Source organism: Ammodytes marinus (genome assembly GCF_949987685.1).
Source record: "Ammodytes marinus genome assembly, chromosome: 17".
NCBI classification, from domain to species: domain Eukaryota; kingdom Metazoa; phylum Chordata; class Actinopteri; order Uranoscopiformes; family Ammodytidae; genus Ammodytes; species Ammodytes marinus.
In genome coordinates, this window is record NC_137221.1 from 4,914,853 (window position 1) to 4,986,121 (window position 71,269).

At 38.9% G+C, this 71,269-nt stretch overlaps 5 protein-coding genes across 10 annotated transcripts in view; all 5 read left to right on the top strand.

Moving 5' to 3' along the window:
- Positions 1-2,580: 2,580 nt before the first annotated feature.
- Positions 2,581-14,066, top strand: LOC307264146 (BOLA class I histocompatibility antigen, alpha chain BL3-6-like). The gene is made up of 13 exons (XM_080045417.1): positions 2,581-2,707; positions 3,410-3,688; positions 4,683-4,979; positions 5,639-5,740; positions 5,917-5,934; positions 6,107-6,125; positions 8,014-8,032; positions 8,550-8,850; positions 11,604-11,882; positions 12,041-12,337; positions 12,999-13,100; positions 13,277-13,294; positions 13,467-14,066. The coding sequence occupies exons 1-13, from the start codon at positions 2,620-2,622 to the stop codon at positions 13,514-13,516; spliced, it is 1,869 nt and encodes a 622-aa protein (XP_079901543.1). The 5' UTR covers positions 2,581-2,619; the 3' UTR covers positions 13,517-14,066.
- A 3,524-nt stretch (positions 14,067-17,590) lies between these two features.
- Positions 17,591-20,717, top strand: LOC307264147 (major histocompatibility complex class I-related gene protein-like; the record flags this gene model as incomplete). Its single annotated transcript, XM_080045418.1, has 6 exons — positions 17,591-17,639; positions 17,741-17,809; positions 18,314-18,592; positions 18,832-19,128; positions 20,077-20,181; positions 20,668-20,717. 6 exons carry the CDS (start codon positions 17,591-17,593, stop codon positions 20,715-20,717), a joined length of 849 nt encoding a protein of 282 aa, XP_079901544.1.
- Positions 20,718-22,806: 2,089 nt separating this feature from the next.
- On the top strand, positions 22,807-25,905 carry LOC307264592 (major histocompatibility complex class I-related gene protein-like). The gene is made up of 7 exons (XM_080046030.1): positions 22,807-22,904; positions 23,224-23,490; positions 23,819-24,094; positions 24,208-24,504; positions 24,735-24,835; positions 25,094-25,111; positions 25,585-25,905. Exons 1-7 carry the CDS (start codon positions 22,859-22,861, stop codon positions 25,618-25,620), a joined length of 1,041 nt encoding a protein of 346 aa, XP_079902156.1. The 5' UTR covers positions 22,807-22,858; the 3' UTR covers positions 25,621-25,905.
- Positions 25,906-29,585: 3,680 nt separating this feature from the next.
- LOC307264552 (class I histocompatibility antigen, F10 alpha chain-like) lies at positions 29,586-38,912 on the top strand. The gene is made up of 6 exons (XM_080045973.1): positions 29,586-29,743; positions 31,529-31,789; positions 32,658-32,936; positions 36,016-36,312; positions 36,586-36,693; positions 36,830-38,912. The coding sequence occupies exons 1-6, from the start codon at positions 29,668-29,670 to the stop codon at positions 37,003-37,005; spliced, it is 1,197 nt and encodes a 398-aa protein (XP_079902099.1). The 5' UTR covers positions 29,586-29,667; the 3' UTR covers positions 37,006-38,912.
- Positions 38,913-53,904: 14,992 nt separating this feature from the next.
- The window catches only part of rxrba (retinoid x receptor, beta a), a 19,216-nt gene continuing 1,851 nt past the window's right edge, over positions 53,905-71,269 (top strand). Inside the window, exons 1-13 of one of the 6 annotated variants that reach the window (XM_080045552.1) lie at positions 53,905-53,969; positions 54,765-54,918; positions 56,118-56,341; positions 57,356-57,515; positions 57,723-57,902; positions 59,556-59,576; positions 61,207-61,370; positions 61,924-62,053; positions 62,648-62,780; positions 65,193-65,228; positions 66,911-67,002; positions 67,233-67,338; positions 67,594-71,269. The exon at positions 67,594-71,269 is cut by the window's right edge and continues 1,851 nt beyond it. In XM_080045552.1, the coding sequence (XP_079901678.1) occupies positions 54,903-54,918; positions 56,118-56,341; positions 57,356-57,515; positions 57,723-57,902; positions 59,556-59,576; positions 61,207-61,370; positions 61,924-62,053; positions 62,648-62,780; positions 65,193-65,228; positions 66,911-67,002; positions 67,233-67,338; positions 67,594-67,741 (1,410 nt within the window). In that variant the 5' untranslated portion in view covers positions 53,905-53,969; positions 54,765-54,902 and the 3' untranslated portion in view covers positions 67,742-71,269. Of the gene's footprint in view, positions 53,970-54,037; positions 54,120-54,384; positions 54,501-54,764; positions 54,919-56,117; positions 56,342-57,355; positions 57,516-57,722; positions 57,903-59,555; positions 59,577-61,206; positions 61,371-61,923; positions 62,054-62,647; positions 62,781-65,192; positions 65,229-66,910; positions 67,003-67,232; positions 67,339-67,593 lie in introns of those variants that run through there. The other 5 variants (XM_080045550.1, XM_080045551.1, XM_080045554.1 and 2 more) reach the window with 5 other exon arrangements.

The following is a 71,269-nucleotide window of genomic DNA, read 5'->3' on the forward strand; positions in this document are numbered from 1 at the left end:
GTTTTTCCTAAAGCCCAACAGAGGGAACCATATAGTCACAAATGGCTGCCTTAAGACCATAAGACGTTACTATAAAAACGGCCATTCAACTGTTGCAAACTTCTTATTGGAGTTAGATAAGTAAAGAATTTACAACTCTATATCATGTTTGTGTTAATTGTAACAAAGGAAGATGTACATTTATACAGTACATTATACACATGTTCTTAATGATGTCTGTGTGGTCTTTATCTTACTATGCATATGTTGTGGTCACAGCAGCCCGCTGTGTTTTTCCTCGTCTGTATCTGCCACTCCCCCTGTCTGTCTCACTTCGCACCTGGTCCTCATCTGCAATCACGCTCACCTGGTCTTCACCTCCAATCAACTCCCCTTCATAACCCGTGGATTCCTTGCTGTTGGCGCCAGATCGTCCTATGCGCTACCGTGTATCCGGATCACTCTCTCCAGCTTCCCGGCTTTGGTCTCCCCCTGGCTCCCTCACCCACTACCTGCTTCCCCACACCATATATAAATAAACCTTTTTTTTTTTTTTATATATATAAAAAAAGTAAATCTACTCATTATTCATGGTTTGTTTTACTTGATTTCTAAGCTTTGAAATCTACTCCATATTTTTGAGTGTAATAATGTTACATCAATTAAATTAAGTAATATGCAGTATCTGTTTTTAGAGTGTAGTGCATGGCTATTTTCTTTACTTTTTACACTTTAAATATATATTTACATATATACCTTGTAACCTTGTTCTTCTTTTTGGTATGAGGAGACACATAACTTACAGAGTATCTGTTCTTTGCTTGATGAATGAAGGATTTAAAGGCAGGTCAAAGATACGTTAGGCCTCCTGTCAGAATGCTCAGTCTATTCATAACAGCACTGCATCATTTAACAGTAATAATGTCTAGTGTATGTGTGTATTGATAATAATGAATAATTGTTAAACTCAAATGTATTGCTCTCTCTTTTGTGCTGATGTTTCACTCAAAAAAGTGAAACTGTTTACCTTCTAACAACTTACATATCTAAAATACATGATTATAATGTGTGTGTGTGTGTGTGTGTGTGTGTGTGTGTGTGTGTGTGTGTGTGTGTGTGTGTGTGTGTGTGTGTGTGTGTGAGCCTCAGCTATCAAACATGATTGATGCAGTTATTTCAAACAACATACACATAATTTCCTTTAATTTACATTATAGTTGCATTGCATAGAGAAAGAGAGAGCCACTGTTGTCTGAACTGTTGAATTGAATAAATGATCCATCCAGTTTTATCTTGACTCCAGTGAACACCAGGGGTCACTGTGTGGTGAAGAAGACAGACCCATACGTACCACCAAACTGGACATTCCCCAAATTATCTGCAGCTTAAAGTATCCTCTTCACGACGAGTATCACAAACAAGAGAATATAAAAATGCATCATGGGACATTTTCAGTGTGCAGTGAGTCCTCACAATCAACATGCATGCCTTTGAGCCAAGAATGTAAACAGATTGTGATCTGACAAGTAACAAACGTCTTACACAGCAACTCATGCAGCAACTTAAGAGTTGTTTGTGTTTCTTAAACTGTGTAAGATTAAATATTGTATGATATATGAGAGAAGAAAGTATAAGTGTCCTTGAAATAATGTATCTTAGCTTTGAAAGTCAGCAGAGCTTCCTGTCAGGGTTCTTGAACAATGTGATTATAGTTAATAGTAGGGACAGTGTCCTACACATGTTTTCCATTTGGTCAAAGGGGACCATCTCTCCTACCTGCCCATCGCACTGCTCAGGAAACTTTCCCAGACAGATGTCATAGACATGTGGAAACATGAAATGTCCAAAACGTTACACATTTTAGAGAGAATTTCGTCAATTTGTGACAATTAGAGAAAACCAGTTGGTGAAAGATAAAACATTTGAGAGAGACTGTGATTAAATTTTTTTTAAAATCTGGTCAGGTTTCTTTTTTTTTACCAGGACATACTGATCAGGAAATGATCTGAAAGATTAACCAAAAACAGAAGCCACAATTCACATGTTAAAACATGAACTAAATTGAAGATCCCTCTCAGGTCAGAGTTCTCATTGGTTAAGAGAAAATGCAATGAGCCAATCACAAGACATGACACTCCCACAATGAATTTACCTTTGCCTGTGCATACAGTAAACACATAAAAAGACAAAACACCTGAAGCTGCTCGGTCGGTTACCTAAACGTCTTTATCAAGATGAAAAGTGTATTTTTGTTGCTTCTCTTCTGTCACGTTTCATCACCAGGTAAGATCACATTTCAATCTTTAAATCTTCGCCTCACTTTTCACTGAGATTGTCATTACTGTCTAAAGAGCAATTTAGTTTCACTTTTACTTGAACACAGCCATATTAAATACATCATGTTTATGATAATATGTGTATATTAATACTGAATGTTGAAACCTTATTTGTTCTACAGCGTCTCACTCTCTGAAGTTAATCTTCACTGTGTCTTCTGGAGTCCCAAACTTCCCAGAGTTTGGGGCTGCTATATTGATGGATGAAAATATGTTGGGTTTCTGTGACAGCAACACAAAGACAGTACAAACAAGACAGGATTGGGTGAAAGAAATCCTACAAAATGATCCTCAACATTTGGAAATGCTAACTAAACATTGTGTTGAGGTTCAGTTTTCTTTCTTGAAAACCGTTTTGGAAAGTTTCAAACAGCGCTTCAACCAAAGTGGAGGTATGCCTTTGCTATACATTTTCTTGTATTTTCTTTTAAATTCTCTTTTTGGTTGTGAAGGTTAAGGTTTCAGGGCCTCTAAATAATAATCTAAACTACAAAATTACTGCAGAAATTTTGAGTGTGTCTACACTGGTGCATTTGGTACATGTTTTTGGCATTTCTTGTGACCTCTATTTGAAGGGCTCAAAATGCTTTGGTATAAACTATTCCCACACATGTATGGGGTACTGTCCGTACTTTGTTTGAGCAGGAAGAAAAATCTGGTGTTAATAAACTGCCCAGGCTCTGTAAACTGGTATGTAAACAAAGGGGCCTACAGTAGCTGGCAACATCCATGTTTACAATGCCAAGGCTGTGTATTTACTCATGGATTTATTTCAGCACACACACAGTTGCATAATTGTGACACCACCTTTAATTTGGAAAACAGGGTAGAAAGGTCAGAGATTGTTGCATTTATGCTCAGGTCAGGTTAGCGTTTCAGTTTTCAGACTGACTGAAAAGACAGAGGGTTTTGTTCAAATCGGGGGTGGGAAAACTGTGCTGTGTTCAGTAAGTAAGAACTTGGCTTGGGGGATCAATGTAAATTTTTCTGAATTTTCTGATAAGTGTCAGAACTTGTGTACATTGCCTGGGAATTAATGTGTATTTTCAAATTCTCTCTCTCTCTCTCTCTCTCTCTCTCTCTCTCTCTCTCAGGTCTCCACATTGTACAGACTATGAATGGATGTGAATGGGATGATGAGACTGGAGAGGTTAATGGTTATACTCAGTATGGTTATGATGGAGAAGATGTCATAGCATTGGACTTTAAGACCTCAACATGGATCACTCCAAACCCGCAGGCTGTCTCCACCAAACATATATGGGATGCTGACAAGGCTAGAACAACATTCCTTGAGAATTTCTACACCCAGATCTTTCCTGAGTGGCTGAGGATGTATTTGGCCTATGGAAAGAGCTATCAGCAAAAAACAGGTAGAATCACATGACCTGAAGTTTTTGAAGGATTCAACAATGTTAATATGCCTTCTTTGTTACAGTAACACATATCACTAACACAGAGGCCCGCTATCTCTACTCTTTATACACATTTGTGTGTAAAGAGTAGAGATTGACTGTGGCTCAGGTGGTAGAGCGGGTTGGCCAATGATCCAAGGGTTGGCGGTACGATTCCCGCCCGGCCACTTGCATCATGGTTGTTGTGTCCTTGGGCAAGACACTTCACCCACCTTGCCTTGTGTGTATGTGTATGACTGCTGTATGTTTGAGGTGGTGGTCGGAGGGGCCGTTGGCGCGGAATGGCAGCCACACTTCCGTCACTGTCTCTGCCCCAGGGCAGCTGTGGCTACTATCGTAGCTTACCACCACCGCTATGACTGTGTGCAAATTAATGGAACCTGGAACCCTGTAAAGTGTCTTTGAGTCCTTAGGGAATAAAGCGCTATATAAATCCTATCCATTATTATTTGTCTATTCTTAAATATCTTGACAACAAGCACACAGATTACTTCTCATACAGTATACGTACAAACCTCTAATGACTTTGGGGATCGTTTCACTTTTTCCTCATCCAGCAGGTCAACATTTTGTCATCTTAACATTTTTTTTATGGGTTGGCACCAGGTGTTATTAATTATTCATTGTTTACAGACAATAATATTTGGTCATCCTCTGATTTTTCCCTTAAGATTGGCAGACACATTCATGCTGTTTTGCACATCAATATGACATATTCAAATTCATGATGAGATTTTCATTTCGCTCAAAGCATTATTAGATTAGCCTTTAAGTTTTGTGTATTTACACTCTGTTTCTTATCTTGATTTTTTTCCTTAATGAATTTCTTAATTTTATTTTCCTTTGTTTTATTTACTTTCCTGTTCATTCTTTCTTATCCTTTTTCCTACCGAATTTCCCTGTCTCTTTCCCTCTCTTTCTATCTCTCCCTCTCCATTGTTTCTCTCTCCAGCCCTTCCCACAGTGTCCCTCCTCCAGAAGACTCCCTCCTCTCCAGTCAGCTGCCACGCTACAGGTTTCTACCCCAACAGAGCCGTGATGTTCTGGAGGAAAGATGGAGAGGATCTTCATGAGGGCATGGACCACGGAGAGATCCTCCCCAACCACGATGGATCCTTCCAGATGAGTGTTGACCTGAAAGTTTCACCTGAAGAAGACTGGAAGAAGTACCAATGTGTGTTCCAGCTCTCTGGGGTGAAGGAAGAAATTGCCACCAGACTGGACAAAGCCGCAATCAGGACCAACTGGGGTAAGAATGAGATTGCATGTCTGTGGTTTGTTGGATGCGTTTAACTGATATCTGTGTGTATGCACCGAACAGCAGCTCAGAGTTTTCTGCCTTCTGAGCGGAATCCTGCATGGGGCTCCCGCAGAGGACTCCATAGATCTGCTGGGAGACTTTAACATGCATGTGTGGGCAATCATGGAGACACCTGGATAGACGTGATTGGTGAGGCGGACTGTGTTAGATGACACGTCTCAACCTTGTATATACTATCTATGGTCTCAACATTACGTGGAAGTCTGGGAAAGTGCAGAATAAGTAGCGAGCTTGGGTGCAGAAAACGGGGGACCAGAGAGGATGCAGGGGATATCAAACTTCTCATCCTAGGGTCTGCTCTAAGATGTTGGAAAGGTCGATGCAGATTCCGTCCTGGCCCTCACAAGGATCCTAGAGGGGGCCTCAGAGTATGCCCCTTTTCAGATTTCCTTAAGGCCATAGAAGTTTAAGAGCATTGTGTAAATCATAATATTTTTACCTACCACAAATGAATGGCTGCCTATCCACTCCTTGCTTATGTTGACAGTACATATCATTTAAATGTATTTCTTTTTGTGTTTGCTTAAATTAATAATTGTATTATAACTTAACAAAATCAACTGGTACTTGTTTGTTTTGTTGAACAGAGAAGCCCACTGACATGACCGTTCCCATCACTGCTGCAGTGGTGGTTGTTGCTCTCGTCCTCATCGCTGCTGCTGGATTCAAGGTCTACAAAAACAAGAAAGGTGACAGAGACTATTTGCTTAATTTACTTTTTCTATTCTTGAATCTAGTCTTTGGGTTGAATTTTTTTTTTCAAGTTGCGAGATTAGAACAAGTGTCAGTTTCCTGCCGTTTGATCCAGACAACAGTAAGCGTTGATTCTTTCACTGAAATGATTTGTCTTTTGTTTTGATTTCAGCCCAATGTCCTCCATCTGGTGAGTAAAACTTACTGTTATTATATTTCAACTGATCTGACTCAATTGATAATATATATTGTAAAGGGTTTCACATTGTTGGGCAGATTAAATTGTTTAAAACTGTTTTGTGCATTTATTGTTTTTAAAAGTTCAGTGCAGGATGACAAACAGTTTGTTTCTGACCTCACAGATCCTGACAAGAGCCCGGAGCTTTCTGACCCACTGAATCAAGAGACCTGAATGACAAAGCACACTGAATGATTTACATCACATGAAGTGTCATGTTATATCACTTTATTTGTTGCTAAAACTAAATGACACTTAAATGTAGTTTCCTGCATCAAACTTTACAATGTACAGTATGTGCTTAATATGTAAATGTTAAATGTATTATTGTATTTCATGTTACACATTTATATTTGATATACTAGAATATCTGACTATTTTACGTAGATGCAATACTCTGTTTAATTTGTCTTTGACACATGAAATATTCTATTTTTTTGGTTCTAGAATGACATGTCGAGACTAAATACAGTGATGAAAATCGTGTAAAGGATTATTGAAACAATGTTCTTTTATTTGGTAAGAGAAGACACTGAACATATTTCATGAAAAGTTGTGGGGGGGAAAAGCAGTCTTACAGAGTATCTGTTCTTTGCTTAATGAATGAAGGATTTAAAGGCAGGTCAAAGATACGTTAGGCCTCCTGTCAGAATGCTCAGTCGATTCATGACAGCACTGCATCATTTAACAGTAATAATGTGTAAGTATATGTGTGTATTGATAACAATGAATAAATGTAAACATCAAATGTATTGCTTTGTCCTGATTTTTCACTCAAAAAAGTAAAAAGTGTTACCTTCTAACAACTTAAAAGCTAAATAAAAGTAACATTAATGCAAAGCCAATCCTGTCAAAAGCCTTCAGCATTTCACATCATATCTCCATCTGTGACGCTTTGAATCTGAAATGCTAAATGATGGATTGGTTGAATTGATTTAAATTTTTATTTCGAACATGTAGAAGAAAAACAGGAAATGTCAAGTAAATAATGATGTTACACAAAATAGAAAGCATAATATATGAATGACAAACACTTGCTGATTGGAATAACATGTTCGAAAAGGAGTGGGAAGAATTTCACACTTATTAAATCCCCCCCCCCCCCCCCTTCTCCTTGAAATGAAAAGTAAAGTAAACATAGAAGCAGGTTGAGCAGGTTTTAACTACAGGAAAAGTTGAGAGAGAGCTAAAGAAGAAAGATTTTTCTATTCTTTGCCATCCTTTACCTGCTGCCTCAAATATAATCCGTCAGAGTGTGTGTGACATGACCCAATGGGTTTTAGACTTTAGCAGCTGATAAACAACTAGCTTTAGTGGAAGCAGGAACAGGTAGCCTAACAGTAGGTTATGTGAGTGTTTGTGGGTGAGATCAAATGTCCGAAAATACCATATTGAGGTATGTCATGCATTTGACATTATGAAGCAGCACCTAAACTAAATAGATTCAGTTGGAAACAACATGTTTTTTATTCAAACAAACGTTGATGCTTGATATTAGGGCTTATCTTGAACAGTCACACTCAACATGAGCACAAGCACACACACACACACATAGCACACACACACATAGCACACGCACAAACACACATACACGCACACACAAGCACGTATATACTGTATTCATTCAATTTGGGAAACAATTCTGGAGTTTTTCACAGCAACCATTGGAAGGATGTAATTAAAATTCCACTGGAACTGAGTGTGGTCTATTATTCAAAATAATCAATATAGTGAGGTTAGATTCTAACCTCACTATATTAAATCTGTAACTGCACTGTAATAATGTTAGAGAGTATGTATATGTAGTATTTCATGTTCTCTCTTCTAGAACATGAAATACATTACTCTCTAACATTACAGTGCAGTTTTTCCTAAAGCCCAACAGAGGGAACCATATAGTCACAAATGGCTGCCTTAAGACCATAAGACGTTACTATAAAAACGGCCATTCAACTGTTGCAAACTTCTTATTGGAGTTAGATAAGTAAAGAATTACAACTCCATATCATGTTTGTGTTAATTGTAACAAAGGAAGATGTACATTTATACAGTACATTATACACATGTTCTTAATGATGTCTGTGTGGTCTTTATCTTACTATGCATAGTGCATGGCTAGAGTTTTTACTTTTTAAACTGTAAATGTATTTTACTTTTATAAGCTCCTTACTATTTTTGATCATGCACAAAACCAGGAAATCAAAAAGACCAGGGAGCCAGACTTCACACAAACTACACTGAACAACCCTCTCAGGTCAGAGTTCTAATTGGTTAAGAGAAAGTGAATTGAGTCAACCATTAACACTCCCACAATAGACAAAAGACAAAACAACTGAAGCTGCTCGGTCGGTTACCTAAACGTCTTCATTAAAACAAGATGAAAAGTGTATTTTTGTTGCTTCTCTTCTGTCATGTTTCATCACCAGGTAAGATCACATTTAAATCTTTAAATCTTTGCTTCACTTTACACTGTGTTTTGCATTTTGGTCTACGGAGCCATTTAGTTTCACTTTTACTTGAACAACACACCGATATTGATTACACCATTTGTATGACAATGTTTCCAGATTTATACTGATGGCAAGAACGTTGTTTGTTCTACAGTGAAACACTCCCTGAAGATTTTCTTGACTTCATCTTCTGGAGTCCCAAGGTTCCCAGAGTTTGTGGCTCGTATATTGGTTAATGAAAATCTGGTGGGTCACTGTGACAACAAGAGGATTGAACTAAAACATGATTGGGTGAAAGAATTATTTGAAAATGATCCTCAATACTTACAACTGATCACCCAATATTGTTTTGCAATTGAGCCTGATTACTTCAAAGCCACAATGTACAGTGTGAAGCAGAGTCTCAACCAAAGTAGAGGTAAAGTATGTGTTTTTTGTATTTCACTTTTATTGCTAAAATCTTCTCCATTTTACATATAAAGGTTAAGTCACCCTCCGTACTACAGGGGCCTAAAGTAAAATCCTGCTTTTACAAGAAATAGATATTTATGGAATCTGTCTGTTGACATTTTTGGGGGGCCTCCAAGCAGTTAAGGTGTCTCGCTGTCTTACTCAGGAGGTGAACTGGCACCTCTCCAGCTACCAGTCCACACTCAAAGATTAGTCCATGCACGACATGGATCATCGACCCTCCGGTCTCTAAACCAAGTCCCTATGGTTGAGCTGCCGCCGCATTATTGTGTCAGGAAGAAGGTTCTGCTTAACATTGCTTTACAGACTTATCCAAAGCCTATGACAGGGTCCAGAGAGGAACACTGTTCATATTATTAAATGGGGTGTGGAGTCACTTTGACTATATCTAAGTCAATATGTGAAAAGGTATCCTGGGCTCTACCACAATACCATCTTCTGCAGGGGTCAGTTAATGATCACCCATTTCCTGCTTCCTGTTGAGGTTTGTTGACATGCTCAAGATTAATGGATGATGGATTACACTGTTAACATACAGAAAGACTGATTTAGAAGCTTAAATACTCTGATAAATAATGTGAGGAATATGGCATGATTGTTAATGAAAGTAAACAAAGTTTATGGCTATTTTAGATGAAGACAGGCCACCCAGCTTGGTTCGTTTTTTTGTGAGGGATTGTGACAGTATACATACATTAGAGCAATCTTGACTGCTGATGGAATTGCCCAAACCTCACTTGACTTACTTGTTAAGCAGCTATTGTGTATACAGTCCCCTCCAATAGTATTGGAACAGTGAGGCCAATTCCTTTATTTTTGCTGTAGACTGGACACATTTGGGTTTGACACCAAAAGATGAATATGAGACAATAGATCAACATTTCAGCTTTAATTTCCAGGTATTAACATCTGGATCCGATACACAACTTAGAAGATAGCATTTTTTGTAAAGGAACACCACATTTTTAGGCGAGGAGAAGTATTGGAACAGATAGACTTTAAATAAATTAAAGTGAATAAAACGTAATATTTTGTCGCAAATCCTTTGCTTGCAATGACCGCATCAAGCCTGTGACCCATTGACATCACCAAACTTTTGCATTCTTCTTTTGTGATGCTTTTCCAGGCTTTCAACGCAGCCTCATTCAGTTGCTGTTTGTGTTAGGGGGTTACTCTCTTAAGTCTGCTCTTTGGCAGGTAAAATGCATGCACTATAGGGTTTAAGTCTGGAGATTGACTTGGCCAGTCTAAAACCTTCCACTTCTTGCCCCTGATGAACTCGTTTGTTGTGTTTTGGGTCATTATCTTGCTGCATGATGGAGGATCTTCCAATCAGTTTGGTTGCATCTTTCCTTAAATTGGCAGACAAAATGTTTCTGTAGACTTAGAGTTAATTTTGCTGTTGCCATCATGTGTTACATCATCAATGAAGATTAATGAGCCCGTCCCAGAAGAAGCCATGCAAGCCCAAGCCATGACATTGCCTCCACAGTGTTTCACAGATGAGCTTGTATGTTTGGGATCATGAGCAGATTCTTTCTTTCTCTAAACTTTAGCCTTTCCATCACTTTGGTAAAGGTTCATCTTGACAACAACACAGTAACACATGATGGCAACAGCAAAATTAACTCAGAAGTATACAGGAACATTTTGTCTGCCAATTTAAAGAAAGATGCAACCAAACTGATTGGAAGATCCTTCATCATGCAGCAAGATAATGATCCAAAAAAACTGCAAAAACAACAAAGGAGTTCATCAGGGGCAAGAAGTGGAAGGTTTTAGACTGGCCAAGTCAATCTCCAGACTTAAACCCTATAGAGCATGCATGTTACCTGCTAAAGAGGAGACCGAAGGGAGTAACCCCCCAAAACAAACAGCAACTGAATGAGGCTGCGGTGAAAGCCTGGAAAAGCATCACAAAAGAAGAATGCAAAAGTTTGGTGATGTCAATGGGTCACAGGCTTGATGTGGTTATTGCAAGCAAAGTATTTGCGACAAAGTATTACGGTTTATTCACTTTAATTTATTTAAAGTCTATCTGTTCCAATACTTTTGCTTGCCTAAAAATTTGATGTTCCTTTTCAAAAAATGCTATCTTCTAAGTTGTGTATCGGATTCAGATGTTAATACCTGGAAATGAAAGCTGAAATGTTCAGCTATTGTCTCATATTCATCGTTTGGTGTCAAACCCAAATGTTTCCAGTCTACAGCAAAAATAAAGGAATTGGCCTCACCGTTCCAATACTATTGGAGGGGACTGTAAGTGCTTGGCTTTAATAAAATTGCCCTTAAAGTCTGTTAAATATCTAACCCTACTTGAGAGGAGGTGCACTACCCCTATAACCTAATCTGCATGTTGAAGGCATGGACTGCCTTCTGTGCAAGCCTTAGAAGGAGAATAGCAAACCAGGTTTTTGGCCAAGCCATGAATTCACATTTATCTGAGATAATGGGGAAACAAGATCATATTGAGAGTGAGATAATTAAGATAACAGAAGAGCCAGCTTTTAAACTTTGTTTTAGGGATGGCCATCTTCGTAAGCAGGAAAAGGAAAATCTCCATTTGGAGTCTGTCCGAGTCAGTATCAACCTGATAAAAAAAAAAACTGTGTCCTCTCACCGCAGGATGATATTAAGAATTTAAATTAAAAAAAAATGTCTCTCTCTCTCTCTCTCTCTCTCTCTCTCTCTCTCTCTCAGCTGTCCAAATTTTACAGAGGCTGAATGGCTGTGAATGGGATGATGAGACTGGAGAAGTTAATGGTTTTAATCAGTATGCTTATAATGGAGAAGAGTTCATAGCACTTGACCTGAAGACATTGACATGGATTACTCCTGCACCACAAGCTGTCAGCACCAAACGGAAATGGGATGCTGACAAAGCTAAATTAGAGTACAACAGAAACTACTACTTCCATCAATGCCCTGACTGGCTGAATAAATATCTGCACTATGGGAGAAGCTTTCTGCTAAGAACAGGTAGAATCACATGGTCAGATATATAGTAGTACATCAGCTCAATCCTCATGTGCCTTTTCTGTTTCTAAAGCACAGTAACATTCAAAGTATATAGAGTAACATACTTAACCCCTGTATCTCAGTCAATTAAAGATCTGTGTCTGTTGGCTTTTCTCCAGCCCTTCCCACAGTGTCCCTTCTCCAGAAGACTCCCTCCTCTCCAGTCAGCTGCCACGCTACAGGTTTCTACCCCAACAGAGCCGTGATGTTCTGGAGGAAAGATGGAGAGGATCTTCAGGAGGGCATGGACCACGGAGAGATCCTCCCCAACCACGATGGATCCTTCCAGATGAGTGTTGACCTGAAAGTTTCACCTGAAGAAGACTGGAAGAAGTACCAATGTGTGTTCCAGCTCTCTGGGGTGAAGGAAGAAATTGCCACCAGACTGGACAAAGCCGCAATCAGGACCAACTGGGGTAAGAATGAGATTGCATGTCTGTGGTTTGTTGGATGCGTTTAACTGATATCTGTGTGTATGCACCGAACAGCAGCTCAGAGTTTTCTGCCTTCTGAGCGGAATCCTGCATGGGGCTCCGGCAGAGGACTCCATAGTTCTGCTGGGAGACTTTAACGTGCATGTGGGCAATCATGGAGACACCTGGATAGACGTGATTGGTGAGGCGGACTGTGTTAGATGACACGTCTCAACCTTGTATATACTATCTATGGTCTCAACATTACGTGGAAGTCTGGGAAAGTGCAGAATAAGTAGCGAGCTTGGGTGCAGAAAACGGGGGACCAGAGAGGATGCAGGGGATATCAAACTTCTCATCCTAGGGTCTGCTCTAAGATGTTGGAAAGGTCGATGCAGATTCCGTCCTGGCCGTCACAAGGATCCTAGAGGGGGCCTCAGAGTATGCCCCTTTTCAGATTTCCTTAAGGCCATAGAAGTTTAAGAGCATTGTGTAAATCATAATATTTTTACCTACCACAAATGAAATGAATGGCTGCCTATCCACTCCTTGCTTATGTTGACAGTACATATCATTTAAATGTATTTCTTTTTGTGTTTGCTTAAATTAATAATTGTATTATAACTTAACAAAATCAACTGGTACTTGTTTGTTTGTTCAACAGAGAAGCCCACTGACATGACCGTCCCCATCACTGCTGCAGTGGTGGTTGTTGCTCTCGTCCTCATCGCTGCTGCTGGATTCAAGGTCTACAGAAACAAGAAAGGTGACAGAGACTATTTGCTTAATTTACTTTTTCTATTCTTGAATCTAGTCTTTGGGTTGAATTTTTTTTTCCAAGTTGCGAGATTAAAACAAGTGTCAGTTTCCTGCCGTTTGATCCAGACAACAGTAAGCATTGATTCTTTCACTGAAATGATTTGTCTTTTGTTTTGATTTCAGCCCAATGTCCTCCATCTGGTGAGTAAAACTTACTGTTATTATATTTCAACTGATCTGACACAATTGATAATATATATTGTAAAGGGTTTCACATTGTTGGGCGGATTTAATTGTTTAAAACTGTTTTCTGCATTTATTGTTTTTAAAAGTTCAGTGCAGGATGACAAACAGTTTGTTTCTGACCTCACAGATCCTGCCAACGGCTCGGAGCTTTCTGACCCACTGAATCAAGAGACCTGAATGACAAAGCACACTGAATAATTTACATCACATGACGTGTGAGATTACATCACTTTATTTGTTGCTAGATAACTAAATTACACTTAAATGTAGTTTCCTGCATCAAACTTTACAATGTACAGCATGTGCTTTATATGTAAATGTTAAATATATTATTGTTTTTCATATTACACATTTATTTTTGATATGCTAGAATATCTGACTATTTTACGTAGATGCAATAATCTGTTTAATTTGTCTTTGACACATGATACATTCTATTTTGTTGGTTCTAGAATGACATGTCGAGACTAAATACAGTGATAAAAATCGTGTAAAGGATTATTGAAACAATGTTCTTTTATTTGGTAAGAGAAGACACTGAACATATTTCATGAAAAGTATCTGTTCCTCCAGAGTATCTGTTCTCTGCTTGATGAATGAAGGATTTAAAGGCAGGTCAAAGATACGTCATGCCTCCTGTCAGAATGCTCAGTCGATTCATGACAGCACAGCATCATTTAACAGTAATGTGTAAGTGTATGTGTGTATTGATAACAATGAATAAATGTAAACATCAAATGCATTGCTTTGTCCTGATTTTTCACTCAAAAAAGTAAAAAGTGTTACCTTCTAACAACTTAAAAGCTAAATAAAAGTAACATTAATATTAATGCAAAGCCAATCCTGTCAAAAGCCTTCAGCATTTCACATCATATCTCCATCTGTGACGCTTTGAATCTGAAATGCTAAATGATTGATTGGTTTAATTGATTTAAATTTTTATTTCGAACATGTAGAAGAAAAACAGGAAATGTCAAGTAAATAATGATGTTACACAAAATAGAAAGCATAATATATGAATGACAAACACTTGCTCATTGGAATAACATGTTCGAAAAGGAGTGGGAAGAATTTCACACTTATTAAACCCCCCCCCCCCTTCCTCTTGAAATGAAAAGTAAAGTAAACATAGAAGCAGGTTGAGCAGGTTTTAACTACAGGACAAGTTGAGAGAGAGCTAAAGAAGAAAGATCAAGAATGACAAAACAAAAATGGATTATTCTATTCTTTGCCATCCTTTACCTGCTGCCTCAAATATAATCCGTCAGAGTATGTGTTACATGACCCAATGGGTTTTAGACTTTAGCAGCAGATAAACAACTAGCTTTAGTGGAAGCAGACAGGAACAGGTAACAGTAGGTTGTGTGAGTGTTTGTGAGTGAGATCAAATTTCATAAAAATACCATAACGAGGTGTGTCATGTATTAAACATTTTGAAGCAGCACCTAAACCAAACTGAAAGTATGCAGCTGCTCTGGCTGGTTGTCCTGAAACAAATAGATTCAATTTGACAAAACAACATGTTTTTTATTCAAACAAATGTTCATGCTTGATATTAGGACTTTTCTTTATACACTTGATCACACAGTCATACTCAACACACACACTTTACTGAGACGGACTTCAGACATGAGAGGGATGTTCAGTGTAGTTGATGTTGTACCATTTGCCCTTTGGCTCTTGAGTTAATGCAGTGATTAGTGTTGCTCATGGGTCTTTTTGAGTTCCTGGTTTTGTGCAGAATGTGCAAGATCAAAAAACAAAAAGTGAGCTTTAAATATTTACGACACCCGCCATTCATCAGGATAAAGACCACATGGACATTATTAAGTTAATGTTAACACAGAAATGTTATTGAGTTGTAATTTCCTATACTTATCCAATTACAAAATAAAGAAGACTGTAACAGATGAACATACCCATTTTGTTATTATTCTTATGGCAGAGATTTGTCACCATAGAGTTCCCTCTGTTGGACTTATGGAAAAACTGCACTGTCACATTAGAGTGTAATAATGTATTGCATGTTCTAAAATTACTAAACTTTGCACAAAAAGTAAGGAAATTTGAGTTTGGTATTTGGTTTTTTGAAATAGAAATTGTTTGGCATTGGCAGAGAAGATTTGGCACATTTTTTACGGGCGAAACCCTCATACTCAACTCTGCTACTCATCCCACTAATGCATTTTCCTTACAAATGTGGTTCCATTTAAAAGGAAAACAAACAGTGCTCCAACGGTATAAGATGTTTTGCCAAGAAACATTGTTACAACAAATAAATACTCGACCAAACACAAATGTACTTACTTTTTGTGCTGTGTTTTATGTTTTCCTTTTTATAATATACCACACTCAGTTCCACTGAAGTGTGTACTACATCCATACTGATTGTTGATGTAAAATACTCTGAACAAAAATCAAGTAATTTTTCAAAAAATGTAGAAAATAAAGAGCTGTTAAATAGGCCTACATGTTTATTAAAGCCACCAAAACATTTTGGGACTAAAAAAGGTACATAAATATTTTGTGTTGGCAGAAGTATTCTATTTTGGGCAAGGCATTTATTAATAATTTTCTCATGGTCTGTCTTTGTCTTGTCTTGTTTTGGTGTTACCCGGGTTTCCTGTTTTATTTTGGTATGTCTGTCTTGTTCCTCCCCATGTCCTGTCAAGTTTCCCTCTTGTTTGATTACTGCTCCCTCCCCTAATGTGTCCCATCTGTTCCTCGTTGTCTACCTAATGTGTCCCACCTGTTCCTCGTTGTCTACCTGTCTTGTGTGTGTGTATTTAACTCCCTGTGTGTCCTTGCGTTGTACCTGTTGGTGAGTCTGTCCTGTGTTTCCTGTTCTCCTGGACTTTTTGCCTGTTGGCCTTTTTGTTAAATTTTTGGACAATAAATAATCTTCTAGTTAACTTTCTGCATCTGGGTCCTACTTGCCTGCCTGTCTGCCACTTACCGTAACAAATTTGACCATACATATTGCGCAATCACATTTTCATCCAACACAGATTTATATTAATAAATGAATTAATGAATTATTATATTATTTATAACCAGCAGAGTTGTTTGGCTTTTATTGCACACATATGAGACCTAAACTATTCAAATCAATCAGCTTCAGCCCTGGTCTTAAAGGGCTGCAGTCAGTTTTGCCAGTCAGCAGATGTCACTGTGCTGCTGGGTGTGAAGAAGCAAGTTATTATGGACCGACTCACTGTGGGAAGCTCAGTAGAGTTATTCTGATCTGATCTAGAGGAGATACAGTGTTAATAATCTCTGTTGGTTATTATGGGATGGACAGTGTAACGGCCCTCTGGCTGTCAGCTTTGATGGAAATTATTGTCAAAGCAGACACATATTTAATTCTTTATTGAGGGCTAAATCAAATTTTACCTAACAGAAACGGCAAAAGAGAAGGTAATGTCAGCCTGATTGTAATAATAATAAGATGGCAACAGCTTTTGCAAGCTACATGAACATTGTTGTGTACATCAACCATTGTGTGAGTTTACCTGTTCTCAACAGAGAGCTATTGCCATAGGCCAAAAACATCTTCAGCCTCTCTGGGAAATTATGAGTGAAAAAAATCTCAATTAATTTAATTCTATCGTTGTCAGCATCCCATGTCAGTTTGATGGGGTAAGCTTGTGGTTGGGATTACCAATATAGACCACCAAGCGGTATTAACTCTTTCATTAATAATCTTGATGAGCTTTTGAATTCCATTGAGAAAGAAAGGAAACCTTGTTCCATAATAGGGGATTTCAATATTAACCTACTACATACCAACTCAGTCAAATGTGTGAATATTTTGCTACACCCTTATATCACAAGCCATTAGAATAACTTTATCAAATACATATCTAATTGACAAAGAAAAATGTACATTTATATATAAATCTATACACATATCAGATGTTTATGCGGTCTTTATGTTATTATGCCTGGTGCATAGGTTGTGTCTAAACTATTTACACTGTAAATGTATTTTACATTTGTAATGTTCATTTGAAATAACTTCCTTGTTTTTGATCCTGCATACTCTGCACAAAACCATGAACTCAAAAAGACCAAGGAGCCACACTAAAATCAAAACATTAACTACACCAAACATTCCTCTGAGGTCAAAGTTCTAATTGGTAAGAGAAAATACAATGAGTCAATCACAAAAGGTGACACTCCCACATTAGACAGCAGACATAACACATGAACCTTTTCGCTCCTTTACCAAAACGTCTTTATTAAAACAAGATGAAAAAGTTATTTTTGTTGCTTCTCTTCTGTCACGTTTCATCACCAGGTAAGATCACATTTACATTTCATTTCACTTTCACTGAAACACTCCCATATTGAAAAGAAAAACACGTTCATGATAATATGTGTACCTTATTTGTTCTACAGTGAAACACTCCCTAAAGATTTTCTTAACGGCATCTTCTGGAGACCCAAAGATCCCAGAGTTTGTGGCCGGTATATTGGTTGATGAAGATCTGATGGTTTACTGCAACAGCAACAGAAAGACAGCAGAACTCAAACAGGATTGGGCAAAAAAATATTTTGAAAGCGATCCTCAACACCTGGAACTGATCAGACGACAATGTTTTGAGGTTCAGCCTAACTTCTTCAAAGATGTTGTATATAGTTTAAAGCTGCGTTTCAACCAAGATGGAGGTATTGTATATGTTTTGTGTATTTCACTTTGTACTGCTACTTTTATAGGGGGGAGTTAAGGATCCCCAATAACCTGTTTAGTGCTGTAGTGAGGTTTATTGGCATCCTCATCAGAAAGATTAAACCACAGTGTGGAGACAACAGAGTTCTGAAATAGCTTGATTTCTTAATGCTGATGGATGATACTGTTATCCTAGCAACATCAAGAGAAAGACTGATTGAGAAACTATCTCTCTCTCTCTCTCTCTCTCTCTCTCTCTCTCTCTCTCTCTCTCTCTCTCTCTCTCTCTCTCTCTCTCTCAGGTGTCCACTTTTTACAGATTATGTGTGGCTGTGAGTGGGATGATGAAACTAGAGAAGTGAATGGTTTTACTCAGTATGCTTATGATGGAGAAGATTTCCTATCACTGGACCTGACGACATTGAGATGGATCGCTCAGAAACCACAGGCTGTCACCACCAAACATAAATGGGATGCTGACAAAGCTAGCATTAAATACAGTGAGCTTTACTTCACTCAGCTATTCCCTCAGCAGCTGAAGAAGTATTTGGTCTATGGCAAAAGCTATTTGCTGAGAACAGGTAGAGTCACATAATGTTTTATGCACTCAATAAAGTTCATGGAGCTTAACCTTCAGCCATTTTATTATTTGTCTATCCAACCCGACTGGGTTGCACACACACACACACACACACACACACACACACACACACACACACACACACACACACAACACACACACACACACACACACACACACACACACACACACACACACACACACACACACACACACACACTCTATTGTTTCTCTCTCCAGCCCTTCCCACAGTGTCCCTCCTCCAGAAGACTCCCTCCTCTCCAGTCAGCTGCCACGCTACAGGTTTCTACCCCAACAGAGCCGTGATGTTCTGGAGGAAAGATGGAGAGGATCTTCATGAGGGCATGGACCACGGAGAGATCCTCCCCAACCACGATGGATCCTTCCAGATGAGTGTTGACCTGAAAGTTTCACCTGAAGAAGACTGGGAGAAGTACCAATGTGTGTTTCAGCTTTCTGGGGTGAAGGAAGAAATTGCCACCAGACTGGACAAAGAACTGATCAGAACCAACTGGGGTAAGAATTAAGGTGCTGAATGGGTATACATGTTTGTTGTTTTGTATTTAAAGGCATATTCAGCAATTGCAATCCAGAACTTTTTTCTCAAAATCAGCTTATATCTACTCACCATCTGCTACCTGTCCGTCTTGTTTGCACGTTTTTCGCTAACGGCAATATAAAAAGCTAGCTCAGAGCCACCAGCCGCAAAGAAAGTCGCGTATCGACGTTTCGGGATACGGCCCGGCCATTCGCTCCCTGCATCAAATATTGCTGCAGTTAGAATCAACATAACCAAGCGTTCACTGGAGATCGCTTACTCCACCTTTAAGTGTTTCTCCTCTTCTTTATGTATGTACATCTGTGTGTATGTATGTACTTGTGAACGCAATATCTTATGAACGCTTTTAGGGATTTTCTAGGAAGTTTGCAAAAATGTCAACTCTGACTCAAAGATGAATTAATTATTTTGGAAGTCAAAGGTATAGGTCAATGTTACATAAAATATTGTGATACAGTAAAATCAATGATTTTGGCTAAAATCTTAAACATGTGTCTGTAAAAATATATTAACTGCCTTTTGTGTTGGATTTGAAAGACTGGTGATGACGGAGAAAATGAGTGAATGTGTTAATAAATAAATTATAAATAAACTATAAAATACCGCCTGTCAGTAAAATGCCTCTGCAAGGTATGCAATTGCAGAACGGTGAAAGTAATTTGGTGGTAGGCAAAGCTTTAAAGAAGGTAAAGCTCCTAAGAAGCTACACTATGGTTCAAGGTCACTGCATCCTGTCAATACTGTAAGGTCGCAGTAACGTTTGACCTCCAAAGTGTTTTCCCTCAATGCTTTTCTAAGTCAGACCTGGTTCAACAAACTCACATGTATTTATGAATATGTTTTTGGATAGACAGATTTCCTTTTCTCTCACCTGCTCTGTTTCTTACTTGTATTTTGTTCAACAGAGAAGCCCACTGACATGACCGTCCCCATCACCACTGCAGTGAATGTTGTTGTTCTCGTCCTCATCGCTGCCGCTGGATTCACTGTTTACAAAAAGAAGAAGAAAGGTAAGAGAGAAAAGTGGAACGATTATCTGCTTAACCTTTCAGTACTTTTTAATTCAAGTCTTTCAGTTGGTGCTTTTTATCCTGGTTACAACATTGAAACAAGCATCAGTTCCCTGCCGTTTGATGCAGCCAACAGTTAGCGCTGTAAGACTCAGGTGTAATAAACATTTCAAAACAAAATTAAGGACTAAGCAGAAGGCTAGAAACAGATTTTTCAGTGTTAGTGAGTAGATGGGGGCATCACAGGGAGATACGGAGACATTTAAAACTAACTGACATTATTTGTCTTTTGTTTTTGAATCCAGGCGTAGGCCGTCCATCTGGTAAGTTAAACAGACTTTTAATTATTTTTGACTGATCAATGATTACGCTGCAGATTAAATAGATCAAATTATTGTGCAGATAAACATATTGATCTGCCTTAAATGTTTATAAACGTTCAGGGCAGGATGAGTGGACTTTACGGTTTATTTACTGCCCTCACAGATCCTGACAACAGCTCTGAGCTCTCCAACAGGCTGAATCCAGAGACCTGATTGGTGAACACACTCAATGGTTAACATCATACTGTATGTATAAGAAAGAGCGTGTGTCACATTAAATTACTTTACAGAATGAAAAGATACTACAAGATGGTATCCTGCAACAAAGAAGTCATTAAAGAAGTGTCATTATTTGCTAATGTTAAATGGAATAGTTTATTTGACTTTTAAAATTAAAGCATTACATTTAATGGATGTACACACATTATTTTACACTGATGCTATTATTTGTTTTCTACAGGTTTTGATAGATGTTTTATTATATTGATTTTACAATAACTACATATTGCAGGTTTTTATTACAAACATTTGAAGGTAATATTGGCAAACTTTTTCTTCATATTCCAATCTCTATCAAACGTCTTTGTCCGTTCTAAGATAATGTGTCAGGAGGAATATGGGTTTACAGAAAGTTTCAGAAAAAACCAATGGCTCATTATCAGGCAATTGAATTATTAGTGGGACTTCCTAGGAGCCCCCATATGGAAATATTACAAATGGGAAAAATATATATAGTATATATAAGTATAATTTGCACAGCTAAGATGTGCTTTATTTTCACTACATGTTGAAATAGGAAGATAAAGAGATATGTCTAGTGAGTAAGTGAGCTAAATGAAAAGTGGGAAATTCAGTTAAATCTATACTGTCTGAAATAAAGTCTTCATTGATTCATTGTAGACACTGATAGCTTGCTTCAAATCACCTCTTGTGATTGTTTATCGAAATGTTCTTTTCTTTGGTAAGATAGGTCAAGGAAAATAATTCATGAAAACTTCCTCATACCACAGGGGTTGTTAAGTTTAATAAGACTAGTGAAAACAGACAGTGATGGTGATTGGATGACTAAGCTGCCCATGGCATTTAGACGTAGCTTTGTTGTACCCATCATTTTAGTGTCAAAGATGCAATAAAGATAAATGGCCTGGTCATATCGCAGAGTATACGCTTTTTGCTCGAGTTTATAAAGGATCTAAAGGCAGGTTATTTATATTTGTCTGCCAGAAAGCTCCGTTGATTAAGGATATGGCACAGCCTGCCCCCTGCAGGGCCAAATGACAATCACTACAACATTTACTGTAACATGAATTCTGGGCTTCCTCAGGAATGCTCACTCAGCTTTTGACATATTTGACTCTGTGTTGATAACCATTTATAAAAGTCAAAGTCAAAGGTATTGCTATGTGTTTTGTCCTGATGGTTTGCTTTTAAATAAAGTCCAACATTTTCAAAAGTTTTGATATTTCCTTGAGTCCACTTTTTGACTAGTGAAATGTTGCAGTATGTAAATTAGCAGAGCATTCAGTATTCTCACAAGAGCTGGATGAGAAGATCGATATCAGTCACCTATGAAGTTTAGCTTAGCTCAGTTCAGCATGAGCACTGGAAGTAAGGAGAACAAAATATATAGATCAAATAATAATATATAGAGTACATTTCTACATCTGTTATGCTTCGAAACTGAGGAGCTCATATCCATGATTACAGGGAAAATGTAATCACGGTTACTATAAAATACTGCCCAGAATCATTATCACCCTTTCCCTGAAAAAAACACTTCTTTGTTGTGTAATAATGCATATTATTCAGAGAAAAGTCAGTGTTCAAACATATTCTAAAGTTTCTAGAGAGTAAACCTTTAGATACATAGATGATACATTGACACAGTTTATACGCTTTCAACACCTCCAAGCTTTATCCACCTGTAAACCACGAGGCAAAAGGAAAGTAAACTAAAAATAAATTAAGTTAAGCAGGTTTTAATTACAGGAAAAGCTGATAGAAAGACAGGGCTGAAGAAAGATTAAGATGACTGACAAACAGAAAAGAGAAACTGTCCTCTAAACATGCTGCCTCACATCTGATGTATCAAATGTAGTTTCTTACATGACAAAATGTGCCCTGTCAGACAAGTGTAGGCAGATCAGTCACCAGATATAAAGATGAATCTTTATTGGTCAGATCGATGCTTTGATTCACCTATCACGAGTCATTAAAAGTTGAACACGCCTCATATTCCCCAAAAAAACTAAGTCTCATGTTATTGAAGGAGACATTATCACAAACAAAAACAAACCAAAACTTCACAACAGTTTATATTTCTCTTTGTCAGCTCTGCTTCTTTTCAACCAAAGATGAAGATAGTTCTGCTGCTACTCTTCTGTCAAGATTCATCTCCAGGTGAGACAACATTTTAAAGCTTAACTTAAAGCCTTGTGCTGTATCAACAGTTTCATTTTGCCTGTGAGTTCCATAGGCAAGTATTAAGGTGTGTCCTGCAAGCTGAGAGATATTAAAAACATAGGTCATAATAGTAGCTGCTCAATTTTACAATACACATTAAAAAGCAATAGAGTTTGCTATTTTTTTCGTTTTTGTGGAGTTCATGTCTAAGGAACACAAAATTAAAATGCTGTTCTAAACAAATTAAAAACTTTTTGTACAATAAAATGATTTAAAACAGAAAAGCAAAGAACCTGAACACCTGTTTGTCTTACAGTGAAACATTCAATAGAGTTTCTCTTTACTGCATCTTCTGGAGTCCCAAACTTTCCAGAGGTTGTGGGTGTCGCCATGATTGATGAAATTCAGACCAGTTATTGTGACAGCATAACCAAGAGAGGATTAAATACTCAGGACTGGATGGAAAATTTAAGAGAAGGGGATCCTGCGTACTGGAATTGGTTCACACAGGAGTGTACCATACAGCAGCACGTCTTCAAAGACGAATTTAACATCTTGAAGAAGCGCTTAAACAGAACTGGAAGTATGTTACTGATGACACACACACACACACATACAAACACACACACTCACGCACGCACGCACACACACACACATGCACACACGCACGCATGCATGCATGCACGCACACACACACACACACACACACACACACACACACACACACACACACACACACACACACACACACACAAACACACACACACACACACACCATCCTTCAACAGTGTTTTATTTGCACAGAATTACCTAACCACACCACCTTCAGAGTGTGCCTCTGTGATATAAAATCTCACTAATCTGGACCGCACTCTTTTCCTCTGTTGTGTCTGTCCCCGTCTCTCTGTCAGGAATCCAAATCTTTCAGAGATTGTCTGGCTGTGAGTGGGATGAGGACACTGGAGACATCAACGTGTTCCATCAATACGGTTACGATGGAGAAGACTTTCTAGTATTCCACATGGAGACACGAACATGGATAGCCCCAAAATCGCAGGCTGTTGTGACTAAACACTTATGGGACAGAGACAGAGCTAGAAATGACTATTGGAAAAACTTGATACACATATGTATGGATTGTATGCACAAACATTTGAAATATGGACAGAGTTCCCTGCTAAGAACAGGTATGATCCCATGACCTGGTGCCGCTTAATGCACAAAAAGGTACACAATTGTTTCTTTCGTCAATCCACACATCGATCTCTCTCTCTCACACTTGCTCTATCATTTTTTCCAGCCCTTCCCACAGTGTCCCTCCTCCAGAAGACTCCCTCCTCTCCAGTCAGCTGCCATGCTACAGGTTTCTACCCCAACAGAGCCGTGATGTTCTGGAGGAAAGATGGAGAGGATCTTCATGAGGGCATGGACCACGGAGAGATCCTCCCCAACCACGATGGATCCTTCCAGATGAGTGTTGACCTGAAAGTTTCACCTGAAGAAGACTGGAAGAAGTACCAATGTGTGTTCCAGCTCTCTGGGGTGAAGGAGGAAATTGTCACCAGACTGGACAAAGAAGTGATCAGAACCAACTGGGGTAAGAAGGTGTGACCTTCAAAATTTAAGGTTGAATCGATGTAGCCATGTAGACCATTTTTGAAATACGAATATAGAAAAATACATGGCATAAAACTTATGATCCTAGGTTAGTCTAAAATAATATAACCATCTGTGCTAAAAGAAGAAGAAAAAAATCAAGAATAGAATAGTACCTAAAAATCTAATTCAATCAAGAATTTTCTAACCTGTGTATGTTGTATTCAACAGAGAAGCCTTCAGACGCGACCATTCCCATCACTGCTGCAGTGGCTGTTCTTGTTGTTTTCATCCTGGCTGTAACTGGATTCATTGTTTACAAAAGAAGCAAAGTGAGAGACCAACTAAAATATTTTTATAATTTAATTTTTGTTTTATAGTTTGAAACACAAGGTCATACATTCATGTTATGAAGCAACAGACTGTAGCATGACAATGACAGAGTATAATAGGTAAAAGATGAAAGGAAAGAAGATATTTATATTTATTTTGATAATGATAAAAAGGGTGTATCATATTCAGTGGGTAGGTGATATTCCGATATTTAAAATATGACAACTGAAAGTATTTGTTTTTTCCTCTTGTTTCAGATAAGTGCCTTCTATGTGGTAAGTAGAACTTGTTTTACTCTCTTTCATCAGCTCTCTCGTGCACTTTTTCAGGATGTGTTTCTGGAGAATAGAGTTTAGTAAAGTAATGGAGATTGATAATAGAAAGACTGTTAAATCAGAGGAAAAAAAATGACAGTCGATCTGAATAATTTTTCCACTTCAGATTTTTTGTGAAGTTAATCAAGTTATAATTAATTGAAATTGAATTCAATTACGAAACAATTTGATAAATATAGATAGTAAACAATAAAATAAACTGCTATCATTTCTCTGCTGCTGTGGATGCTGCAATTTGTAAATATGACATTTCAAGTTAATGAGCGAGGTCATGATTCTGACAGATGAATATTGTCTCTTGGTTTCGGGTATAACATTGGATCCTAAACACTGACCAGTGTCTTTTACAGGCTGGCAAAGCTGTTTATTGAAGGTGCAGGAGAAGTGAACTAACTGTATGTTTTTTCTTACAGCTGCTGAGAACCACTCTGAGCTCTCGGAGAACCTGAATCCAGTGTGTGTGTGTGTGTGTGTGTGTGTGTGTGTGTGTGTGTGTGTGTGTGTGTGTGTGTGTGTGTGTTTGTTTGTGTGCGTGTGTGTGTGTGTGCGTGTGCGTGTGCGTGTGTGTGTGTGTGTGTGTGTGTGTGTGTGTGTGTGTGTGTGTGTGTGTGTGTGTGTGTGTGTGTGCGTGTGTGTGCGTGCGTGTGTATGTGTCCAAGAGAGGGAAATTAGTTTTATTCTTAGGATATGGATGTGGGAAGCCAAGCACAGGCACATTCTGTATTTCTGATCTCATTCACTGCTATCCTTCAGAAGGATGACGGCGTAGTGATTCACAGAGTTACTTGACAGTAATAGTGGCTCAAACACACACCGTCTGATAGAAAGGAAATGGACCAGTGTATGCAGCAGTTTATGTAAATTTTATTGTACATAGATTTGTAAATGTTTGTATGTGTTGATTTAAACATTGATGTGAAAAGAAGAAATATACTGTACATAATATAATTTATGCATGTACATAATTCTGTATTTATTCTCAAAACATTCATTCAAGATTCTTCTCTTTATATTTTGCACAAATGTTTAGTTTCACTGGGGTTTACACAGGACTGTACGATGCACTAGCAGCTCTTCAAAGAGGAATTTCACATTTTGAAGTGTTGATGATCTCCAGTCTTTGCAGTTTTTATTGTCAAAAAATTAAAAAATTAAATGTGTTCATGTGTTCAACTAGACATTTTTCTTTACTGGAAAAACAACACCAGTCAGAAAATATCAAGTGAAAAATCATTTCATCATTTCATTTGATGTCTTGCCTGACATTAGGCCTAATTTAGTCAGTGTCACACATACTGTAAATAATATATCTTATTGAAAGTGCACTTCAATAAGGTTATAATACTTTCCTCTACATCTCATTTAATAACCAGATGGTTTAATTGAACACAAACCTGTTTAAAACAACAGATAAAAGAGTTCACACTGATCACTGCTGCACATCAGCTGTAGGTTTGAGCGACTGGGGGGAGCACCTCACCATATTTACTCACTATACAATATGTGCTACTGAAAAGAAATTTAGGTTAATGTGTGTATTTGTTGTTTAATGGAGCGAGTTTAGAATATGAGAGGATTTTAAGGAATCAGCTTTGTTAGAGGTATTTTTTAAGTTTCAGTGAGCAGTGAGGCTGTTAATTGAAACTAAGTACAATCTAAATGGGTTTAATTTATAATTGTTATTTTGAATTATACTTCCTATCAAAGTCATAGATTATCATGATGTTTTGCCACCAACAGAAAGTCAGGTGACGTCCTCAGGTGGTTTCCCATCAGCAGCTCAAAGGCAGATACATGATTCATCCACAGGGGGCGCTGTCCTCTGTGAATGTAAACTGAGGGAAAAACTCAAGTATTGATCAGCAGTGAGCAGGAAGAGCCTTTGTCATTTAAATAGGACATAATCTAGATAAAATAAGACACGTGTTGCTTTGTGTGTGTGTGTGTGTGTGTGTGTGTGTGTGTGTGTGTGTGTGTGTGTGTGTGTGTGTGTGTGTGTGTGTGTGTGTGTGTGTGCAGGGCCGACGGACTGGGTAGACAAGGTATACAGTCGTGGGGGGGCCCAAGGCAGAGGGGGGCCCATAAAAAATTTTTTTTTTTTTTTTTTTAAACAAGCTAAATGTGTGGCCCCGATCTTTGAAGGCCCTGAACAATGCCATTCCAAAAAAAGAAATAATTGACTGGCTCGTGATAGGCCCCTGACCCTTGCAAGGAGATCAGGGGCCTGCGCATGACTAAGCCATGTATGCGGGAGAGTAAGCAGGAGCAAGCCAACATTGAATTGAACTGGTGGCGAAAATAAACGCAGCGATGTTTCTATGGGGATATTTAGCTGTACAGAAATAAGTGCTGGCAAAGCTAGGACAGTTTAAGACTCCACATCACTGTGGCAACACAACCTATCTATCAGCTCAGACAGCGCAAAGAAAAGTCTGATGAATACATGAGAGTGATGGCCCCTGCAAGTTTCAGTAAGTTTAAAGAAGTGCCACACTGTTACTGCCTTTGAAATGCATTTCGACATTTTAAGGGGAAAACACATTGTATTTATTATTTCAACTATTGAGTTATTTGTAGAACAGCATGCTAGTGTAGGCCAACAAGATTGATTTTCTGAATTTTCAATGCTGCTTTATTTTTATGTTTTAAATTGGGAAAGACATGTTCCAAAACAACCTGTATTTAAAAAGAAATCAAGCAAGTAGGCTAATAATAACCATTAATTAATTATAGGCTATCGCATCACAGTAGGCCTATTGTCCACAATAATCACAGCCCCCCATCCATAAAGGAACTTTAAAAAGTTTAATTTGCACTTGATGTGCCTACACAAGTGTATGGTCTATTATTTGTATTTAGTGTGTCTGCATAGTATTGCACAAAAACAGTAGAAGTTTTCTTTAATTGTGTTTTGTACTGTCTGTAAAATTATACTTGCACATAGCAAACAAAATTGCACATCTGTATTCAAATAAACAGTTGTTTATTTCTATAGTGCGCATTGGCATCTTTGAGCAAAATACCCCCAAAATTTGCGCCGCGGCGCTTTGCGCCGCGCCTCCTGTGACCCTGGCCTGTGACCACCTTGACTAAGACATATTATGGGGGAAACACCGGTAAAAGTAATGATTTGGTCATTCATCAGATGAAATATTGTGGAGTTGTCTGGCTCAGAGAGACATGTGTATTGTAAGACCGCTTTTCTGGGGGCCCATCAGGACTTTTTGTATAGGGGCCCAGAATTTGGTGCTACGCCCCTGTGTGTGTGTGTGTGTGTGTGTGTGTGTGTGTGTGTGTGTGTGTGTGTGTATAACAATTATGAATAACATTGTCTCATTATGAAGTGAGTACAAAATATATCTGAGTTTTTCCAGTTAAAGCTCAAATCTCAACCCTTTAATGTGCTTCAAACAACATGAGGATAGAAACAGAGTATGAAGCGTCACAGCAACAGCAGAATGAGAAACAGCATCAGGTGTTCAAACATCAGCGGTGGTGTTACATTTCTCTTGTTCAAGCAGTTTTCAGCGTCCACAGCTCCACATGGTTCAGAGCTGATCTGATGTCTGTGTTTAAGAAGCTCTCTGACTCTCTTTCTGCTTCGCTTTTATTCATTCACTTCTTCTTTGCATTTCAACATAAAACATTGAGGTTAAATATAATTTAATTGGAGATCTTGTGTTTTATTATTATGTTTGTCCTGATAGGAGTAATTTTTTTGTTGCTAGTGTATAAAATAAATAAAATATCTAATTGGACATGGACTTCAATAAGGTTTTAATACTTTCCTCTCCATCTCATTTAATAACCAGACGGTTTGATTGAACACAAACCTGTTTAAAACAACAAATAATAAGAGTTCACACTGAGTAACTGCACTGCTGCACATCAGCTGCAGGTTTGAGCCACTGGGGGAACACCTCACCACATGTACTCACTATAACATCAATAAAACCTCACTTTAATTTACTGTTTGTTGTTGATTATATTAGTATCTGGACTGTTTTCAATCCCAGGGCAGCGACACAGAGCAACAGAACAATAAGACACTACTGCATCCCCACACACTCCATTCTATCTGCCCTGTAGCTGGACAGTAACCTCTGACCTTTAACACATGTCTGCACATTAAAAGTCTACAAAACCTCAATCAGGATCTGAGCAGCAGAAAGTTTAATTCTCCTTTAATATGAGAACAAAGCTGAGACACCAAACTAAAGCCCCGCATGTCTCCCCATCCTCTTATAAGCAAGTATTATGGGCTGAAATGGGCTCATTTAAGTTTCACTTTCGTTCATAACCTCTCTGGGTCAGTTCTACCCAGATATAAGTGACGTTGGTGCTCGAGCTAAATTCCCATTGGCTCAGAGGGAGTTTGATATAAACGCCTCTCCCTGGTTTTCCCCTTGTTTCACCTCTCTAGCTCTAGTGTGTATCACTGTTTCTCCTTCTTTTTGTATAGGAACACTCAACTTATTCCTCCATTTAAGCTTTGGATGCAACAGGTCGAGATGAGGACAGTGTGGATTTTGGTGGCTGTCCTTGTAGTACAGCTACATGTGGCGTCGCCAGGTGAGTCAATAATGTGTTATCTAATTTTATTGTAAAAGGAAAAGTGCGTCATGTGTTTATAGACCGTATAATAAAAGCCTACGTACATTTTTAGTTCCCTCGATAATCTATATTTGTTTTGTGTAGCATAGTGTGTATTGAAGATTTTAAAAACGCTCAAGAACTAATTGTATTATCTTAAAGTTTGCATTAGAAAACATTGTCAGTGCAAATCACTCATTTATACCAAAACATTTCTAGGTAGCCACTGTTGAATTTCTAACAAAAAGAATAGACTGTAGTTTATTTCTGAGAAAGTTATTTTTAAGTCAGCTCAATTTAATTTGGGATTTTAACCAGTTAGATCGATACGGTTTGATCGATCCAAAATGGCAGCATAACTACGCAGCGCCAAACATCTAACTATATAAAGTCATTACGTGTGCAGTAAGGACTAGTTCAGATAAATAAAGAGAACTGGAAACAAAATGAGAACTATCGATAGAGCAATTTCAGTCTTAAACTTGTTTCATTTTTCATTAATTAATAATAATTTACTTCAAACAAGGCACAGATTATTTGCACAAAGAAAAAACAAATAATCAATGAAAAGAACAATCTGCTGGACATAAATATTAATTTCATATTACCATATCGTTGACACTTTTTCTTTAATATTTAGAAATATATATTTCAAGTCTTTCCTCAGAGAACTAATTTGACTCCACACAGTGAAATACTCACGTGCTGTAACTCAGTCCATACTGAGGTTTGTTATTTGGGTCCAGGTACCTGACCCAGGTAGTTATTACATTTACTGAATGTACAACAGCATCGTGTTTAGTAGAGCTGGACAGATAAACTGGTCACCGATATATCTGCTGATATCAGTGTCGCCAAACAGAAACAGGAAACAGCAAACCTTGACTGAGGTAATTTAGAAACATTTCTCCATTACAGTCTGTCCACCAGAGAGCACAGACACGTTTTAAACTGTGAAATGTCCTGCTCACTTTGTCTCTAGGTCACAAACACTAATTGTTAAAGTTAGTGTGTTTTATTAACATCAACTGAATATGCATTTCTAAACTCTTAAATGTTGATTCCAGTATCAGTTGGCCGATGCTGTCGGGGTATTTGATCCATTAACTGGGAATAGATTTATTTTCTGGACAGATTTTCATTGTGACTGTGACCAGTTCAGTTTACAGTAGTCTCGGAAAGCCAGACCAAACTACAGCAATTAGTATGGTCTGGATCCAAGCTATTTAGTTTTCACTATATGGGAAAACTGTATTGTTCTAAATGATAGGATAAAAGTGAATCAGCATCAGTTTCATGATGGAGAAAAAGTTGGAATTCAACAAAGGAGATTAAGAGTTAATACAAAAAATCTTCCTTTGATTGAGTTTTTAACTGATACAATTAGAAACTCTACAGAATGAATATGTGAGAAAAAAAAGGATTTATAGTATAAAAAGAAACCAAGAGGGATTAGAAAGTTTCAATGAGTTGAATTATAGAAAATAGAATCAGAACCACATGCAGCAAATATGTTTTGGTCAGAGATTTGTGACTTCAGATTTAAAATGAACATGTATATAAAATTCAGAAAAAGTTACATTTTCAAGATAAAATCATCAGAAAAGTTCAAATAAAGAGTTTTCTGGAGCAGAATTTATATCAATTAATTTAATTTAGTAATAATTGAGATAATTAGGATGTCTTAAAAAATAACTCAAATCAATGATTTATAGAACTGTGAAACTAAAAAAAAATAATTATTTTATAAATTTTTTCTTACAGTGTCTCACTCTCTGAAGTATTTCGACACTGCATCTTCTGGAGTCCCAAACTTCCCAGAGTTTGTAGCTGTTGGGATGTTTGATGATGTTGTGATAACTCACTATGACAGTGACACCAGAAGAGAAGAACCCAAACAGGACTGGATGAACAAGGTAGTAGATCCTCAGTACTGGCAGAGGGAGACTGAGCGTAATTTGGCTAACCAGCAGGTCTCCAAAGCCAACATTGAAGTGGCAAAGCAGCGCTTCAACCAAACTGGAGGTTTGTTTATGTTTCATTTTATCCTGATAAAATGTTGGGTTTATTGTCATGTTGTATTTTAGTAAACAAATGTCACACACACACACACACAGTTTAATGGGGGCTTCTTTTCGTTGAAACATTGTCAGACTCAACAGAAACATTCCTGAGACTGAGGCCACTGCATGCTGCTGAACTGATACAGTGTTTCTGTCCATCCCATAATAACCAGCAGAGATTATTAACACTGTATCTCCTCTAGATCAGATCAGAATAACTCTACTGAGCTTCCCACAGTGAGTCGCTCCATAATAACTTTCTACTGTAGGAACCTGTGTATCACAACAGTCTGACAACACACAGCTGATAGAGGAACATTACCGCCTGGTTTCTCAAACTACGGAGCAGGACCGTAAACGGGACACAGGATGCTCCTGCTGGGTCCCATATGAGAGGAAGTAGCAGAATGTTTTAATAAACCTGCTGACAGGAAGACGTGGTGAATGTCTCACTCAGATCAGAGGTTTAAAACGCTTAACACAAGGTCTCTTCTATCTGATCACAGTGTGCTTCTAACATTATATATACTGTATATACAGAATAGATACACTTTTTTAGACCATTTGCTCCTTTTCTTAATTTTACATCATTTGATATTAAATTGTTCTGGCAAAAGAAGCAGTTCAGTTCTTCAATTCTATTTTCTGACATTTTAAATTAAGTAAATGGTTAATCTTCCTATCAAAATATAGTGATAATAGATGACTTGGTTGGGATTCACCTCTGATTACTACAGTCTATCCTCTCTCTCGCTCTCTCTCTCTCTTTCTCTCTCTCTCTCTCTCTCTCTCTCTCTCTCTCTCTCTCTCTCTCTCTCTGTCTCTCTCAGGTGTCCACATTTCCCAGTTGATGTACGGCTGTGAATGGGATGATGAGACTGGAGACATCAATGGTTTTGATCAAGAAGGTTTTGATGGAGAAGATTTCATAGCCTTTGACCTGAAGCGAGAGACATGGGTCGCTCCAGTACAACAGGCTGTCATCACCAAACACAAGTGGGAAAGTAACAAAGCTAAGATAGCACAGGACAAACAATACCTCACCCAGATCTGTCCTGAGTGGCTGAAGAAGTATGTGGCCTACGGAAAGAGCTCTCTGCAGAGAACAGGTAGAGTCACATGACCTGAAGTATGTAATGGACTCAACAATGTTAATATGCCGTCTTTCTTTCTAACCAACAGTAACATTATAACACATATCACAAACACACAGAGACCCACTGTGTCCACTCTTTACACACATTTTTCTTTCTTTAATTTTCTTACTCACCTCTCCATGGCCCTCATTTATCAAACTTGCGTGGAAACTGGTGCAGATTCCGGGGCAAATACCTCCCTACGCCAGGCATCGCGTGGGATTTATCAGTCGTATCTCGCCAATCTCAGCATACGCCAGGCCATTATTGATAAATGCGGCGGCTGAAAACGATCGTATCACGCCCCTATATTTTCTCAGTTTAGAGGCCTCGCCCAGAGGTTTGACGACATGGATTTGGGCATTATGGCACAGAAGAGGAAATTCTCTGAAGTAGAAATTGACAGAATAACAGCAAAAGTAGAAAAAAAAAGAGTTTCAAGCAGCATCAAAGAACGACAGAAGGCAGCTGTTAGGAAGGAAATAACTGCTGCGGTCAACAACATTGGTGTTGACTCAAAAATCGCCACTAAAAAAGCGTGTTGCTGTTCTGAAATGCAACCAAGTGGGGGTGCGGGGCTGCGGGCATAATATAAGTGGTAGAGGAGAAAAAGACGCACCAACTGTCAGATAATGGTCCCCATAAAATAAATATACGTCTGCAGAGATTTGAATGATTAGAATGTATTGGCCCTTTTAGATAGCACTACTCAAAAGGGTTTTAAAAACTAAAAATAACACATTTTGCGTTTTACTGTATGACAGCATGCGCTTGGCTCGAGTGGTCAGCCCCAGAGGTGGGTCGTAACGCGCTACATTTACTCCGTTACAAATACTTGAGTAACTTTTTGAATAAATTGTAATTTTAGGAGTAGTTTTATTGCAACATACTTTTACTTTTACTCGAGTAAATATTTGAAGAAAGAACGGTACTTTTACTCCGTTCCATTTGGCTACGTGACGGTCGTTACCTTATTTTTTAATATATTTTATTTATTACATGCGAGAGCTATTTCTCTCATGATTTCTCTCCCCGGGGACGTCTTCAGCCAACATCTCTATCACGTGACTATTTCAACCAATAAAAACCACATTACAAAAGCTTGCCAATCGAATGCAGCCACTTCAGTCACATGACAAGTGTTGTCATGTTGTCATAGGGCTCAACCATGGGCTCAACAATGTCCGCGGACTTTTTTAAAGGCTGCGGTTCCGCACCGTTGTTGTGTCCGTGGCCGTGCCATGTAGGTTGAACGCATATTTTACCGACTATCTGGGTGAGTCGAGAAAATGGAAGAAACCGCTGATTCCGAGGAGCAATAGCCACACCCCTGGCCTCAAATACAAACTCACACACTCGCAAGCTCTCAATCACACTAACTCACAACATAACAATCACACACTCACAATCACAGTGACACAGACTCCCACACACTCGCAATTACAGAGAAACTGTTCTTCTTTGACACATGTCCTGTTCTCCCTGTAGCCTACTCACTTCGCATGCCCCAGTCTGGCTGTGTGAGAGTCAGCAGGTTTTGATGTGTAACAAAGTTTAATTTTGTGTTTTATATTTTTGGGGCTAAACACAACCTAGATAATTTTCTCAGGGCCAGTGACATATTGTAGGAATTTGTTTTAAAATGTGTGCAAAACAATTGCAACAGTGTTATAAGTGTATTGGTTTTAATTAATATAATTTTGGACAAGCCTAATTTATTATCATTTTATTTGAAGGGTGATGTATTTAATTTGGCAGATAATTAATTTATTATTGTTTGAGTTCAAGGGTTATTAATTTGATTTTTAAATACCTTATTTGTTGTTTTATTTAAAATTATGTTATTTAACATATCTTTATTTGAACATTGCTGTTTTATATTATGTTCGTGTCTATTCTGTACCGTTTGTGTTGCTCTGTATATTTCAAAAATAAATCCGGAGTAATTCAGTAGGCCTACTTGTACTCTTGAGTACTTGAGTAGACTTTTCACTGCATACTTTTTTACTCTTACTCGAGTAATAATTTTTATGAGTACTTTTACTTCTACTTGAGTAATTATAATCTTAAAGTAACTTACTTTTACTTGAGTAAATTTTGTGGCTACTCTGCCCACCTCTGGTCAGCCCAGCCGTCAGCTGCACAAGCCGACCCGGCAACGATCAGCTGTGAGAGCGCCCACTGTCCTGCTCCACCAGCAGATCGGAAAAACGTGCCGGTTAACGGTGGAAATAAATCGCTCGCTTTAGCATCAATGACACATTAAAGGGGAACTAACATCTATAAAGTGCGTCAAATAAATAAAATGTTAAGCTGAATGTTTTGCCGTGTATTTTTTATCATAAAGAGCAGTGTAGGCCTACTACATCATGTTTAAAACTTAGGCTAACATTTTGAATGAATGCAGCCCCCGTGCCTCAGTGTCCCCCCAGCTGCTCCAAGACGGAGACAACTGCCCTTACGCAGTCCCATGCAGCGCTCCTATGTGGCCGGTGTGCGCACTATTGAATCAGCTCTCCTACTCAGTTGCACACCATAAGCTGCACATTTTTAAGTGATTAATATCTTTATTTCGGTCTGAGAAAACACTGCATTTGTATTATCTTCTAATAATTGTCCAACAAAGTCATCGGCTACCCGGCACAGCCTGCACTGTGAGTCCAAGCTGTTTTCAAATTTGCGTACACGAGCTGAGAGCTGGCGTGGGATTTGAGCGTACCCTACGCTCACGTCCATATTGATAAATGCCGAGATTTGCGTGGAAATGTACGTACACCCATTTTTCTGGTCTACGCAAGGTTGATAAATGAGGGCCCATCTCTCTACTGCTCTCTCACTTTCCCTCCATTTTGTCACTTTCCCTCACACACTTCACAACTCTTCCTCTCTTCTGTGTTTCAGCCTTTCTGAGTTTCTCTCTTTCTGTCTTTCTGCCTCTTAATATCCTCCCAGCTTACTAAATCATGCAAGAAACATCCGAAATATTAAATGTCAAAAACACACATATAATATTACTTAAAATAACATATAAACCTTTCTCCTTGCTCTCCAGAGCTTCCCACAGTGTCCCTCCTCCAGAAGACTCCCTCCTCTCCAGTCAGCTGCCACGCTACAGGTTTCTACCCCAACAGAGCCGTGATGTTCTGGAGGAAAGATGGAGAGGATCTTCATGAGGGCATGGACCACGGAGAGATCCTCCCCAACCACGATGGATCCTTCCAGATGAGTGTTGACCTGAAAGTTTCACCTGAAGAAGACTGGAAGAAGTACCAATGTGTGTTCCAGCTCTCTGGGGTGAAGGAAGACCACATCACAGAACTGGACAAAGCCGTGATCAGATCCAATGAAGGTAAGATTGGAACCAGAGGAGATGAATGTAGAAACACATTATAGTTCACTGTAACAGTCCTGTAGTTCATGTATTTAAATGTGTTCGATGGTAAGTTTTGTTTCATAATATTTTTGTTGTCAAATTGTTTCATCTATTTTTAAAACATTATTTTATGTAATAAACCACTGCACTTTTGGACTTTGACAAAGAAAAACAGAAAAAACTGAATTTTATTAATGTTTATTAATTAACCTGTTTTGTCATGTGATGTGTTTGTTGTTATTTTTACAGCGAAAGCCATTTCCACGGTTGCCATCATCGTTGCTGCAGTGGCTGTTCTGGTCGCCATCACTGCCATTACTGCCATCACTGGATTCCTCATTTATAAGAAGAGAAAAGGTGAGACACCAAAACAGGAAAATTGTCTCTTTTTTTCCAGCATTTTGAATTTAGTCTTTGAGTGGATGTTGATGTTGAGCCATAGTTTCATGATCATATGACTAAATCATGTTGATGTCCCCCTCCCCCCACCCAGGCAAACCTGCCATCATTACCTATCAGCCTCGCCCCTTTCCCAAGACCCAACTCCAGCCCCCAGCCCCCCTGCTCCAGCCTGACTCTCAGGACCAGCCAGGTGCAGAGAGAACTGAGGAGGCTAAAGATGAGGAGGGCAGCGGAGCCAGTTTGCTGAATCAAGTCACATCTAGTTAAAGTGATTTACATTGACACAAAATAGAAAGAAAGTAAAAATGCAATGTCACATGGCATATGTCGGGTTTAAAAGTAAACTCAGAATAAAAAATCACCCCAAGGTTTCTTGCCTCTTGGCTTGGGTTTAGTTTGAGTGAATATAGTTTGGAGGCCAGTTTCTGTCTCTGAGCCCTAGAACTAATTGTTAGTACCTCGGTTTTGTCCCAGATGAGCTGTAACAAGCTGTCAGCCTTAAACCTGCAGTGTGTAGAATTTTGGGTTTTATTTCCTAGCAGATTTTGTAGAAAGCAATTATAATATCCATAAGTACATTTAATTTAGTGCATAATAGCTGAACAAAATGTTTTGAATTATTATTTTTTCCCTTAAAAAGGGTCTCATATATGTCCATATTTCTGCATATTTTGGACCAAAGCCTAGTGCCGCCATCTTGAAAGTGTCATAGTTGGAATGTCATCAGGTGCATTGTTTGAAATTTAGAATTGTTCTTGTCCTTGAAGGCCACTGTAGCTTCTGTTATTATTCGAAAGGGGTGGGGTTACCCAGGGAGCATTGCATTCTAGAACTTTCTTGATGATGTCATATTACACACTGCACCTTTAATATCTAAAACATATAGTTAAAAAGTGTGTCAATCGGCCCAGTTTCAACAAGACAGTCATAAGCATTACTGTGGAAAGAGAGGCCATGTCTCCTGATGGCACTACCCAGTGGTAGCATATATAAATTAAAAAGTAGTTTTCCTAGAATTGATCCTCATGGTACCCTTTTGTAATAGGTCCATTGTGGTACCCCATTGGTAACCTCCTAATGTTTTGGAAATGATTGTCCATACTTATAAAACACTTTCTTCCACAAAGGTAAGAAGTGAATTAGTTTAAAAATGTCCAGAAAGTTCTGGTCAATAGCTACTTCTGTTACTTATTTTTGACTCTGGAAAAAAAAACTCAACATGTTTAACTATTTAATTCACTTTGAATTCAAATACTTCTGTTATGTCTGGGCTTTGTTTGGGTGTTCTCTTCCCTCCTCCTGGTTTGTTACTGATTGAGTGAGCAGGTTTGGTCAATCAGGGAGCAGTAAAAGCAGGAGGAGAACCAAGGCTCTCCCTTTGTGCCCTTAAGCAGCAGACCACGCGGGGTGGTTTTTGGGTTCTTCCCTTTGCCCTTAAAGGAGGGTGGTGGTTGGGTTTGTGTTTTTAAAATGAAGTTTTCAGCTTGCTTTATCAAACATTGTGCCATTTTCCCCTCATAGATTGGTCTCTGCCTGCTAAGCTTTAGCTGGATGTCCTGCAGAGCAATCATAGTGTTTTGTTGCCATATTATGAACTAGTATTAATAAATTGTGTTAATAATTAATTATTTAAACAACTCTCCCCAATCCAGACTTCAATCCACATAACTTCAATTGTTACTCCCCGGTCCACATTGGGCCGTGACACTATTTTTTTTAATTGAAAAAGTTGTAGAGAAAACATCAATCAAACAAATAATGTATCAGTTGTACTTTTTAATATCATATACAAACATTTAAAAGTCCAAAAACCCTCTGATCTGTGGAGCTCCCCTTTAACACAGTTTCCTGCTGTGTCTCTGACTACTGATGTGTGTACATGTGTGACGCTGTATTCAACTCAATTTAAACAACTTTATTAATCCCACTAGGGGAAATTGGTTATGACCAAGCTGTATCCACAGAACACACGTCATATCACACAAGTAGAGATGATCTTCAATCTCTGCAATTTTTATTGATAAGATATATTTTTTTAAAGTGTTTATGTGTTGAACTGAATTGTGTTCTAACACCAGTCATAATGTCTGAATAAAATACAATGCTGAAAATATCCCCTGAAGTTGTAAACTGTTTATTTGAATTTCTTCAGAATAAAATTTTCCTTCATTCGCTCTCCCTTTTTTCTTAACTGTATGTGTGTGTGGAGGAGAATAATTGAGGATATTTCTGGAGTGTAACTCTACCCCCCCCCCCCCTCTCCATTTTTACTATTTGAAGAGATTTGGCTTTAATGATCAAAGTGCTAATGAAAAAACTGTTCAGGTAAATGTGTGTATGTGTTGTTTAATGGAGGGAGTTTAAAATATGAGAGGATTTTTAAGGAATCAGCTTTGTTAGAGGTATTTAGGTTTCTTTGAGCAGTGAGGCTGCTATTGACACAAAACACAATCTAAATGCATTAATTTATAATTGTTATTTTGAATTATACTTCCAGTCAGTCATGGATCATGATGATGTTTTGACACTAACAGAAAGTCAGGTCACAGGTGATGTCCTCAGGTGGTTTCCCATCAGCAGCTCAAAGGCAGATACATGATTCGTCCACAGGGGGCGCTGTCACTCTGCTGACTCCTCTGAGAATGTAAACTCAGGGACAAACTCAAGTATTGATCAGCAGTGAGCAGGAAGAGCCTTTGTCCTTTAAATAGGACATCATCTAGATATAATATGTGACACGTGTTGCTGTGTGTGTGTGTGTGTGTTGCTTTGTGTGTGAAACAATCATGAATGTCTCATGAAGTGAGTACAAAATATATCTGAGTTTTTCCAGTTTAACCTAAAATCTTATCCAAACCCTTTAATGAAGTGCTTCAAACACAACACATGAGGATAGAAACAGAGTATGAACAGCGTCACAGCAACAGCAGAATGAGAAACAGCATCAGGTGTTCAAACATCAGCGGTGGTGTTACATTTCTCTTGTTCAAGCAGTTTTCTGCGTCCACAGCTCCACATGGTTCAGAGCTGATCTGATGTCTGTGTTTAAGAAGCTCTCTGACTCTCTTTCTGCTTCGCTTTTATTCATTCACTTCTGTTTTCATTTCAACGTAAAACACTGAGGTAGCCAGTGTCATCAGAAAATAATATGAGCTCATGATTGGATTAATAGATGATACAATGTTAAAGATGGTGGTTGTATCTTCCTCGTTTCCCTTTTTACTGTTTTTTTTCAGTTTTTGTTCTTTGTTGTTTTACAATTGGTTTTGGTATTGTATTGAATTTAATTGATTTTCAATTAATGTGCACTTTTTCAGGATGTGTGTGTGTGTGTGTGTGTGTGTGTGTGTGTGTGTGTGCGTGCGTGCGTGCGTGCGTGTGTGTGTGTGTGAGTGAGTGAGTGTGTGTGTGTGTTCCTAAACATTATTAGAAAATCTATCATTTTGTTATTTTTAAGTCTACATAATTTTGTGTGGATGCTATTCCAATGTAAAAAAAAAAGTATTCAGGCTATGCTTATAATCACTTCCTCTATTGTGTTTCATAAATGAATATCAGAATCATTTGCACTTGGGTAACGTCACTTTTGTAATACGTGTTGTTGTTGTTGTTGTTGTTGTTTTTGCTGTTTCAAAAAAATACCTTATAATTTCAAACATACTGTATATTCTCTCATCTGATACAGTTCCGCATTTTCGGTAATGAGACTAACATCACCTTTTTTTCTTTTATAAAGGAGTGGTTTGAATCTAAACAAGTCTCAGAGTGCATTAACTTATGCTACCACTAGAGAGCAACACAACCCTGACCTTCCTCTTTAAGAAAAGTCACCAGCTCTATGGTCACCACATAGAAAAACTGAGCAGTTTCATGACTCAAGCATTTCAAATGCAATTTCAACATTTTATTTTGTCTTATTTATTGTAACTGTATGCCCCTGTGAAGAGTGTGTCATATAAGGCAAGCAAAGTGTATGCCATGACCAGGAGCTCACAATAAACCTTTATTAAATTTAAACTGAAGGCAAAGGTTGCATCCATCCAGATATAGCCCCTTGTTATTGTCATTATAAAATGAAATAACAAAGTTTGACATGCCATCTGGGGAAAATAGAAACTTCACAAGCTAAAGATTTGAACCTAAAACAGAACTGACATCAAATCCAGACTGTGAAAAAAAAAGTGTGAGGAAATAGTGGAATGGTTCTGTTGTTAATTTGGTTAAACTGCCATTCATAAATCCCTTGCACCCAAGCGCAGAAGTCATATTGTAGTTTATGCAAACATAATTATAGTTTACAGAAATCATGCTCCAAATGGTCACATATTGATGCTGGTGGATATGCATCTTTAAAATGCTTCAAACATCAAGCAATTCAACCCTTTTTTTCTAGTCATGTTTTCCAGTCGCACTACTCTCGTCAAGATTATTCTTTGTGGCTTTAAGTTTATTTATTAAATGATGGAGCAGCTCTATCTTTACAGAAGTGACCAAGGTTCCCAGCTTCTTCAGTTCTACTGTTGTTGTAACATCAGTATGCTAAGGTCCTACTGCCTCTGGAACCTCTACTGCTGAGCTGTTAAGAATTTAAAGTTAAGAATTCATGCTGGATGTTAACCCTAACCCTATGTCACTTATTTATGCTTCAAATTTAAAAAGACTACAACAATGTTTTGATCTATCTGTTTATTCAAAGACAAAACATGAACATTGCCTTCTCTTGGATTAGTTTTAATGTTAGAGCTGTGAAACTCTAAGTCTAAATGTGTGCACTCAGTATACTTAAGCTTTTGCTGAGTTTTAACTTTTGAAGCAGTGTATTATAGTATATATTACTAGGTGCATTATTTTGCACAATAGTATTTCAGTCAAGATCAATATAATAGCAGTGAGCTTTCTATTTAATCTGAACCTGTTAAAGAAGCTCTAAGCTAATGTTCAGACCAAACACCAAAAAAAATCAATAAATGTTTTTTTCCATTTCATACTGGAACAATATCTTCCCTGGAATGACAGATGTCACATGCACACCCAGACCGACAGACAGAATCAATCAATATCCTTGTCATTGAATAAAGTCTACTTCAAGTTCACACGTTCTCATGGCCGTCTGCAGCCGGCTGCTCATTTTGTCCGGGGAGCTGCGCTGACCCCTGAGCCTCTGCCGGGGATTGTCCTGATGCAAATCAGTTGGAGGGAACCAATTCATCGCCGCACAATTTGATTAGACATCTGCATATTGAGCATCTGCAGCCCATGAAAATCTGCCAATACCTTCCCTGCCTCCCCCCACGTTCCCCACACTCTGTGGCCCCCCACAGGGGTAGCGCCCCACGACCCCAGGGCCAGCCCCCCCTCTTGTCCCCCTGTGACCCTGTCAGGCCCGGCTACAATACCTGACCCGCCCCAGAGACGGGGAGAGTGGAGTTCAAGGTAAATGTCCCTTTCTCTGAGTCTGTCTAGAGGCTGCCCTGCCTTGCCCCTGTCCAGCCCTTGTCCGATAATCATATGCACCGCTTTTTACTTATTCTTCTCTCTCACACACACACACATGCAGACACTCACACTTTTTTATTACAAACTTCTTTTTTTTTAGACAAAATGACTTTTCCTTAAAAATGAAGGCTTTCCTTTCTCTGGAGCCTTTCCATTGTGATCAATTCAAACCACCGGCCCTTATTCAGACATCTCTGCCACTCAGAGGCTTTCCCTCCATTTTTCATGGCTCTTATTGATTCACCAGGATCTCTTTCAGCGCTGGGAAGAGGGAGCGAGCACGTCAAGAAGTTTACAGCAACGTGTTGAGCCTCACCACACACAATGCAAACTTCATCTAGCAGAACTTGCAGTTAAAACTAGAGATTATATGTTTTGTGTGTCATTTTTGGTGATAGACATTCACTATTTGAGCATTTTGCCTTTGTATGTAAGGCATCTAAACATAATGTCATTTCTGGCCATAATATTTGCCCAATTTCTATTTGAGGAAACTTATCATATAGGTTGATGAAGCACGTGTGTTTTCTGGTGTTTGCCCCAATAAATAAATGGAATGTGAATGCTGTATTGACTCGTTGTTTGCCGAAACAGACATCACCAGTTCTGCTGCAAGTGATCATAGCAACAATCACACAACCAAATCACACAACAAAACAACAGCAGTCGAATTAAGATTTAGTTTCATGACATTTACACAGTGACATCTGCTGCCTTTTTATATGCACTTTAGCATCCACATTGACTAACAGTTTCCTCCTCAGAATTACTGACACTGTTGGATTTATCTAATTTGAATCATTGAATATAATTTAAAATAAATATTATGCTGAATGATAAACAAGAAAATACAGATTTCTAATGAGCATCAACTAATGGGGATTTACACATGACAGTGGTGTTGCTCGCATGGCATCTTCCTCTTCAGATTCTACCACTCATGAGACAAACAGCTGTGGTCAGAGCTGGTGTGGATATATAGTGAGACAGAGACTGACTCCAAATGCAGGAGGCTGACAGGCTCAAATACTAAGCTAGAGGAATTTTCCAGTGACGTTACTTGTCAGTAAATTGTATATAACCTACCCGAGACAATCAAGGTTTTGCAGGTACAACATGAGTCTCCCAGCAACCACATTCGTCTCTGTCAGTTTGTAAAGAAAACTTGCTCATTGGCTTGGTATAACAGGCTCAACAGAAAGAGACATCTGAGAGGCTTTATCATGGTGTAAGTGTTGGTCATAGCGATGCTTTTAAGATGAAGATGCACAAAGATATATGTTTGTGTGACATAGGAAACCATCTTCTTTTAAAGGGAAGATTCTTCATGTTTTACTCAAATGAGATCATATGTGTTGGTTGCATGTCTATTAGATAAGTCAGCCTAAGTCAGCAGAAAAACTGGGAACAGGGAGAAGCTCCCTCCAATTTGCCCACAAAATATGCTCTCAACAACTCCAAAACTGTCTCATTTGCACATCATACTTTTAATTATATGGATAACAACAGCCTCCTTTTTTAGGTTTTGTGTTCATGTGTTTGTAAAGGCGTGAACACGTCTCCCTGTAGAATTGTTGTTGCTGCTCAGATTATCTGAGAGCTTCCTCGAGGAGCAAATCATTTTACTCCCAAATCTAGTCTACGGCTGTTTTCCAAAACCCAATCCTAATTCATCTCCCCACCCAGTTCAATCCTAATACATGTGGTCAAATGTAGCATGCTGAAAAAATACCTGTTTGTCCTACTACATCCAGTCATGATTTTTAGTGTTGAAATCAACATGATTCTGACCCACAATCCACTGCACAATTGTCTGATCAGTTTAATCAGCGTTAAGAAAAGAGAACATTTTTCAATGGTTGACGTTGAAGCATTAAGTCTGATAGTGTAAACGCATCTAAACTAAATCTTTACCCAAACATGTGTAAGAGTTTGTGTGTGTTCATCATTGCACGTGTGTTGGTATGTGTGCTGCTCATCACTTTGAACCTTGTCTCTCTCTGATTCTTGGCAGGAAGTGAGCGTCAGCAGCCCTTGGTCGTAAAACTGTTTTTGGTCGCTTTCCCAGAATGCAATGGGAAGGGAGAGGACAGAGAATCTCTGTGTCACATCGCCATGGCACAGGGTTTAAGACGATCGTTGAGAATGTCAATAATCACTCGAACCGAGGACAAGGTGCTGCATGCTCTGGGTGCAACAGAAACACCTGCATGTCTTTTTTTCTATAAAGCAATGACACCTATTAAAACGATGCATGTCCTTTTATATATTTGCAATGAGGAAATGGTTAACATTAAAATTCAAAGGTCACTTTATGTGACTAAAAAATGGTTTGAGGATCCATATACAAAATTGTGGCATCTCTGAAATATCTGCCAAATGAAAAATATTATGATAGTAAATGAATCGTTATTAGGGCAAAACCCACTTTGAGCTATGAAATAACCTAAACAACACAGATCCTTCCATAAAATCATTAAATAAAAATAATTCAACCTTCATTTGTAACGTGACAAGACAACATTTTATTTATTCACAAGGAGAAATGCTTGATCCATCTAACAAAATGGATTGAGATGTCAAAGTGGTGTCTGTTAATTGTATCTGCTGTGGAACTTGGGGCTCAGCGTTCTCCCATCAGGATATATTTGTAGCTACAACACAATGTTCAAAAGCCTTTGTCCCTCATCCTTTTGCTGTGATCTGCGTCTCAGGGCTTTTGGACAAAAGGTGTCAAACGGTGCGTTGGACTTGGCCTGCCATGTCCTCCCGAGGCTGCTCCTAATCCTATTACTGGGAGCTGTGGAGGAGTATGGATGCTGCCGTCCCTTCATCCCAGCAACTATGAAAGTCTAAGGGGGGCCTGTGTGTGTTTACTCTGCATATCTGTTCTGTCTCTATGTGTGTGTGTATGTGTGTGTTCTTGTGTGTGTAATTGCTTTGTAAGCGACTTCTTATCCACGTTGTCATAATGTGTTATCCACTGATGCGGTCCGAGGTTTGCCGTCTTTTTCAGTTTACCACGGGGCAGGTGGACATTTCAATCTCTAGCTCTTCACTTTGATGATGTCATGTGGAAACATGGATTTCATGTACAGTTGGAATGTCTCACCCCAGGAATAGGAAATATGATATAGGCACAAGAAGCATCCTCCAAAAAATGACAACACTCTCTTCTTCTTGCGAGTGTTTTCTATAATTTCTTTTTAAAGATTTTTGACATCGAAGAACTGTGCTGGCATCTCAGTAATGTATGTCCAATAGATGTAGGATTAAAGCATGTTCAAATCATCTCAAATTGTTTCATTTTCTTGTTTTTATAAAGGACATTGGAAATGGCAATACAAGGTCATCATGTTCGCATTTTTCATTTGTTATTTTGCATCAAATACATTACATAGCTTCACCACATTACATTTTTAACAGCTCTATCAATGGAGTTTGTTAAATCATTAAACAGATTCAATTAATTTAAAAAAATGTTTACCTTATACAAATGCAGAAATAAAGAATAGAACTAACTGTCTGCAACAACTGTGTCCTTAAGTGGCAGCAAATTGTGTGTCTGATTTTTTACACACCTTCTTTAAGGCTTATATTCAGCTCTAGGTTTCAATGCAAACATAATCAATAATCTGATTAATACATTTTTCCAAAACTTGCAGGTCGAATTATCATATGGAGATACATCATATATAACTGAAGACAGCAGTAACAAAAGACAAGGTCCAAAGCCAAGACAGCAGATAAAACTAAATTTATTTTGGAGAAGTTCTAGGTAAAAACTAAAATGCAAGAACATTTAGAAAGTGTGTTTTCCCATGTTGAGGAAAATTGTATTCAGTCCCTTCCTTCCTATTGTCAGTGAGCAGTTTTGAGCTCAAAATGACCTGAATGAAAAGTCGTCAAATGGCCTTTTGTTTTTCTCTTGGTATCACTTATCTGGCTTAAGTGCAGGACGCGGCCACACAGACAGGCACATGCAGCCGTCCACATCCTCTCAATAGTCGCATTTGCTTGTACATTGAACAGAGTCAATTGCCGTCAAATGCTATGCGCGATTAGACACCAGTAGGTATAAGGCCTAATGCAGGGCCAGCCTCCTAAAGCATGGGCGTTATGGGGGCCCCACTCTGAGAACCTCATGGCCCTTCTCACTCCACAACTACACCCCCCCCCCCTCTCTTCTTCATCTCACCGCCCCAGTTCAATGTTAATGTCCAGTGGTGTCCACTCTGCGGACGTCTCCCTCCCCAGCAAAGACCCAGAGAAGAAAGGGCAGAAAACAGAGAAAGAAAAGCAAAGCTTCCCTCCTTCTTTTCTCACCCTGGCCTCCTCTTGTGTGCTGTCCAGCTGGCTGTGACCCCTGACCCCTGACCCTCACTCCTGACCCCTGGACCTGTTCCCACGCCACGCCTTTTTGTGTCCACCTCGCCATGGCAACACCGTGGTCACTGCTGCTGCCACGGTAACAGATGGACAGGGCCCTGGAAATAACTTCATTCAGCCCCGCCCGGACGAGAGAGCACCATGGACAATCTGCCTCAAACCCCCCTCTGCCCCCCTTTCCCTGCACACACATACTTGGACACACACACACACACACACACACACACACACACACAGCGCCCCCAACCCAACTTTGACACCTCCTGTGCCACATTCTAACACCCCAATCCCCTCGGATCTACTCCCTCAGCAGGGGCCTCTGGATATCAGGGTCTGATAGAGTCATTAACACAGAGATCCCAGATTCACCCTGGCATGTACATGGGACATACATGGAAATAAGAGTAAGTTGCCGTTTGTTGGCACATAAAGGCCTCCCAAAGTCAGCCACTGCCACATATCCCATTTCACACTGCTGGTATTTATGGTTCAGGGCGTAGGAGCGCTAACTTCATCGGCGTGCTGTAATTATCTCTGTGTTGCTTTTATTAGCCCTATTGTTTTCACACATCCTCTGATGAGAAAAGGGGCTGAGGGGAGAGTTGTAAAGACACAGGGCTGAGCAGCAGGGGATCTGTTTGCTAACTCTGAGACAAACGACAAACTGAATAGCGTCACTGCGGAGCTCAATAAGGTGCAGCAGGAAAATGAACTGCAACAGTTTTGCTGCTAATCAGTAACTAACCTCTAAACAAGGTTGTGTGTGTTTTGTCCCTTTGTTTGGGGGAACACCTCTCGGACAGAGACTGTGAATAGATTAAAGGGGTGTAGTGTAATTACTGGTGTTGAATGGGGTCCTCACCGCGCAGAGGAAGAGAGGGTTTACGCTGTCGAAACACACTTGTCTTTGTAAAGAGAGCTGTGATCCTCTGGGTCTCATCTTGCGCTCCCTGTGGAGTGCAAACAAACAAGTAAACAAACAAGAAGGCCACCGTTGACACAACAACAGTTTGACATCTCATGGTTATTAGGAAGGTCTTCACATTTGTAAAACTTTCATTTTTCCATGAATGAAAAGACCACTTAATCAATATTTTTAGGAATTTTTCATTTGCGGTTTTGTGGAAACTTTTACTTGAAGATTCCCCAGTGCAGTGTGTGTGTGTGTGTGTGTGTGTGTGTGTGTGTGTGTGTGTGTGTGTGTGTGTGTGTGTGTGTGTGTGTGTGTGTGTGTGTGTGTGTGTGTGTGTGTGTGTGTGTGTTGGGCTGGGCTGACTGGGGAGCAGGTGGGAGGGGGGCACCACATGCAACCGCCAAAAGACTGACCATTGAGGCAAAATCACACAAGCGAAGCCACTTATTCAATTTTTGGGATTTTGAATCCCCCCTTCCATCCTGCATCTCACTATCTTTCCCTCTAGTTTCACTTCCACCCTCACCCCTCCTTCTTGTGTCCAACACCCCCCCATACCACCCCTAACCCCCCTCTGCCTATCGCCCAGTTCATTGTACCAAAGGAGATTTTCTCCATTGAGGCCGAGTCTCTTAGGTAACCCCAGCGCTGCATGAAATGAGGAGAGGAAGAGAGAGAGAGAGAGAGAGAGAGAGAGAGAGAGAGAGAGAGAGAGAGAGAGAGAGGGCGGGGAAAGTGAGAGTGAAAGAGGTTGAAGGAAATGTAAAGGCTGGAGGGAGGGCCGGACAGAACGGTTGAAGAAGGCGAGGGAGCAGGACTCAGCATCAGAGAGAGAGGGAGATGGAGGAGTGGAACAAGTGCCTCAATGGTCCGACGTCCACAGCGATGAAGCATCAACTACTAACAGAAGACCTAACCCCAGAACTGAAGGAGAGGTGAGGATGTCTGTTGCATGTGTGAGGATGGATCCTCTGTGGGTGAGAGGCACTTGCAGTATTCCGTGCATTTGCAGTAATTCTCGGTCCAGATTTTAGGCCCCAAAGGGTTCAAATCCTGGGCACTGCTGCGCTTTTGTCTTCTTGCCTTTTGACTGTTTATTTGTTTTTGTTTTACTGTGATCTAATATTTACCTAACTATTAACTTAAACTAAGTTACACCATATTTTTCACTTTTCAACAGGACAGGTCTTTTTGAAGAGGTGGTCCAGTAGCCTGTGTGGTAGCAGATCCTAAAGAGAGGGGTAACCCAGTTGGCCTCTTTTAAGACCAGCATGATCATGAATGGGATCTGATATGGTGTTTTTGTAAGGAAAATTAAGAATGCTACTTTAGTTTAAAATAGATAATACAGAATACACATTTTGTGTATCAAACAGGGCCATCAAACTTTATTGCAAAGTTCTATCAATTACTGGAAAAAAGGTTTTAACCATCACTTCTTATTGGCTATCATGACAGAAATGTACTTCCATGTTCCTTGGAATATATCAAAGAAAAGAAAATAATTTGATTTTAATTTAAATATTCAGTCTACTGACTAGTAAAATATAAACACATTTAGTTTTTAAGCACATAACATTTAAATGCTTTTTTCTTTTCACTTTTGAAGCATCTTGGTGGATTTTCTGGCTCTGTAAACTTTTTTCTGAACAGAGACTACAACTGTAAGGAACGGGACTCTCTCTGAATCGCTGCCATCCTTTGTGGCCATGCTGCTCTGCACCTCAATGGTGGGCACACAGCACATGGGGTTCCCATGAATAGGCCAGGCCTCACCAAAGACCACATCATTTGGATAAAAGACGGGCTCCCACAGAAAGAGAAATCCCCTCACGGAGCGAATCAGATAAAGATAAAATGTAGCGTACTGCAAATCAGATTAGGGCGAGTCAGAGCTTTACTTTTTCTATTTTTTTTTCATCATCCCCTTTCCCCCCCTGCCTCCAACTCTGTTAAATTTACTACCACTGCTGCTCATGCATCTCATAATAATGCGCTCTGCTGCTGCGCTGAGTTATCATCTCAGGCTTTTGTCTTCTTTGATCCGTGTGACCGTTGGGGGAGCCACTTCTTCCTTTGTACAGGGTCACATCGCTGGCTCCTTATGGACGGGCCTGCCCCCGGGTGGTGACCCCTTCGTTCATCATGGTGTCACCCTCACAGAGGACAGCCATGAGTTAGAGCTCTCTCCCTCTCTCCTTTCTCTACCTCCTTTCTCCTTGCCTTCCCGCTCATTCCTCTGTTCCAGTCTGACCATCCTCTACTTCTTGTCCATCCAAATGCGCTGACCTGTCGCAAGCTGGGGGTCAAACGCTTTTATGAAACTGAGCTTCAGCAAAGAAAAGGATGTGGCTAATCTGACCATCCAAGTGTGTGTGTGAGAGTTTTGTGAACATACCGATGACACAACAGAAAGATGGAGGTCCGGAGCTGATTGTCCAAACGCAATTCTTGCGTCTGCCTTTGTGAAACCAGGAGTTGTGGATGGACATCACGCCCCTGACCTCTGAATATCAGCACTGGGACAGACCACCATGGATGGGATACAACTCAGTGGCTTTGTGAGTGCATGAGCAAGGGACACTGGAAGACAAACAGAGAGAGGAAGAGAGAGAGAGAGAGAGAGAGAGAGAGAGAGAGAGAGGGAGATATTGAATAAGGGAGTGTGTGATTATGTAAATGTAAAGCCTGAGAGAGCGTTTCTTGACATTTCTGGAGCTCAGTTCAACTTTTTTATGTCAAACAAAACCAGAAGATTTAAAGTTGCTTCCTGTTCAAAGCAAATCATTGTAACAAAACAACAAGATATTCAATGAACAATCAATTCTGCTAAAGTGTGTAAAGAACACTTTGGGACATTTTCTTTTTACAGGCCAGTCAGGTTTATAAACAGGCTGGTGAATTATTCATATGATCATTGGTTTGAAAACTAATGGCACCAAACAGAGGCAGCAGGTGGACAGCTGCCAAATGGGACATGCAAGGAAGGTCAATTAAAGTATTTGGCAATTCACATCAACACAAATGTGTCTCATTTTGAAACAGAACTTTACACATATTTCAAGGAAAATCTTTTTTTTAATAGTTTTCCAAAATGCTAAAAATTATACTAAACTTTCACTTTCACACTGATGCTTTAATATCCATGACAACTTACAGGAAGCAAAGGAACCCAAATAACTCAATAACTAATGCCATTTATTGCTGACTTTTTTGTATATTTCTCCTGCTCAGGTGCATAGCCTAACACTCATACAGGTCTAGGCTCTGCAGGTCGGGGTTAGAGTCTGTCTGTGGAGCAGAAAGGACTGAATGGCTCTCACCATGTTAAGTACAGTTGAATGTGTCCGGTTCGCACTTCAGCACCAGCGTCTAGAGAGGGTCTAGCTAAAATTGCAGTGGAAGGGGTGAGAGTGACAGAATAGAAGAGTGAATGAGAGGACGGAGGTGTGTGTGTGTGTGTGTGTGTGTGTGTGTGTGTGTGTGTGTGTGTGTGTGTGTGTGTGTGTGTGTGTGTGTGTGTGTGTGTGTGTGTGTGTGTGTGTGTGTGTGTGTGTGTGTGTGTGTGTGTGTGTGTGTGTGTGTGTGTGTGTGTGTACTTACCCTCTTTGTGTTTGTCTGTGTGTGTTTTTTCCTGTGTTTGACAAAGTTCAGGGGGCCAGACGTAAAGAAAGAAAAGAGAAAATGTGAGAAAGTAAAGGGTTGTGAATGAGGTGGCGAGAGAGGGAGTGAGCAGGATAAAAAAGAAGGCAAAGATCTGACGGAGAGAGAGAGAGCACAGAGAGGAGGACAAGAGGACATTTTTTGGAGGGAAAATAAAACTAGGCAGCTTAAAATTTTTTGTAGTAAAATAGTCTGCTTGTCCGCATCACGAGTGGTGTAAATTGGTGATATTTATAGATTGAAGCTGCAGGAAGCGAAAACTCTTGGGAAATACATAGAGAAAGAGAAAGAGCGAGGGAAAGAGAGTGTGGGAGGGAGCTCAAGAGCGAGGCTGCATTAATATGCTAATGGCCTGAGTGAATGCACAACAGGCCCACTGACCAGGCTAATCACTGGTGGACACACACTGAGGATAATCCCTCACGCAGCACTCACACACACGTACTCACACACATCCAGTCGCATGCACACACAGTGCACGTTTAAATATTTGGACAGTGACATTTCTCTGTATTTGAGCGCATTGGATTTGAAATTAAACATTGAGTATGAGGTTAAAGGGCTGACTTTGAGGATTCATTTGCAGGTGTTTATGTGCATATTGGGTGAATCTTGTGTTTTTGATTGTAGGACCTAATTTTTTTAAATTGCTGCAGGATATTGATCTCAACACAGAAAAAGCAAACAAAGAATTCTTAGGGTCCAAAAGTAGATTCTCCTTGAATGTCAGTGAGTGTGTGTTTCATTTGCAGAAGACCAGATGGAAAAACAAAAAACTACCCAAAACAAACATAAACTGAAGATGTCTGTACAACAGTAGCATCACCAGGGAAGATGTAAGTGTCTGCTGGTGTCTGTGGGTTGCAAACTCCAAAAAGAAAACTGATGGCAAATGATTTACAATATTAAATTTGATCACCTAAATTAAGAATCATGCAGCATTTTCAATAGTTTTCTCCACCAAAGATTAAGGGAAAGGGAATAGGGCTTCTTAATCTGGAGATAATTGTTGCATCTGAAAAAATTTAAAGGTGCTACAAGGAACCTTTAAATATTTTTATATATTTTAAATATGTTAAATAAAACAGTCTAATTTTTCTTCTGACGATCATGAATTACTTGTAACAGCAAGGGAGACCATCAGTGCAAATAATGCTATTTTTATATAGTTTTTCTTAATGCCTTTGTAATGAGTACGGTCACCCAGGAACAACAGCTGGCGTAGTAAAAACAGTTCCGCATTTCTCCAAAGGGGGTGCAAGAATTAACACAAAATGAACGTTCCTCAGAGCACCTTTAAAATTAAAAGCTGAAACACTTTACTGCTTCTGAGAAAACATTCATCATGAAGTACAAACACCGAAAAGTAAGTGTAAGAATTGTTGGTTGCTTTATTTTCACGCAAGTATTCAGATTCATTTATGGGACCTACACAAACATCAATATCATAGTGAGTTTAGTTTAACTAATAAAGTCATCAGTTCATCCTGCAATTCCAACTTGTATACCCTACATATCTTCTTTTCTTGTCTGTCACTAACATAACGTAAAATAAGAAAAATTTATGAAACATTTTCATAAATACTTATCTTCTGCAAAAATGTAACTCTGACTAAATAAAAAATAAAAGTGCACATGTTTCATTACCTGTCTCTGCTCTTTTTTCTTTTTCGTTTACCCTTATGAAATAATTGTACAACAATGGCTGCTAGGAATGCAAGAAAGTTGTATACAAATGTTTGATTGGTGAAAGTGGTGAGCAGAATGTAAAGTTCAATATAGTTCTTAAAAACACAGTTTCCTTGTTAATCATTTTGCTTTTTTATAAAATAATTGTAAGAATTATAAAAAAAATAAGAAACTCTGTGTGCATGAGTTTTGTGTCATGCCATGTTAGCCCCCTTGAGGGAGATAAAGCATCAGGAAATTTGCAAGAGAAAGACAGACAAGCCTCCTCCCACGAGAGACTGCTGGCTCATGATAGATTCAAAATCCTGTCCCTCTACAGTTAACATGAAAGCTTTACTTCTCTCAGAAACTGGTGCATTATCATGAATAACTTGTGATAACAAAGATACATCTTAGCTCAACCAGGCTGATGTATTTTGGTGGTATTTTTTTGTTCAACAGATTATGGCACAGCAGAATAAAACTGAACTGAAACAAAAAACTAGGCGTTACATAAAATAACTAAAAGGTGTTTCTTCAACATCCCTTAATAGCTGACATTGTTTAGAGGGAAAAAAACTCTTAATGGTTCAATTAATTTAGAACTGCTGTGTATTCTGTCTATTCTGGCCAATATCCCTGCATTATAAGTAATGGCTAATTAAGAAATTGCCTGCGTGTATAATGGCATGATTCATGAGAGTTTAGTTTTGATATTGTTACATTTTTCGATCATCTTTTTATATTTTTTACTTTGTAGAACTTTCTTTTTACTCTTATATTCTCAGTCTCATATTTATTGTATGCAACATACCCCAAGAAAAATCCATGGTGCCAAGTATGTGAAAATGCACTTGAAAACCAAATAGAAATCACAATAAAGGTTTGGATTGTAACACTGTGGTACACTGATGCCCCAGCAGTGCAAGGCAGTAACCTTTCCAGCCACTTACACACTGAGCTGAACTTGTCTTGACCTCTTGACCCCGTGCACTGGATGTGTCTCCCTCACTGACATAAGAGGAGAAACATGACCTCACGTCTCTTCCACTGCCTTCAGAAGTCAGACTGTTTTGCAGTGATTATGAGCCAATGTTGAACTGTAAGGGACCACTAAGCCAAATCCTTCAGCATCATCATGTTTTCAACCGGGGGAGGGAGGGTTGACTACGAGGCAAAGTGGGGGGAGACACCGACACGCACGGGGCCTAGTCGCCACATCTTTCATGCGAAGAAGCTGCGCCGCTAAACCGTTAGTACTTACACTAAATATATTCGTGCAACATTTAGCTACACTGTGAATAGATTTAAGAAGATATATGTGGAATAAAACGGTACTAAACTGGCTTGTCCGTGTTGTCTAGCTCTTCTGCTAGGTGGCTAAACCTAGTTAGCTGCAGCGCCTTGCCTATATTTGCCAACTTAATAACATACATAGCTTAATTGACACATAATGTATCGCTTTGTAACACATGCCGATACATGTAATGATGTTTTATTTGCACTATCATGGCACTTAATAGGTGGAGATATGCGGTTTGTTGCCATCTGTCTGGGCTGCGTCTAAACGCTGGAATGGGTCGTTTTATTCACTGCGTTGAAGCAAGATAACCGCCCGTTACTGCCATGACATGTAGGTTTCTTATATTTTATTGAATAATTAGGCTTTTCGCTTATCAGTACGAGACCGTCATGGCTTCAGCTGAGCATCGTCCTGCTGTAATATTGGGGGAAATGCACGTAATATGTATATTGACAAGCAGACAGACAGCTCATAGCCTTGCAATCAGCATGATTGGTACTGGTTTGGTTAAACCATTTTTTTACGACCAAATGCATATTATCTGCAGCAGCACCGTTATCTCAATGCGGAGCTCTTGTGTTTTGTCATTTTCAGACGCGTTTTTGGGTTCCCAAAACAACTCCGGCCCGGGCCTCAGTCCGCGGTCTAGAGTTTGATAGCGGGGCCGTTTGAGAAGGAAGCTCATCGGTGTGTTTCGCTGCCAACCTGCCCCCCTGTGCCCCAACCACCATCATGGGAGATAGCAGAGGTGAGAAAATAACTGCACTGGTTGTGAGTCTGCAATGCAACAACATGATTGTCTAGCAGACATTGCATGAGGAAACTAATGTTGATATAAGCTACACCTTTACAGATCAATCTTACACGTGTTGTCATACTGTATAACTGTTGAAGACTTAGGCCTTTAAAAATATGGCTTGACACAGACATTTATACAATACTTGCTTACATTCTGTAACATTGAAGCTTTTTAAAACATGTGTTATTGCTGACACAGTTGATTTATAAGCATACAATCACCTGAGCTATGTCAGACAGGGTCATGAGTTAACATAATTTTGATTAATTGATTTTCAGCTTCCTATGTTTCAGAACATTGTCTCTTTTCAGCATGAGATACATATTGAGGACCAGCAACACTAAATTTGACTCAAATGATATATTTCATTTAAAACACAGTAACATCTTATTGTTGGTGTATTTTGCTATTAATTTGTCTTACTTACGATTGTAAGTAACTGAAAGGTTGTTGCGCTCTAAGGAAAGTATAGAGTTCCATGGTTGGCCTGGTATTTATTAACCTTTATTCAAAACACCGTACAGTAACATGAGAGCAAAGTATCCTCAACCTTGCACCAAAAGGCTTTCACCCTCTTATGTCTTTAAATAATGGCAAAGCGTCCCATACTCAACTTGTTTAGCTACATGGGACTCTCCACACATCTCACTATGTACCATGTCAGTATTAATTAGAATTCAGTATTCAATGTGCTTGGGGAAATGATTATCAGAGGTGGAGTTGTACCAGGGTCAGAAATTGGATTGAGATTGTGAGGAAAGAATAATGTTAATTTAAAAATGAGGAGGAAAAAAACATCCTTTGTTTTTTAAAGCACAGTTCACATGGTAGTGGTAAGCACGGACCTCCATGGGCCATACTAGGTGATTTGTGTGAATATATGAATCGTATGATTGTCTATTATTACAACTCCAAAATGTCAAGAATCATGCAAGTACATCAAACAAGCTGCAAGTGAGGAATTTAGCGACATTAGAGAGAAAAAAACGAGACTGAGAAATTTGTGTATTAGAATTACAATATATAAACATTTCCCCATTAAAATGTCTATTTTAGAAGCTTAGCCTTTCTTGCACCACATTATGATTTATAAATTATTCCATTACCTTTGTGTGTAAATATTGTCCCTTTGTGCCGTCTCTTCTCAGATTCCCGCAGCCCAGACAGTTCGTCTGTGTCGTCCCCTCCGTCGGGCCAGCGTTCTCCTCCCTTGGTCCCCTCAGCAGCCTCCATGACTTCACTGCCTCCCAACACCTCTGCTGGGGTCATCAGCAGCATGGGATCCCCCTTCTCCGTCATCAGCTCCTCACTCGGCTCGCCATGCCTACCCGGCACGCCATCGGTGGGATACGGCCCTATAAGCAGCCCGCAGGTAAGGCAGGACTGCTGTACCTCAAGGGGTCTTATTTTGAATATATACAGCTTTTGAATAAGAGACCAGTCTGGATTTTTCTTAAATCTTCTTCTCTACATAACTTATTGAAAATGCCCTTAATGACAAATTTTTTTTTGGAATTTGGTAGAAATGTTGTCAGTAGTTTATATATGTCAGTTGCCTCGTGTACAACTGACAAATAAAGATAACTTAACTTAACTTATAGAACCAAAATGTTAATTTTACTCAAACATATGCCTATATATAGTAAAACAAGAGACACTGAACATTTGGAGTGGTCTCTTCATTTTTTCCAGAGCTGTATATTCCTTTCCTTGCATTTGTTTTGTTGAGGCCAGATTTTGCTTTTCCCCATGTATTTTTACAGTTTCAACATTACAGTACGATTTTTCTTATTTTAAAATATTCTTAATGCCATAGAATAGTTCTCCTTCAAGAACACCTAGAACATTTGTCGTTTTTATAATTTCTTGCTACAACCAAAGTGACTCTAACCCGAATCCAACTCCTACTAATGGAAGTACAGATAAACCACATTTTGTTTGACATTACAGAATGACAGAATCAGTCTTTATTTCATCCTTGATCACAGAATTGTTGATACAATGGTCTTACTTTGCCTTGAGGGGTTAATATTTTTCTACAGACATTTTTTCTTGCTTTAGTTTTGGCCCCACTCTTTCTCTCGTCCTCCTTCCTTGTTGCTTAAATGCCGAAACCGCCTGAGGTTTGTTCTTAAGACCTTAACACTATGCTCTTACTAGTGTGTCTGAGAGTCATATAAGAGACGGGAACGGGTTTGGAGAGAGGTAGAAACTGAAAAAAATAATAGTAATAACCAAAAAGTACATGTTTGTTTTTTCCTGGTTTTGGTGACTGTGTTAACCATGTCCTTCTATATTCTTACGTATGTAGAATAATAATCATGAATTTCCAGTGTAAGAACACCTTGCATCTTTGTGTTCACCTGGTCTGCTGTTGTTTTTTCAGATCAACTCCACGGTGTCCATGTCAGGGCTCCATGCAGTGAGCAGCTCTGATGATGTGAAACCTCCACTGGGCCTGATGCCGATGTCGCCCCACAGCCCAGGGGGGGGACCCATGCTTTCCCAGAAACGCCTTTGTGCCATCTGCGGAGACAGATCCTCTGGTGACTTGACACCTTAAATACAACTCCTATTTTCTGTTACTTGCCTTTGAGTAAACACCACAGAGTAAACAACTGACTACCAGGGTTTGAGCTAAGATAACCTATGCGCAAGACTATTCTTTATAACATGTCATTCTTGAAATCAAATTGCAATCCCTCTTATCTTACTTGTTTGGCTCAGTTCTTTCTTCCTTCCACACCCTGCAGGTAAACACTACGGTGTGTACAGCTGTGAGGGCTGTAAAGGCTTCTTCAAGCGGACAGTGCGCAAAGACCTGAGCTACACCTGTCGCGACATGAAGGACTGTATGGTGGACAAGAGACAGAGGAACCGCTGCCAGTACTGCCGCTACCAGAAGTGCCTGGCCAATGGCATGAAGAGAGAAGGTGAGCAAGGAGGGGCACTTCAGCACACCCTGTAGTTGGCTGGTCCTCAGCCCCTTCTGCTCATGACCCGTATAAAATGAGGCCATGAAGTCACCTTTTCACACACACAACTTTAGGGTTTACATTTTCACACATATGGCGATTTAATTTTCTGTGGTTTTAAATACCGTTTTAGTAGATGAATCATTTGAAAAAAAGGAAAAAGTGGTTCATTATCTTGATTTCATACAATTAATTTGTCATTGGTATCAGGAAGGGTGTGGTGTAAGTGATTTTTAAATAAAAATGTACTTACTATTTGTTAGGGATAGACAGATAAGCTTTTGAATTTAACCTTGCATTGCGTTGCGATATCCACTCCAAATCTGGAAGGGCGGGTGTGTGTCCAGACCTGGAAGAAAATGGCCTCCTTTAACGGTGGCATTATTGGTATGTTGGATTGATGCTACTAATAAAGAGCCCACTACTTTTCAAAAGTACTCTCATTTAAAGTCAACATTTGACTGCTATACACGTCATTAAAGTTTTCCCTTTCCAAATATCTTTCCAGATGTGTTAGAGAAATGGCAGCCTTCCTTTGCCCAGTACTGTGGTACACAGCTAGTGTATACTTTGCAGTGTTCGGTGATCTTTAATCCGTTGAATGAGTCCCTTTTTAAAGAACTTAAAAGGTGTTCCCTTGTGTTGTACGTGATTTCACTTTGGCATTTAAGATATCGGTATCTTCATCCTCATCACATCCGCAGTGATTCGGTGTTGTAAAACAATATACAAAAAAAATCCACAGGGGCTTATTCATTTGAAATACACTGTATAAGGTCAAGGTCGAGTTTATTTGTATATACAGTATAGTAGTACGTTTAGGCAATCCTCATCAACTCATAGTCCGGGAGTAGCAAGTAACTCTGTCATATTGACAGGGATTTTGTCGTCAGGTGTCGTCAGTCACTGGTATCCTGGATTTGTACCAAAGAAATTCCCCATTCTTTGGTCTAATAAGACGCTGTAAACTTTTTCACCGGAAACCCAATATGTTTGAAATGAAGTATCAAAACTATCACTATCATGGAATTGACAGGTGAAGTGCACATTTACAATCTACTACCAATCTGTCTGTACGAGTGTCTTAACACTGACGATCACGATTGATCCGCTTTAACCCATCAGTCTGACATTATCTGCTGCTAAGTCTCTGTTAAGCAGAGTCTGTAAGCACTTGCCTTACTGTACTACATACTGCACAACTCATTACATTAGACAAGCACCAAATTCCCCAGTACTTTTTAATGTTAGTTTTATTAAAGTTTGATCAAATTACAGTTTATGTTGAGATATGTGGTCACTTTGGACGCTTCCATTTCAAGGCAGTTTCTTTCTTTGGCATGTACTTTCTAGGTGCCTCAACCTGTAAACCCAAATCCTATCTTTTATAATCCACCCATAACCTCAAATGAGGTATAATATGTAATCCAAATAAGTAGGAAATTATGAGTATCATTTTTTATCAATTATATTTGATCAAAAGGGGACAGAAAGAACGAGTAGAGAGGGGGAGAGTGGGGTGGGTAAGCCTTGTAAACACTAACCCCCTTTCCCCCTCTCTTCCTCTTTTTGTTTCTTCTCGTTCTCTCTCCCCCCTCCCTCCTTCTGTAGTGGCCAAGATGAACGACAGATGTAAGGAGAAGAGGGAGGGAGGGGTGTGTGTCTGTCTGTATGAGTGAGAGACAAGCAAATAGATATTGCATTGCATATCTATGAAAAGGCGCAAATTTCAAATAGTTTTTGCCAGTATTAGGGGTGGACCAGTGCCAGCCTTGAATCATTCGCTCATGTTTTTAACCTTTAGAGGTTTAGGGAAAGCTTGCTCATTCTGCACACTCCTTTCAATCATCATTTTAATTTACTGTTAAGTTATCTAATATATACTGCAATCAGCCACATAGCACTTCTGCTAAGGTACAGAAACCTTTCCTTGATTCCCTTTCCATTGTGTACAATGATGCTTGAGTAAAGGAAGGATGTCTTTTGACTGATTCATTGAATTTCCCATGCAGATTTTTCCAGTCAAACCTTTCTTCCAAAGTGGCAGCTTTCCGTCAAAAGCCCACCTCTAAAAATAAATGGCCACTGATAAGCCTTTTATATTTCTATATCAAGTACAGACACAGTTACACATGAATATCTATTCTGTTATAGAGAAGATTTAAATCAGTTTTCGAAGTCTATGACAATAAGTCACTGACAAAGCTAGTCACATGATTTCAGTCAGTTTTGCACTGATGCCTGTGGGTGGGTTGTCAAATTTAAGTATTCATCAATAAAATACGATGACTTTAATAATGTTATTACATTTAATTTGTTCAATCGTCTTTGTTCCCCAAAAATGTGGAGTGCCGTGTATGAAAATACCAGTTAATCTGCAGTGGATAAAACAAATGCTCTGTATTTTGTGACATGACAGCTTCTCTAGAACCTCAAGAAAAGGGAACAATTCTGTGGTATTTCATGGCGTTGTATTCATTGGATTTACATGAACTTACATTAACATGATTGCTTTTGCCCTTCTGCAGTAACCTGATTTACTGTACATCATTGAACAGATGAAGTTTCTTTAAGGGGGCTAAGGGATTCAAATAAACAGCAGATTTCTCAAGAAAAAAACTTGATAACCTGACTGCAATATTCAGTCTGGTCAAAATGTCTCCTCTCCATGCACCAACATTACATGGCACTTACAATTTCACTTTAAAACAATGACTTTATAACAATGTTTTCAGTTGTGTATGTCTAATATGATCCATTTCTGCTTTGGTAGTGGGCCTGAAAGAGGAGTGAATGAGCCTTTTATCATGAACTGTACATATCTCTGTCCCTTCTCTCCCACTGTTTAGCACATTTTTCACATATATTTGGTCTTTCTCTTTTACCTTTCCCTGTTCTGTTGCTCCTTTACCAACATCTTTATACACCAACTTTCTCCCTCATTTCTACTCTTCATTGTCCACACATTTTCTGTTGAACTCCAATTCTACTTTATCACATTATTTTATCTGGTGCCTGGTATCATATGTAATACATTCTGCCACTTTCTTTCATTCTATATATTTGGTTGTGTACTTCTTATTTTCTTTGCTTGACTATCCATCTCTATTCCGCTGCTCTTGCACCTTTCCTGCTTTTTCGCTTTTCCCATCCATTCCACACGAATTTGACTCCTTTCTCCTCTTCCTTCATTTTCTTGTCCTTCATTATATTCTTCTGTGTTCCCTTCTGCCCGCCCCAAACCCCCCATCCCGTCCTGCAGCGGTCCAGGAGGAGCGTCAGAGGAACAAGGAGCGTGAAGCACTAGAGATGGAGTCCACCAGTGTGGTGAATGAGGAGATGCCGGTGGAGAAGATCTTAGAAGCAGAGGTGGCTGTAGAGCAGAAGACAGAGCTTCAAGCTGATGGAAGTTCAGGCGGCAGCTCTGTGAGTATATAGTTGTACCACAAAATGTACAAGTGCATCTCAAAATATTAAAATATAGAAAGGTTATTTTTATGCTGTAGTTTAATTTAAGAAAAAAGTTAAACTATTATGAATTCTATCTAGATCCATTACACAAAGTTTAAAAAAATCTGTCTTCATTTTGTTGATTACGACTTACAGCTCATTAAAATATTTCAAAATATTAGAATATTACCTAGGACCAATAGGAATATTCTAAATTTTTAGTTGCTGGATTTTGAAATTAAAATTAAAGAAAAGCTTGAAATGTTTCACTTCGTCTTTTAAAAAAAAACTTTTCCATGATATTCTTATTTTTCAAGATGAACCTTTCCACCTTTGAGACATGAGATGAAATGGCAGCTTATATTTATTGATTTTGTTGAAATATAAACAATAAAAAAAACATACATTCACAGACAGCATTTCCAGTCTAATAATCTACACATGCTTTTGGAATGAGAAATAAAGTGTCTCTAAATCAAATATCTTAATTAGATAATGACCCACAATCCTCTCAATCTTCTTTCTCCAGCCCAACGACCCAGTCACCAACATCTGTCAGGCAGCAGACAAGCAGCTGTTCACCCTGGTGGAGTGGGCCAAGAGGATCCCTCACTTCTCTGAGCTGGCTCTGGACGACCAGGTCATTCTGCTGCGTGCAGGTAAGATCTCTGTCTGACTCCACAAGGTTTATTGAAGCGGCACAGATTCATTTTCTCCTCCTCTTCTTAGTTACAGCCACTCCTTTGTCCTATTATACAGTATAATATACCCTGTGTATTCTATGTGTCATGCAATAGTAGACAAGTATCCGCTAACACTACACGGCACTCTCAGTCCCAATAATTCTGAAAAATGCCAGAAAAGAAAAATTTAGTTTGATGCAAACTGTTGATATCCTTCTATGTTCCTTCTTGACAGTGGTGTAACTTCCATGGGGCATAAGGTTTGCAATTCGAATGAGATTATGTTTACCCCTAACACTTTTGTAAGGGACCTACAGGAAACATTTGCTAAAAAATGTAGCTATGGAATATGAGAAATGTGTTAAGAGTGTTTCATCAATATATGGTTCCATGTAGAAACCTGTATGTGTTTAATTGCAGGCTTAGCTAGTTTTGGATAGAGTGAGTATTACAAAATTATGAAAGCAGGTTTTATTCAGCACTTAAAGGGAAAAAAGCACAATAGTAGAATATTTAGATTTAGAAGTTTTTTGATTCACTAGAAATATTGAGCCACCAACTCTTCAACAGGCTGGAATGAACTGCTGATAGCATCGTTCTCCCATCGCTCCATCGATGTGAAGGATGGGATTCTACTTGCCACCGGCCTGCATGTCCACAGGAACAGTGCCCACAGTGCCGGGGTTGGAGCTATCTTTGACAGGTAATACACAGGTGCACATATGCAACAGTATCACTTCATCATCCATACCAATGCATTAGTTCCCCAGCATTCAGAGGTTTGGGTCGGTGACCCAACTTGGGAAGAAATGTTACCATGAAAAATATTTCATTTTTAGTACATTTTGAAATCCAAAGTGCATAGGCCCCCTTATTAGAATATATCTGCTTCTACACAGTATTAGGACCATTTACTTTTAGCCTCAAATAGTCCAGACACGAGAAACCAGTTCAAATCCACAATTCCCTCTTGAATTCATAAGGTAACTCTACATCAGTTCTGCCTCCTAGATATTATTTTTTTACACGGATTTCTTTGTCTGATGGTTTCACTCACTGTTCTTTTTGTAATCCAAATATGCATATTATTCAGGTTTAGCTGGATTAGTGTCTGGGATTAGAAAGACAGAAACTGTGTCTTTATCTTCTTGGGTCGCTGAAATCACTGTTCTGCATTGGCTGTGATTGGCTGAGAGACTTTGCTTCTTTAGCACTGCCTGTAGGGTGACGGTGCATGGCCAGAGAGGCTGGTGACTAATGCTTACTCATAGACATGCATGCACACACACAGTGGCATAGCACCTATTGCAGCATTTGACCACGTGATGATGGCTGACTAATTTACATTTATTAGAATACAAAATATGAGCATCATTTTTGCCATGTCCCCTGCAGCCTTTTGCGTTATTGCGTCAACGTTATTTCAGAATGGACATTACTTGTTTTTGATATGTCACTACAGGCAAATAATGAGACGATTTAAATTATTTATTTTTCTGTATGAAATATTAAATACACTTCTCATGCTGCAATACATTCTGATGCATGTAGAAATGGGCTGCTATGATTTTTTCTAATTACATCACAAGGTTTTAATACCTTTTCAAAGCTTCCATTCATAATCATATCACAGAGGAAAACACTACTCCAAATCACAATGGCTTTCATGTAAAACCCCAACTATATCACAACGTGTCAATTCACTGTTAATTACACAGTAATAACATTGTTATAAAGGGCTTCTGATGGCACTTCTCTCTTCTAGCAGTAGGCTTATGTTTCAGCATCTGTTTAAAGCTACTAAATCAGATTTTATCAAGGAAGATGTAAATAATATAATACCAGAATTTTGTTTAATTGTAACAAATTACTTGAGGTGAACTTGTTACTTTATTTGCTCTTAGGGGCAAAACACCACGTCCTAAAAAAGATGAGGCAGCTTTTACAGAAAACAACAATACACAGAAGTCATTAATGAGTTGTTAATTTCAGTTTTTCTGTTTTGTCCGTTGTTCATTTGTTCTCTTAAATGTTGTATTTTGCACTACCACCCATTTTATTTTATTTTTTATTTATTTTTGCTTTAAGTCCAACTGATATCACATTTAGTCATTTCATGTTTACATGTTCTTTAACTGTATGTATAATTATTTATTATTATTTAAAGGAAGAAGTGCAGGAACAGTATGTTAGTGCTATTAAAGAGTAAGGACCCCACACACTAGCATCAAAGGGACCTTTTTGCAGGTACTTTTGAGCAGCTAATAAGCAATCTAGCTCTAATACTGATGTTAGCAGTGCACTTGTATCTAGTATAATATGTTTTTTATGGTTCTTTGAAAGTTATATAAGATAAAGACTTAAGCAGGAAAGCTGATGTGGGTTGTGACTCTTGTCTGATTCAGTGTGACCGTCTGCCTACTACTACTTACTGCTTCATGAGAGATGTGTTTGGCTGTATGGAAATAAGTTCTCCATCTCCAAAACTATATTTGTTCTAATTAATGTAAAAATATAAGGGATGCTTTCTTGAAACCAAAAAAATATCAAATGTTTCTTCTGTGATTATTTTCATAAAGGAGAACGCAGTTATTTAGAGAACAGATATGGATGCTGTAGCACACAAAAACATTCGGTTTAATTTCAGTTGGACTTTTAAGTTATTTTTTGCTTTAAGTTAACGTAAGAAATACTTATTAAAGATTGAGGATTATAAGTGTAAACTCATGAACAGTTTCATGTGTACTGATGGTTTTCTGCTGTTATGCATTTGGCTCATACAAAATATCATAAGCTCCTTTCTACTTATTTTAATATATGAATATAGTTGTGCAGTATAGATGTTTATGACATCATACACCACATTAAGTAAAATCAGTGTTTGGGTGCAGGTGCAAGTAAAAAAGCAAACTCCACATGAAACATGTGAACCCTCATGCATACCATTTTAGAATAGCTTTAAAAGAGTCAGAAAGTAGTTTGTAACACTACAGATTTTCACCATTTGAAATCATCTTTCTGTACAGCTGATGGGCTCAGAAAACAAACAGAATTCTGTAAAAACAATGTAACTGTGTAATGACATTGTAATAACACATTGTGATTGAATACACAGGGCGCACAATGCCGAGGTTGGGGCCATATTTGACAGGTAATTACGCCACTACACAAACACTTTCTTAAACCCCTCCTCTTCAGTCAACATTGAAATAAACACAGGACCAAAGGACAGCTTTGCAAAAGCCAGACGCTTTTCTCTTTATCTATTATTGTGAACAACATTGATAGAGAATCATTTGACTCGTCACTCAGTGAACTATAAGCATTTGGATTAGATGATGATGATGACAAAGAGCAGATCTGCATTTTGACTTTTATTCAGCCCAATATTTGGTTTGTGGCTTTGACTGCTAAAAGCCTCATCCAATCGCCTGCAGAATCCTTTTCATCGTTTGCCCATTGACGATGCCTCTTCTTACCAAACCATATGCTTGTTGTGCCTTGCCAGACCATAATGAGCCAATCAAAATGTGTGGGCTGAGTTTAAGAAGGGCATGGTGTATGACGAAATACTGTATTACTCCAATCCAGCATAATGTTTTACACAGTCAGGTCAGTGTTTTTAGATGCACTTATTTACCGTTGAGTCTTTTAGAGATGATGTTGTCCCTGGAACTGCCCACTGTAGGATTAGATTAATGACATACACTCGGGTGGCCACCGAAAGTCACTCATACTTTCCTCTACTTTCTGTATATATATAAAAAGTACATTTATTCACTGTATTGTGGGTTTGGGTGGTGTCTGTTAAAATCAGTCCACGTCATTAAAAGCAGATGTCTATTTCTGACTATTGGTGGTGGAGTATAATAAACTAAATACACTGATGGCCATGACTTCTTTATGCAGAGTCTTCTCTTCTTTCAGCAAAGTCATACTCTTGGCAGGAGAGCAGATGTAACTGAGTAAAAATAAAAAAATTAACTTATTTTAGTTTTAATTTTTTGCCATTTTTATTATTTGTTTCTACTGATTTATTTCTATCTTAATTTCCTTAGGTTTCAACATTAATGAAGCATTTATGAGAATGATTGGACGCTATTGAAAGTATAGCACCCAAAGTCAGTATCAGGCCCTTGCTCCAGGCCCTATTTTATTCTTACATCATCACTTCACATCTCAAGTCAAATTGCTTGTTATACATAAATGTGGCTACAGTAGCATTTTTCTAATTGAGGACTTTGACCAAATCAAAATGTGTTTTACCCTAGAATCCTGACTGCTTTTGCTCCAAACCCTTTGGAGTCATTGGTAAATGGCAAGACAAAATATTTAAAGACGGACCATTTAGAAAAAGTGAAAGTCTGAAACTAATAAAGAAACGTTAGCGTTTTTACTCTCAAAACATGATACATCTCTATGACACTTTTCACAACAACTCTTACAACTTTACTAACAAAGCTAATTCTAATTAGAACAGAGACAAGCAACCATTGAACTATTTATTAGAAGACAACAAACAGATTCAGCCACAGTAAGAACTGGGCACCCTTTTTAATAGTGTTTTCCCCTGCAGAAGCAGCAGATCAGCCCTGCACTAAGTAGTGTGGTATTTAAGGTTCAATGTAATGACCTCATGTCCAATGGCTGTCCTTTATGTCTTCTCAATCTGTTATTCCTTCCATTTCTTCATCTTGTTTTTATTGCTTTATTTTCTTTTCTTATCTTCTTTTCCCTTGCTTCATCTCTCCATCCTAATCTGGTCTCGTCCTGCTATCTCTGAATGGGAACTGCCCGCTGCAAATCTCCTCTGCTCTTCTCTCCTCTCTGCAGGGTTCTGACTGAGCTCGTGAGCAAGATGAGAGACATGCAGATGGACAAGACAGAGCTGGGCTGCCTTCGCGCCATCATCCTCTTTAACCCAGGTGCATTATAGACTCTGACTGAAAGAGCACAAAGTCATGTGCATTTATTTGATTTGCACTTGCTCCTATGTATAGTAAAACACTTTGTAAACCACTGTTTTTAAAGGTGCTTTATAAATAAAGATATTATTATGTCTGGACAATCAAAAGAATTTCAAAGGGGAAAGATGTCAAATATGTTTTAATGCTGTATAGAGATGATGTAATTGTTTTTCTGTTTTCACCTGAAGATGCCAAGGGTTTGTCCAACCCCAATGAGGTGGAGATGCTGAGAGAGAGAGTGTACGCATCTCTAGAGTCCTACTGCAAACAGAAATACCCCGATCAGCAGGGCAGGTAGGCTGGGACACACAGACATACTTGGACACACATATTTAAGATTGTCAATTTCATTTTGTTGTCCTATTTTCTTTCTTGTAATATATATCTCATTAGATATTGTGATGTTTAGGAGTCCAGTTTGTGATGTATCTAAACTTAACTTGACTGTAGAACCAGCTTAATATCTGAAATGTTACTCTCTTTTTTTTCCTTCATAAAAAGTAAGTAATTTTTCACTTGACTGTTCTCATCGTTTCTTTTGTATTTCAGGTTTGCTAAGCTCCTCCTGCGGCTGCCAGCACTGCGCTCCATTGGTCTAAAGTGTCTGGAGCACCTGTTCTTCTTTAAGCTGATTGGTGACACGCCCATCGACACCTTCCTGATGGAGATGCTGGAGGCGCCTCACCAGCTCACATAGAGGAGCCAGGGTCGGTCCGGTCAGGATCCGATTCACACCAGGATTACCAACACGCTACCCCATGTCGGGTCATTGGCCCTTCTCATTGGGCCTCACTTAACTGCAGCACCTGCTGGTTTTAATGGACCGGCTCACAGACACACACACACACACACACATCTCGCACACAAAAAAAACACACACCTATTGTCTCCGACTAATTATCAAATCTTAACATTCATACATGATGTGACATGAACATTATGCTATACACACACACACACACACCTTCACCATATTTTCCCATATTCAGTTTTCCATCACAGGGGTTTCGACTCAAGGAATATATCCCCTTTTTATCACATATACAGTAAATGTCTTAATTTGAAGTAAGCCTTCAGTTTTCACATCTTCATCTCACAGTGGGTTTTTGCTTCTGCGTAACTAGTATACCTGCCCCTGTTTTTACTTGGGTCATTTAGTTACACTGCTAGCTGCAGCTCTGTATATTATATACATCACTAGCCGGATAGTTATTCATATATGGTTTTAGCTTGAAATCAGGTGCGTAGCATTTCAATCAATGGTCCACCATCAAACAAATGCACTTCTTAATGGTTAAGAAGTGCTATAATGGGTAGGCAGACACACCCTCCCAGTGAGTTCATCATGATCTCATGAACATTGAAATATTTTATGCTTTTTTGAAAATTCATGAAACTTGTTTTGAGTTTCTCTTTAAAAGTACTGTACTCATGAAATGAGAGCTTTTTCCAAGGCATTTAAATCCAGGAAAAGGGAGGTGGGAGCCCTTTGTTAAACAGAAAAACGTTGTCCCTCCCACCCTGATGCGCACAGTGGGCTTTGTAAGACAAGAAGAATGACTTGAATTATTATTTTATTTTTTTCCTCGTTTTGATTTTAATCTTTTTCTCTACTTTGGCAGTGGGTTGGCTTTTAGAACAGCTTGAGGCTCACAGGACATACAGCTTCATGCAAAACAAAATCATATTTTTAAATCCTCCCTTTGCTGGTGGTCATTTATGCACTTTTGTGAGTTCTAACTGTGTAAATGTTCCTGTTTCCCAGAAATTACCAGCTATTCTCAGACACCTAAGATGACCATGAAGGTACTATGTGTAGGGTTTTCTCATTATTGCATCAGCATCAAATCAGATGGGAAGATTTGTTACAGAACTTACAAAATAATTGGCCACTTCTGTGAAGATAAAAAAAAAACAGATTTGAGAATTAACACTAACCATTATTAAAATGGTTGAACATTTTAGCTGGGTGTTAAGTTTCCTAACACCCAGTCAAGACAACACAAAGAACAGCAGCAGAGATGGGAAATATAAAGACCAGCTGAAATAATCTCACATTGGCAATAATGCTAAATTTAATTTCACCCGATAGTCAGTCAATCATTATCAAATATGGCTTTTTTGCAATATATTTGCATCCCACCGCTCATGGACAGATCACTGATTGTGGATACAGATGAGTAAACGATGCACAGGTGAATTAAAGAGGACCTTTTTTGAGTGGTTTTACTGTAATGCAATAATTAAGTTTGTGCTTTATAATGGAAATCCTACACCTACTACCTGCAGCATTGGAAACTTTATTCAGTGTGTATTGGCTCAATGCGTGTCACTTTTGTACAGTAGATGTAAATATGAGAAGAAGAAAAAACATCCAGAAACAAAGGCCTGTTCACACGTGTGAATGTTTAACGTGGCTCCAACAAACAAATTTTAACAATCTATTTTTTGCTGTTGATTCAACATTTGACAACACCATGAAATTACCATTGAGCCCAGGGCCAAACCACATCTCACTGCTGCTTTTGCACCAACTTCTGCCAATGTTTGACTGTTGTTTTTGTTCATTGATTGGCTGATTTCATTGACAATGGCACTTAATATTTACTGTGATTGAAATTGTGGGCAACTGAATCTGAGCATTGCAGTGACAAGTCAAATGCAGCTACCACATGATCAGGAGATCTACAGTAAACTATGAATTCAATTGTCTACCCATGCTCATAGGTGAGCAATACTGGGGTAAACATAAAGATTTATTACCATTTTTGTTAGTTAACATATTTAAAAGAGTGTTGGCGTTCTGAGTTATATAGCCTTCTTATTTGTCACCACATTTAATAGTAATTGGATACGTACATGTCACAGTATCATTCTACAGGGAAGAGGTATAGCTGTCCTCTACCAGGTGCTAAAGAACTATGGTCTTTTAGTTTGAGGCATTTTCATCAATGCAAACGCAGTATGCAAATACACGGACAAATCAGAAAGCCATTCTCCACTCTTTTGAATTTAGATTTTTATTTGATGATCCCTAACTTTATTGCAGACTCCCAACTGTAAAAATCCCCAGCTAAGTGCTTGTCCATCCTGGCTGTGACTGATAAGTCGTTGGACTGTACCAGACACAGCTGGTATCTTTTGTATTTTAGTGTGCAGTTAGGCTGGTGGAAGTAATGAAAGTAGCTGTTGAATGTTGGGGTCTACCTGCTACTTTGACAGTATGAGCAATGAGCTTCCTGCCCTACAGATAGTCCAAATACATCCTCTCAGAGAGGATTCCCGGCCTCCCCCATGTGATGTGGACTGTGAGGCTGGCAGTTAGATGACCTGTGAGACAGGTGCTTTTGTTTAACATGTCGGTAAGTTGGTCTAACTTTAGAGTTTGGTGTTTTTTCAGTTTTTTGCCATCCATGCAAACATATGACCAACTCGACAAGGTAATCCTAAAATGTCCTTTAATATCCCCCATGCAGAGAAAAGAGCCCCTCATGCACCATTGCTTTGTCATCTTGGTGTTTGCAAAGAAAAGCTACTGTAGGTGGTGGCAAGCTTGTGATTAGGTGACAAGCACCAAAATCTGCTAGCATTCTTGTACTGTATATGCTTATATGCTGCGGTTTGGTTTCCATGCTTTAGTGGTTTAAGTTGATTCAGATGAGCTAATTCTAGCAGTTTGAGACTTGGATTTGAATAGGATGTTGTGGCTGTTGGCCATTGAGATCTGTCATCTTGATAAGATCTGTTTTGCCTTTGGGAAGCCTGACGGAATTATTGCTTCTGTGAATAATCTCATTTTCTGTTTGGTTGAAATCCTAGCAACTTTCTTTGCAAAAATATGCAAGCTGTATATTCATGTTGTGGTAACATTGTTAAACAGCTGTCATGCAATATGTGCATTGTGTTTCTGGTATTCATACATTTTAAGCTTAGTCTGTTACATGAGTTCATATTAATTGACAGTCAAATTATTAAAAAAAATCCCATCCCTCCATATAACTAATGCATTAAGGTTCCCATTTCTATCTTTCTTTACAGTTTGCTAAGAGCTTAGACCCATAAAAGAATGACAGTGAGAATTATTTTTAATTTTAATTTTTTTTTCAATTTGTTTTAATTGGGTATACAGTCGGTGCTGTTTCTGTTTTCTTGCTGCAGCTATGCCTTTTGACTGGCAGATACTATAGCTTTGGCTGTGATGTGCTGAGTGCTGTTACATTGATTT

Bases quoted from the DNA above. Each gene is read 5' to 3' on its own strand.
- LOC307264146 (XM_080045417.1), top strand. From the start codon at position 2,620: ATGCTAACTAAACATTGTGTTGAGGTTCAGTTTTCTTTCTTGAAAACC. The intron at 3,689-4,682 runs GTAGAATCACAT...TTCTCTCTCCAG, and splicing joins GAGCTATCAGCAAAAAACAG to CCCTTCCCACAGTGTCCCTC. The intron at 4,980-5,638 runs GTAAGAATGAGA...TTTGTTGAACAG, and splicing joins CGCAATCAGGACCAACTGGG to AGAAGCCCACTGACATGACC.
- LOC307264592 (XM_080046030.1), top strand. From the start codon at position 22,859: ATGAAGATAGTTCTGCTGCTACTCTTCTGTCAAGATTCATCTCCAG. The intron at 22,905-23,223 runs GTGAGACAACAT...TTTGTCTTACAG, and splicing joins CTGTCAAGATTCATCTCCAG to TGAAACATTCAATAGAGTTT. The intron at 24,095-24,207 runs GTATGATCCCAT...CATTTTTTCCAG, and splicing joins GAGTTCCCTGCTAAGAACAG to CCCTTCCCACAGTGTCCCTC.
- LOC307264552 (XM_080045973.1), top strand. From the start codon at position 29,668: ATGCAACAGGTCGAGATGAGGACAGTGTGGATTTTGGTGGCTGTCCTT. The intron at 29,744-31,528 runs GTGAGTCAATAA...TTTTTCTTACAG, and splicing joins GCTACATGTGGCGTCGCCAG to TGTCTCACTCTCTGAAGTAT. The intron at 31,790-32,657 runs GTTTGTTTATGT...TGTCTCTCTCAG, and splicing joins GCGCTTCAACCAAACTGGAG to GTGTCCACATTTCCCAGTTG.